Source organism: Xenopus tropicalis, chromosome 1 (genome assembly GCF_000004195.4).
Source record: "Xenopus tropicalis strain Nigerian chromosome 1, UCB_Xtro_10.0, whole genome shotgun sequence".
NCBI classification, from domain to species: Eukaryota; Metazoa; Chordata; class Amphibia; order Anura; family Pipidae; genus Xenopus; species Xenopus tropicalis.
Window position 1 is genome coordinate 177,014,086 of NC_030677.2, and position 72,089 is coordinate 177,086,174.

A 72,089-nucleotide genomic window follows, 5' to 3' on the forward strand; every position below is an offset into this window, starting at 1 on the left:
TTACCCAATAAGAGCAGAAGTCACCAACATAGAGTTAAGAAGGCATTGCTCTAAATAGAACCTTATGTATGTATAACCTCATTTTTAAAGCACTACAAGAATATGCCGCATTTTGCCAGAATGACAAAATACCATTTTCACAAGCTTACTAGGCAGGGGTAAAGTACTAGTAGTGCATCATAGAGACCTTTACAAATCAAATTTGACAGGAAATGTCCTGCTACAAAGAGGGTAAACTTACTGAAGAAACAGTGAGCCTCCCCCCACCATCTTGTGATTTACATTCCAAAAGAACAGACAAGGCTCCTCTCACAGCTTCAGTAATAAGAGAAGTGTAATACCAGCATAGCCACATCTTATGCTTCTCCTAGCAAGAGGATTCTCCCTATATGGAATCATCTGGCTACAATTCTACTTCAGGGTGTATGCACAGTTGTCAAAGACTTGGATCATCATTTGCATTAGAATCATAACATGACTGTAGGCCAGTGAATGTTTGGTTACTTTCCATTGGAATTAAAATACCCCCTCTGGCAAATCTAGGCATATACAGAGGGCTACAATCTAAGGTTCCATACAACCCATTTATCAATCTTTTCAAAAAGCTAGATTGAAAATAGATTAAAAAAAAAAAAAATATATATATATATATATATATATACAGTATATATATATATATATATATTTATACTATCAAATCCTCTTCAAATTGTATTTGGGTTCCTATATATTCTGAGTACTTGGGCTTCACATAAGACATGGAGGAATGTTTGCTTACAAGCAGGTGGGTAACTACAGAAACAGTAGACCAAGCAGCTGCTGGGGAGCCACAGGAACATAGAGAACCCAATGAGGGTTCCAACTGGTCCAAATTTCAGTATAACAATACAAACGTTTCAAAGTTTTGGGAACAGTGGATGCCATAAATGATTTTGCATGGTTGCCGGTAGTTAAAGGTTAAGTTAACTCTACTGCAAAAACTAATTCAATGAATTTAACTTAAAATGACCTTATTCTTTTTAAGCTATAGCACAAATTAGGTAATTTCCAAAGCTCACATAGCATAAAACTGTATATATTCTGTAAATGTGCCCTATTATATTGGTATATGTTTGTATAAGTCAGTTAAATGCCTCCAAAATTTCCAAATGGAGGTTTTTAGCAAACACCAAATTGAATTTTACAACTATATAAAACTAGGCAAACTGTGTAGCAATTGATGATATAAGACAGATATTAAACTAGTTAAGTTAATAAACCTTGTTAATATACTTAGCATGATACTGGAGATACAGTAAATACAAAAAGCAAAAATTATCGAACTATGAGGATGTTCCCCTAGTGAAGTGCAAAGCAACTGCTACAGGGTCTCACCTGAAGGATAGTAATGGTAGGATTTATAGGAAAAAAATTTTTTTTTGCTAGCATCCCATCCTAAAGGCTAGTTATGGGGACATTTGTTGTGAATATTGATTTCCTATTAATGAGCGTGGAGTACTCCAGAAATAAAATACTTATCACACTAAAGTGATGACTTTAATGGGGGGGCTCCACTGCTTTTGGCTTCCCAGAAACCTTTTTAGCTGTAAGCATGCCTCAGCACTTGTGTTTGTGGTGCTGCTTAGTCTTACAGGAACCTTCCTTGATTCTAATCATTTGCACATTTGTACTGATTCTACTTCAGATTATTAATGATAAACGTTTGCAGCTCAATTCTAACAAAGAAATCTGCATATTGCTATATTGTACAGCACTGCCGAATATGATAGAACTCTAGAAGTTAAAATATTCTACTGTTTTTTTATATACACCTTACCTTTGCAACACTGTCGTAAACAATTGGATTTCACGTCTTCCGCTTAAAGGAAAGGAAGAGACAAAAGATTCTTGTTAGAAAAATGTTACCATATATTTAGTTGTTTCTCCCCCACCCAAAAGATTAACTGAGCACAAGCCTTAAATTGGTCATACACTATAAGATATTTCCACCAATACCTAAGGTGGGAGATATCGAAGTAATCCGATAATCAAATTACGTCAGGAATAGGACCCGTTGGAGCGAGGGTCGCATCAGTGAGCCAATGTGGTCCCCGATCTGACGGCTAACTCAAACTTGCCCAATCAACAAAAATCGGATAGGCCAGTTGGGGGTCCCAATACGTGTGCAGATAAACTGCTGAATCATTCTGAATGACCCAAATTGTCACCTTAAATCTGCCTGTGTATGGCCACCTAGGGACTGTATGCAAACTTTTTCCAAATTGATTTCTGTCATTTGAGAATTCAGATCACAAACTATTTGTCTTTATAAAAGCATGTATCTAGATTGTACTATCAATGTTAAACCCTTGGGCCCAATGATTGGATTGCATTGTTTAAGAATGGGAAGTGTGGGTCTTGTCACTTCCTGTAGACCAATAACTCACACATTTGCAGACACGGGAGGCGACGCAAACAGGATTTTCAATATGGAGCACCTAACTAAAATCCATTCAAGCTGCACAATGGTCACTTCACCTGTAAAGGTCCCAGATACAGGCAAGCATAATAGCTCATCTAAATTATGTACACTTACTTCAATTAATCTATTTTCATCTATTCAACAGCATGAAAATCCGATCCTATCCGTGTCGCAGCTGCAACATTTATTATAAATTTTTGGGGGGTTTGATTTAAAGTCTTTTCTAATTAATATAAATCAAAATTATATTTTCATGTGATTTCTGTGTGACTCTATATAGATAAATGCCAATGCAAATGTTTATCTTCTCTAATTGTACTGAACATACACTATGGCGCGATTCAACTTGCAGCACTCAGTCACATGATATATGTGACTGAAAAGTATGGGAAACATTAGGGGGCACATTTACTAATCCACTAATCCGAATCCCAAATGGGAAAAAATCGGATAGTAAACGGAAATTTTGCGACTTTTTCGTCGCTGTTGCGTTTTTTTGTATTTTGTGCGATTTTTTCGTCGCCGTCACGACTTTATCGTATTTTGCGCAACTTTTTCATTGCTGTCGCGATTTTTTTGTATTGAGCAATTGTAAACGGCGGAAAAACCAATCCGATTTTTTCGCGACGGCGACGAAAAAGTCGTGACAATTTGCAAAAAAGTCGTGATGGCGATGAAAAAGTTGCGACAATTCGAAAAAAGTTGTGATGGCGATGAAAAAAAAATCGCAAAAATACCGATCATTGCAGAAAAAACGCATTCGGACGCTTTTCGGACGTTCGTGGATTAGTAAATCTCCCCCTAGGTTCCAACAAGTGTAAGTTTATGCAGAAATACAAATTGTTAGTGAAACAGAAAACAGCACAGTTTTAGCAGGCATTCTCCCTGTTTTATAAATAGCTCTGGCAGCCAAGGCATGAAGTGACAGCCTTAGGTTTTTGTGGCACTATGCACATTATTGGAGTAGAAGATATCAGTGAGCATAGTTAAGCTGGAAAATTGGTCAGGCAGATTGGTTGATTTAGAACTATTTGTCAAACACAAGGCCTGCGGCCCGAATCCAGCCCACCTGGCTGTTTTATGTAGCCCTTGGTGAGTGTGTCTGACCATCCAGCCTGATCAATTTCCATTTTCCTCACATAGTAACTAAGACTAAGGGGTATATTTATTATGCTGTGTAAAAAGTGTAGTGAAGCATTACCAGTAATGTTGCCCAAGGCAACCAATCAGTAATCGGATTTCAACAGTAGCAAAGCATCTGATTGGCTAATATGAGCAACATCACTGGTAATGTCTTACTCCACTTTTTACACATTGTGATAAATATACCCCTTAGTATCTTACTAAGTATATTAATAAAAAAATTGTCCCGTGATTTAGCCTGTGTTTTAGATTTCGGCCCCCTTATGTGAGTGAGTTTGACACCCCTGATTTAGAACATACTAACGAGCTAAGCATTTATATCAGTCAGTTTAAACAGATTGTCATCCAATGATGCTTTCATATCCTGGTTTATTTATCCAAACTGAAAATGTACTTGCCTTATAAGTGGTTACATGTGCATTGCAACAGATGAGGTGACAAAAGAAAAAAACTGCTCCTAACTTCATATAGATTAGATCCCACAGAACAACAAAATTTGCCCAAATGTACAGATACACTGATCTCCTTGAAACTGAATTCAGAATCCCCAACCACACTCCAATAAATTACATGATCCATGCCCCATGCTCCACCCCTGCAAGGTGCAGACATCTTGGGTTATGGTCCAAGCTCACTTAATGCTGCCTGAGATATGTTTAGGTGGGTTTTATGTTTTTTTTTAAGGGGATGGGAGACTAGATTTTTACAGCAGGTGGCCAGGTGCGTGAGGCCAAACCAGACTGACTCCACCCCAAAAAATCATGCTTGTTGACATGTCCACAGGTGTAGAAGTAGACAACTCCCCAAAAAATCTTATGGGTGTAATTGCACAGTTTCTGTCATTCTAGCCTCCAGGCTAATCAGTCAGGTAAGTTAAAGAGGCAAGCCAATGTATGGCCACCTCTACAGCCCACCAGGACAGAGCCTTAAGCTGGCCATACACGTGGCGATCTGACGATGTTTCACGCGACCACCTCCTTCTGCCGATTCAGCGCTGAAGGGAGATTTTGGTCAGGCGCCTTCTATGGCGCCCGATCAAAATTCTCAAACTGGTCCGATCGGCGAGTCAGCAGCTTCCTGAGATATCGGTCGACTCGCCGACATACCATACACGCACCGAATATCGTACGAAACGAGGTTTCGTACGATATTATCAGTGCGTGTATGGCCACCTTTAGGCAGGAAAGTTGCTCTGTTTACAAGTTTTCTGCAGACAATCGGGAGTGTAGACAATTCATGCAATATGCAAAAGTGAGCTGCATGAGCTTTGTTTAATCAGTATGTGAAAAGAAAGTTGTAGAGGAGGGCTTAATGGTGTATATCCCTAGTCTATACAACAAATGGATAACATTATTAAGTACATCAACTATACATATTACAATGTGCCTTTGCCCTAAAAACATTGGCTAGTAAACACACAACCACAGAGTATCTCGAAATAATCTTAGTGGTTACACAAATAAACATTAGCTGCTGACTGCTGAAAAAAAGGGCAAAAAGTCAGCTTCACTCCACTCAAGACTCCAATTCCCATAATGCACTGCACACATTTTCCACAGGTTTGTCATTCACAGAAGGCGCAAGCCATTGTAAGAAGTGACGGTGAGCTGGCTTCTGCTGCATCGTGTCAAGGCATGAGAGGCACTTCACAGAACAGTATAGGTTAAGCAGACAAGGCATTTAACATCACCTAGTATTACAAATAACTTTAAGATAATTACAAACAAATAATATCTAATTCGAGCGCCATTCCCCCTTTAATTAACAGTGGCGTTTGGCTGTTAGGTTTTAGTACAATACGCATAGGAATACTAAAACAAAACACATAAGTTCAACACCAGCTGCTGCTTATTACTATTTGCCTTAAACTGAGTTTACGCCCCCAAAAATGCTGAACGGAAGACTCGTCACCAGCGATGTCAAAATGCACGAATGTACGTCAGGGCTTGCCCCGCCCACTCCGACCTGGGTGACGTCTCGCACGAAACGAAACAAAAAAAAAACCCAGCAAGCAACCATCAAGCCTAGAGCCCATTTTGCACCGCAGAGCCTTGCGTGTGGGCGGGGTATAGCGCAACAACAAATCAGCGTCGCTAATTCGCTACCGTAATGTAAGAAGCAAGTTAGGTTGCGCACTATATAATCTTCTGCTCAGCTTCTTCTCTGGAGGGGAAAGAGGGAGTAAGGAAGATGGCGGCGGTTCTTAGTGAGGATGGCAGGTATGGACTGTCCTGTGGAAGGGGGACCCAGGACCAGGTTACCGTACTGCACGTCAAACTCACTGAGACCGCCTTCCGCGCACTAGAGAGCTACCAGAACACTAAGGTGAGGAGCTTTGGGTGAGGTATTTGGGGGTCGCTTGTATCACATAGGGAGGGGGCGAAGTAGTAAAACATTTAGCTCAGTAAATATAATTGTTCTTCCCTTGTCTGGATGGGAGACTGTTACTAGTACAGTATGGGTGTCATACGTTAATGTAGAACACTTTGTCGGTGACTCTTAGAACTTATTAAACTACGACTCCCGTCATTCCCACAGATAGCGTTGAACAACCAGGAAATTCTGGGGAGTTGAACAATCTCGACAGAACTGCTGTTTGAAAAGCCCCATACATCTCTAGGCAGGCATATGTAAGAGTTAAGCTCTTCGTGTAGCCTTAGAGTCTTTAGTACTACAAGTCCCACAATCCCCTTCGCAGTCTTGCTGGCGGTGGGGGGCAGGGTTGATGCTGAGAAGCGTAGTTAAACGTCAGCCCTGTAGCAGCAGGTAGACGATTCCAGTCGTAGATTTCCCCCAGCCGTGTTTGTGTGATCCAGCTGGTCCCTGGTCTCCCAAGTGCTGATCAATGGGTTATATTGTTACTGCTGTGGCTACCCTAAATTTGCCTAATCTGAGCCCAAAATCCATGGGGGGAGGGGCTGCCTTTGCTAGTGTGTACCTGCTGCTACTAACCCTATGGTCAAACAGCTGACTGGAAACTCTCACCCATGTACTTTCCAGCAGCTGCTTTTTCTTCTAATACAGGACATGGGCCATATTGCTGGGCCATATTGTTGGGCCATAGTTCAGCCCAGTGAATCCCTTTCTTTCTCAACCACCTCCCTAGCTCAGGAAATGGTTTCATAGTCTGTAAGGAAGCATTGTGTGTGTGGGGGGGGGGGGTATATTCACTTATTTGCTTTTTTGTATTTTTGGTGGTATTAGACATTTTTTTGTGAATGCTGGGCTGTGTAAAATAGCAAGTCCTCAGCCCAACACCAGTCCCCAACACCAGTGTCCCTCAATGACAATTTTCAGAATACACAGAAGAGCTTTGGCTGCTAGAGGTTGGGGCACCCCCTGCTTAGTCTTAGAACCCCATATTTTTTTTATTTGATGAGCAAGGCACTTCATGTCAAATGCCTTTAAGCTACTTAGCTGGTCTTCATGGTTCTACATGGCTACTTTGTCGTTCTCCCTTTGTTAGTAATCTCCCCAGATAATATTTGCTGCCTTAATAATTATGATCCAAGTCTTGCAATGTGATATTGTAATTGTGTTGTGTGCCAAGTGTAATATATTCAGCCCGTGTTATTGTTAGGGATATCTAATCTAATTCAGATCTATGAAACCTGTAAAGATTTAGTATGTGTGTCCATCCCCCACATCTGAAGACTTGGGGCCAGCTGGTTAAGCTCTTTTTAATGGAGACACTCCATGGATATGTGCTTTTCTAACTACCTATGTGCCTTCACTCACATGTTTGTGTACTGCAGGTTAATAGATTACTCCTGTAAGGTATTCAAACATGTTTGCTGCATAGTTGATAGGGGTTATTGTCATTAATATGAATGTTATGCCATATATTATACTTTAATATTTGTGAAGTCTTTGTTTAGTGTGCATCAGTTTTGAGGGTGGGCCTGAGTGTTCCAGCATTTCTTTGTGTCTTTCTATGAAAATATATTGAATCCGTGGTTCTCTTTATATATCCTGGGCTTTAGATTTATTTAGGAGCAGGAGTGTTGGAATTAATCATAATGGTCTTATTTTTTTTGTCTTGTGTATGTGGCGATTGCCCTGGTTATTTCTTCGTTAATATGTTCTAAAAATGTGTATTGCTGTATTAGGAATTCACTTTCAGTGTGCTGTCCTTTTAAATACATCTCTCCGTTCACTTTTTTTTTTTTTTTTTTTTTAACTTCCTATCTGGTGCCAGCTGGTCTCTGGCTCATTCAGTAAGCTGAGCCAAAGTCCCAGCTGAAAATGGTGGAGAGTTTTGCTGAGCTGTCACTTTTATTTCTCTGGCCTTGAGTCTGTGCAACCTTTTTTCTTTTTTTTTTCTTTATACTTTTAGATGAACAGCAAGTCAGTTGTATGTAGTTTTATTGCGGGGTCATATTTTTGAGCATAACTATTTTAGTCAACATTTTATTTGGCATATTATAGTTGAAAATTCAGCCTTTAGTTACCAGACAGCAGAGAAAACAAAAGACATTTCAAAATCATTAAAAAATCATAATTATTTTTATGATGCAAAAACGTTTATGTTTAATTTAATTTCTTAGGGGGGAAAAAAACACATATAATATGTATATATGTATGTATGTATATATATATTATATGTATGTGTATATGCAGGTGACAACAAAGGCAGTGCTGGTTAATAAATATATATATATATATATATATATATATATATATATATATATATATATATATATATATATATATATATTATATATACGGGAGACTTTAGAGGTATTAAATCATAACATCTACACACATTTTCAATCTAAATGTGATTAATGCTAACTCTGTATTTTTACACAGTATACTAAATGTATGAATTTTGTTTATTTTGCTGATAATACAGGTTCTTGGAGAAAATAGCCTTGTTGCAAGTCGGTGTACATGTTGGGTAGATTCGAGGGCCCCTGTACAGTGTGTCTTTTCCCTTTTATTTTTATTAATTATATTTAATTTAAATTTTTTATGATGGATATTTTACTCTTTGGAACAATGATGTGGTCCTCTCCCTTTAGGTCTGCATAAATTAAAATCTGATTGAACAGGAAGGCAGAGGATTGGCACAATTTTTCTATCACGTGGAAAATCAAAGATAAACATGTTTGGAGACCTTACCTAATCAGTGGTTCTTTACATGTTGATTACATGTTCTGCTGGAGAACCAGCACTGCCTTTGTTGTCACCTACATTTCCATGACTGGAAAACATACATACGTACGTACTGCCACACATATACCATTTTTAAGTGATTGGATGCCATAAAAAGTGCTCCGCTGCCAGTTCAAATCTTCTGGCAGAGAGTATGGCACATATTCCATAACCCTTCATCTCTTTTTATTCTTAGACTGGCTTGCCGCAAAGTAAGTGGCAAAAATTGTCTGATCTCCTGTAGTGGCAGGGGGTGTGATCCCACAAAAGGTGGCAGGCAATCTGTTTGTTTTCCACCAGTGATCCACATTTTCAGCAGGTTTGTCACCCACAGTAGAAAAGATTTATAAAAAATAAAATTCCCTGTATTTTAAAGCCCTAAGTGATTGTATTTAATGGTGTTGCCAAACAAATTAATATCTCCATTATATTGGACTCTGTGGTATCTGACCAATTGGACTGAAATGACCAAATGAACAGATGCTATTCAAGTGGCCATGCACGTTGTCATCCTATTTTGTTAATTTAGGCTAATAGCATGAATAATCAGGGCTGCTTATGTATTGTGCACTCAGTCAAGGTGCATCAGCAGATTTAGTTTTCAAATAAATTATTATTATTAACATTTATTTATAAAGTGCAAACATATTCTGCAGCGCTGTACAATAAGTGGGTTTCATACAATGGACCTACAGCATAACATATAAAGCAATTAATAACCGATACAAGAGGTGAAGAGAGCCCTGCGCAAAAGAGCTTACACATAAAGCATGATCAATCAAATGGGCCCCCTTGCCTTGCTTACCTTATCTAAATGGTTGTGTAGTATAGTTGAGACTGGCTAAACTGGGCATGTATGACCAGCTTTAATGTTGCATAACTAATGTATTTAACAAAAAATGAAAATATTGAATGGTTTCCTATTTGTCAGGCACCCTGAATGGTTACGATTTCTGACCTTGTTCTCTGGGCCAGTGATTTATGCACCAGCATGGGGTATACTTCTGTGGTGCCATCTTTAGCTCCTTCCCAGTGGCCCTTTTGGGTTTCTGGGACAGTGCACATGTCTGGTTTTGTACGTATGCACAGTATAGTAAGGAACTGAATTGTATACTGCCCATGCATGCAGTTTTGGACTGCCAAAGAAGTAATTGGGAAATGGCAGACGATGGCAGCACAGTTCTGTAAGTTTACCCTAGGCTAGTGCATTTTTTCAGTAAACCAGGTCAGTGATTGTAATCATTGGGGTGCCTGACAATGCACCCAGCAGCAGTGTCTCCTTTTAAATAACTTCACTGACACTTGCCCCAACTTATCTGTGCCCCATAGCATGTCCAGGACTACAGTGATGCTTGATAACATTGGCTATCTTTATACACCCTTAGCTGTGTCCCTTCTGTTTCCAGCAGCCATCTTGTGAGTGTGAGTAAGCCGTACATGCACACTGGCAACTAAACTGGGATCATGGGGTACTCTGAATTCAAGGTTGGACTGGCCCAACACTGCACTGGGAAAAAACCTGGTGGGACTTAATCCTGTTGGACCCCTTCTCACCAGGCATGTTGGTGGGTAAGCTAGGTTGCTATTGACAGGTAATCAGTGATGGGAGATATGTGGGGCAGGGGGTGGGTCTTTGATTCACTTCTTTCCACAAGCCCATAAATATGCCAGTCTGACACTGCATGTTCCTATTTAAAATTAATGCTAGCATTTATAGACCCTAAATGAAAGAAAGCATTGTGGTTTGGTAGTTTGGAACATAAAGCCATATTTACAGATTTTTGGATTCCTCCTATGTACTTTCTAACAATATATGGTTTCTTTGGGTGAACCTACTGTTTTCAGCTTTTTTGGCCTTGAAATTTGAAGTACAGGATGCTGATTTTTGTGGTGCTGCTTTGAAAATGTTGTAGTGTACTGTGTTTTTAAACATACAAGTCAAAAATCTTCATAACACCATACATATTTGGTATTGGCACATTCATGAAACTTGCAGATTTCTAGATCAGTTCTATTTCAACATATGAAATAAAATATTTTTTGTGATATATCCCTTAATTATGCCAAATAGCAATTTCTTTGTTGGTATTTAGACCCTTAAATCTTGTTACAGAAGTGGAATTACACACAAATTTATAAAAATTAGAAAGCCCAGCTTGTCCTGACACTGACTGTTTTCCTAGGCAAATTGATATTCCCCTTCAGGAAATGCCCCTAAAGTAAAACGACTTCAAATGAATTGCAAAATCCTGCTGGTAAAATCATTATTACAAGGCTCGTGTAGATGTGGGACTGGGTTTGAAGGTAGGCCGACAGTTTTAAAAAGACAAATTCTTAAAAAAAAATAAAAAAAAAAAAATTAGATAAAATGTCATCTAAAAGACAAAATGTCAAAAGTGGAGAAGTTAAGTTTCACTTTTTTTTTTTTTTTTTTTTTTGAAACTTGGTATACTGACCAAAAGTGGTTAGTAGAATGTGATGTGCTGTGTTCAAGTTTTATAAATACATTTTTATAAAAAAAAAAGCACACTTTCAAGTGATTTGCAAAGATCTATACAGATCAATTACCCTTATTATCTGTCTTAACTAATTTAGAGAACTTCTGGTGGGGAGGTGATTGCGATTTGCATGAAAAAAAGTTTGATTTGTAAGTTGATTTTGTAATTTGAATGCTGTTTTCAGTAGACTTTTTTTTTTTTTTTATTTATTTGCAACTTTGTTTTTATAATAATTGCAGGGTTTTAAGGGGCTGATTTATCAGGTTTCATTCAGAGTTATCAGACATTCAATCTGCAATTTTCCAATTGGAACCTATCCAACTGGCAATTTAAATCAAAGTTGATATTTATCATTGTCTGAGTCAGGATTTGTTATTTTAAACCATCGTAAATAGCTACAACTCTAAAATGTAGAAACCAAACAAAAGCTATGACCAGTAATGATTGTAAATTCTTTTAATTTGATTAATATTTATTATAATTAATGTTGCAAATTGATTAACATTAGATGAAACTACTGCAAATGTATTTAATTCAGATGATAAATCCTAAAATTGTTGTGGTGGGCTTCATGGCGAGGGAGTTGTCCGTAAATGGCTTTTGGTAGTGTGCGGTTTCTCTGTGATAATTTACTGAACCTAATAACCAGAAATGGTTATAAAAGCAAAAATGGCAATAGTTTTATGCGGTCTGGCATTGCTTTGCTAATATAGACCAAGTAGCCCAATGTAACATGTTTAGGTTAGTTTTTTTTTTTACACATCTGAAAGTTTGGAAAATCTTTGGGGAGCTAGATAAGAGCAACACAAAGGAACAAGCATTTTGCAAAGTTAACTTCTGATATAGGCAAAAGTTTTGTGGTTTTTTTTTTTTTTAATATATTTTTTGTTAGTAAAACGAAGGCCGTAGCTAATTTGGCCAATAACCAATTCTATGCCTAACATCTAATTTAGCAAAAAATAACCCTCCCTCTGAAATTTAAATAAAATTCAATTACAAAGAGAACCTTTGTAATGAGCCATATCCTATCAAATCCAGTAATATGGGTTGGGTCTGTTATGCTGTCTGCATGTGTTTTTATTGTTAAAACAGCGTAATTGTCTGTGCCTGTATGGGCCATAAAATTCATTGATTTGGTGAATCTAAGACTCAAAAATAGTCTGGCCAGAGACTCTAACATATGTACAGGGTAACTGGCTGACTGAAAATGCATTTGTTTTACGGTACTTTATTCAGTTCGCTAGAAACTGTCAAACATTTTCTGTTTGCATGAAGATAGATATAAACTAGAGGGCAGGCATTTTGAGCTGTTTTAAGGCGGCATAAATGGCAGTGGACAAAGTGTCCAAAAATTGCTGTGTACCAATGATTTCATGCAAACTGCTTTTGCCAGTTTTTTGTCAGTTTTTTCCCCATTTCTAAACATAATGAAATTTCCCTTTGAACTCTTGTTACAGGCTTCTACATATAGCTTGTAATCATTTCTACTTGTGTTTAAATGCATTATCTTTTACTTCAGACTTCCAGCTGCATCAAAGCATTTTGAGTTGTTCATCTCCTTGCAGAAAATGTACTGTTGCTTATCATATCTTTAGATTTCACATGCCAGCATAGTTCAGCAGCTTTATTGTAATCTGCAGTGTTGCATGTGAAAATCTAACGTTTATATCTGTTAATATAGCACATAAACACTCAGTATTTTATGAGAGGTTTTAGTTTTACAGTTCTGTAAAGAACATGGTTGGCATTTGACCCCAGTTTTTATCTGCTTGTGTAAGAACTAAAGGCAATGTGCTCTTGACACTTTCATTTTGTCTGCCATAAATACGGGCCACTTACCCCCAGCGTGCCCACTCAGTGGAGTGGAGGTCAGCCCAGAAACATTTGCTTTTGTGTTTTCGGACCAACCTCCTCTCTACTGTGTCTGCATGCAAGAGGAAGTTCTACTTTTAAAGGGGTGGTTGGTTTACCAATTAATTTTATGTTATAGAATGTCCTATTCTTAGCAACTTTGTTATTTGCCTTTCTCTACTACAACTTTCCAGCTTTCAAATGGGAGGTCACTGACCCTGGTAGCTCTGTAAGGCTATAATTTCATTGTTGTTACTTTTTATTCCTTATCTTTCTATTCAATCTCTCTCCTATTCCTATTCCAGTCTGTCATTTAAACTACTGCCTGGTTGCTAAGGTAAACAAGACCATAGCAACCAGAAAACTGCTGAAATTCCAAACTGGATAGCTGCCGAACAAAAAGTTAAATAACTAAAAAAAACATAAACAATTGCAGAATGTCTCAGGAAATCAATGTCTCTCATACTTAGAGGTTGTTCACCTTTAAATTAACTTTAAAGGAGAAGGAAAGGCTAAGTTACTTGGGGGTGCTAAAATGTTAAGCACCCCCAAGTGACTTTAATCACTTACCTCGTACCCCGGGCTGGTGCCCCTAGGAGAAAACAGCACTAGCCCGGGGTACCTGCGCTTCCTCCTTCCGCCTGCATTTCGTTAAGACTTACACAATAGGCGCATGCGCAGTAGAGTGAAAAGCCGACTTTTCTGGTAAAGTTCGGCTTTTCACTCTACTGCGCATGTGCGCGTAAATTTTACAGGTACCCCGGGCTGGTGCTGTTCTCTCCAAACAGGGGCACCAGCCCCGGGGTACAAGGTAAGCGATTCAAGTCACTTTGGGGTGCCTAACATTTTGGGGGGGGTGATTGCAAACAGCAATAGAATATCATGGTTTCCTTTCAAGCTGTGGAGTTGGGTATCTAAAAAAAAAAAAAAAAAAAAAAAAAAAAACCACGAAGTTTTGTGTTGCACTTTTCTACATATCGAGCTTATTTCAAAAAGGATGTTATAATTTCCCATTAAATGCATCTAAAACCTTTTTGTTTGATGTTACTTGCCCTTTATTGACAGTTGGCTGTTACTTGACATAATTCAGGGTTTTTTGGGTTTTTTTTGCCCAATAATGGGATGACATAAGTATTGCATGAAAGCGAAGTCTGTGTCCAGACCTTTGCTAAGTGAGATTATTCATAGCTGGCTAGTTTGGTTTCATGACCTTTATTGAACCTAAAAGGGATCTAGGATGCCTAATTCTCCAAATTCCCGCACAAGAATCGGTTATTGATCAAGTCTCTAATTAGGGAGTAAACTTTTCCTTTTGTGACTAGTTTCCTTGTAATGTCTGGGAATCGGACATTTCTGTAAATATATATTTTATTATATACAAATCCAATGGATTCAGCTCACCTCTGTACTTGGATATATGACCCAGGTGCTACCAATTGCTGCTGCGTATAAAAACTCAAAACAAGATTCAGTTATCTTAAACTTTACTCAATACATGCCTCTTGGTCCTTTCCTAAGACCTTTATCAAGTTTTTTGGCCTGTGTATAGGGCCCTCAGAATGGCCTGCCAAATGATATCTGCCTGAAAATCTGGCAGACGTTGATTGGGCAAGGAGCTCATTGGCAAGTTGGTGTAGTCCTTGTCCCAATGCCCTGCGTCTCGTCAGTGGGATCAGATTGTTTGGCCATAGGGCCAAATGATTGAATCTTTCAGAAATTGCCCGTCTGAAGGTGAGCATATCGAAAAGATCCACTTATCCTTGCCAAAGGAGCAGATCTTCACATGTATGGCCTGCTTAAAGCTGGGATGTAGGCCATCTGGACAAGGGTCGCATCCATGCACCACTGCAATCTTCACCCATACAGGGTTTTTAGAACCTGCCGCTTCTTAGCCAAATGTTAATCGGGAAGGCCCGTTTGAGGTTTTATCAGTCAGCAGATTTTATCGGCCCAGCATGGCCACCAATACATTGGTATGGATCATCCACTATATACTTTACTTGCAGTGTGCTGGTCCACTAGAGGTTATGGTCCAAGCAGTTTGATATTTAAAGGAAAGGGATAATTAGTGCTGTTTGCCAATTTGATGGTATTGAGTCTGAATTGGACAAGAGTTGTCTGCTTGTTTAGTGGTTTGGCCAAACAAGTTGATACTTACATTATGGTCAAAGTAAGGCATCGCTAAGAGGCTTCTGCAGGACCACAAATTTTGGTTCTTAGTCACACTGTGTAACTACCTTGGTTTAAAAGAGGTTGTATTTCAATAATTGTTTTAGTCAGTGACAGTCTTGGCAATTGTTTTGTAGTCTTTTAAAGTTTTTTTTCTAAATTTTGCAGCAGTGTAATTCTCATGATAAACTGATTTTATTAATTGCTTACAATCTTTTTTTCTATCATTAATTAATTTGCCTTTTTCTTTTTTTATAGAATTCTTTAACGTCCCGGCCATCCATTCAGTTTCAGGGACTGCAAGGAGTAAGTATAAATGTTTTTCTCTGAAGATCTCCAGTTTCAAAAGTTCTAATTTCAAGTGTAAGGCTCATGTTACGCCTAGTGTCATCTCCACTAAAATTAAATGGGTAAGGAGAAAATGGCTTAAAGATGCACGAGGAGAAAAAGGGGATAGGGGAAATAAGGAGGAAAATACATTTGTAAGTGTCAACAAAACTGTTAAAGAGAAGAAGGCAGAAGCATAAATTGAGTGTTGAGAACAGGAGAGAAATCTGAAATATTTTTAAATTAATACGTAGGAAAACCGCTATGCCAACATAAAGGTGGGGTAGTGCTCCTGCTTATGATTGTACAGGTAGATCATGTAAAGGCTAAATATACCCTTCTTTTAACATAAACTCATTAAGTTAGAAATTTGGAAAAAAAAGGTGCTCAAAGACTGTGAACTTATGTGTGAAATATGTTTTTAATCAGACATACTTGGTTTCACTGATTTAAGCCTGTGCTGCAAAGACAATATCCCCACCATAACCCCCGCCTTGTTGCATTGTGATGGATTGTGACTTTTAAGCCCCTTACTTTCCAAATAATCTTTCCATAGAGGGGTGTGTATAGAAGAGTAAGTTAGGGTTCCAGTGTCCATCACTTGACAATGGATCAAGGTGAAGTAGGGGTTGCATTACACTGTGAGCCTAGAGTGTGGTTGGGAAATGGTTCTTACAAGTTACAGGGTTTCTTTTCAATCTGTGGTTTCTTGTATGTCTGTGATATCTGGCCTAAAATTGGCCAGATATCGATCGGCCAGGTTAGTAAATTCAGTCTGATTGGGGACTGCATTAGCTTGTTGATGCGCCCCCCGAACCGACTGCCCCATTGCCGCCAATATAATTTGATCATTTGGGGCCAAACGATCGAATTTATTTATTTTTTTACCTACACACACCCTGATATCGCCCACCCGTAGGTGGGGATATCGGATGAAGATCCGCTCGCTTGGCGATGTTGCCAAGCGAGCGAATCTCAATGTGTATGGGGGCCTTAACAGAGGATAGTTAATAAGACCTAATGAATGGTTCAACAGGTTTCATAAAATGCAAAAAAAATATCTTAACTGTACCTGCCATACTATGGAATTAGCTGTACTCTGAACTCTACTATGATGAGGAATGAATGCAACTCTCCTCTTTCCCCTTCCCACTGTAGACTTCTTGTTTACCAGTGTTTGATAAGTGTTGACAAGTTCTTTAATTCACCATAAAACTGGTACGTTTCATAATTGATTTTGTGGAGCAAATAGTGGTTAAGGGTAATAGTGTACACTCGTGGTTAGACTCCTAGCTTTCCTCAGGCAGCTTTTTAGCCTTTTTTGGCAACCTGTAACATATGTGCAAGAAAGCCAGCAGATTTGACAGAAGTGCGTGTACTTTTCCATTCTTGTGATTGCAACATATCAATAGGAAAAATAAACAAGCTAACTGTACATGTTATATCAGAATAAAGTTGTTAGTACTTGAGTTTTTTTTAAATATATTGGCGAGTCACACTTGTCTTACATATATAATTGTATCTGATAAAATGTAGGGGTTTATCATTTTGGATAGTCCCATTTTATTTTTTTAATTTGCATTTTGTTACTAGTAAAAGGTGAATAATAGTATTTTCAGTTCTTTCCCTCTTTTCAGATTCTATGAAGGAGTTACTGATTGATCTTGTAGATGATTCTAACATTGCTTAACATTTTAGCACCCTCAAACGTTCCTTTATTACCTGTATTTTGTGCTTGTGCTCCCACTGGTTTCCCTTTTTGTATTTTTTGCCCATATGTTCTGATTTCCCATTCTGTAGTTTTTTTTCTCTTATCTGCCCTTGTTAAGGGCAGTGGCACTGATGGCAATGAATGTTTCTGAGCAGTGTAGTTGCCTGACAATTGTACTGGTAGCGTTCAGCCGTTTGTCCCAACAAATATTTGGCAGTGTTTAAACCTTTTTCTGTTTGCCTCCTATGTTAAGCTGCCTTTTTTCCTCTGGTTTCCATCTGCTGCTGTTGGTTTCTTCTCCTCACTGAAGGTTCTAATACACTGAAAGATCTGCTCATTTGGTAAGGCTGCCAAACAAACAGATCTTTTTCAATGTGGTCACCATGAGATGGAGGCCATTGGGATGAGGAACACATCAGCATGCTGATGCACTCCTTGCCCCGATGGGATTTTCAAATATGCCCAATGGGCATCTGGACGATTTTTGGCTACCTAACTGGCATTGGCACATGGTACAGTTCAAGCTCTCAGTAGCTTAATGGGTGAGGCACAAAAAACTTGCATTTGCTACTTTGACTCTCTTTTTTTTTTTTTGTTTCCTTTTGTGGCTGACCATTTATTTACATAAATGTGCATTTACTGTTTTGATAATTTGCCTTCTGCTTTAATCCAAGGCTGCATGGGTGACATAGTTAAGCATGATCTATCTAATCTCGTCTGCTCTGGTGAGGGGCTAGCTACAGCTGTAGACTGTAGCACAGCCATCAGCATGCATTGGGGGTGGAGGGCAGCAATCTAGTCCGGTGACCTCACCTTATTTGGCTGCACTGTGCAAGTATTCAGCCACTCATCTTCAAATGTGCAGAGCTGGCAACATCTAAGGCAGTGAAGCATTAATAGGAAAACACAGCCTGCAGTTTTGTGGTGACCTATGATAATATGGCTGCAGGCATCTTATAATGTAGTTCCTCTAGGTCTGGCGTTTACCTTTGAGGGCAATGGCACACAGGAAGATTAGTTACCCGCAGTTAAATCTCTGCTACTGCCAGTGTGACTCTCGCTGAAATGCCTTCCCACCAGCAATAAAGTTAATCTCTGGTGGGAAGGCTTACGTATCACTTTATTTTCCTGAAGTTTCCTGCAGTAGGAAATGCACATGTTCATCAGCTTCTATTTAAAGTTATCCAGTACAAAGAGTTTATAGGCAGCCATTTGTGTTTAATGTAAATGTGCGCTATGCAGCCAGTGTGTTTGTTACTGATTTACCGGAAGAGATTTTTGTCCACATTAGTCAGCACTTTCATAGATTATTTTTCTTTCCTGTCAAATTTTGTGTGTGTGTGTGTTATAAACTATGCACCAGAAATGCAAATGGATTTACAGAGGATTAGAAAACTTTGTATAAGAGGGGATTTTAGAAACTATTTAACTGTTTTTATCACTTGCATGTTCCTGGTGCACATATTAATTTATTTGCTTGCTTTCTTTTAACTAAACCTCAGTGGAACACGAGGTTAAAGGAACAGTAACACCAAAAATTGGAAGTGAATCAAAATAATAAATTGTGTACTGCTGCCCTGCACTGGTATAAGTTGTGTGTTAGCTTCATAAACCCTACTATAGTTTATATAAACAAAGCTGCTGTGTAGGCATGGGGGCAGCCATTCAAGCTGAAAAAAGGAGACAAGGCACAGGTTACATAGCAAATAACAGATAAGCTGTGTGGATTTCCATTGTATTCTATAGAGCTTATCTATTATCTGCTATGTAACCTGTGCCTTTTTTCCGGCTTGAATATCTGCCCCCATGGCTACACAGCAGCTTTGTTACTTAAAGGGCTCTGGCACACGGGGAGATTAGTCGCGGGCGACTAATCTCCCTGTGTGCCAGAGCCCTAAAGCATTTTAAGTTTTTGGTGTTCCTTTAAAGGAGCAGTAACACTAAAATTATGTTCAAAATCTATTCTACACCTCTCTAACAATACATCTTCCCTGCTCAATGTTTCGTATTTTAAGTGTCTTGTGAAAAATCGCCATTAAATGTTCTCTTCATGTTCTCAAAAACGAAAAAAGCAATAGGGCAACTTCAACTGTGACTGACTCTACATGTGCTCCACAGCAGCTCCTGACATCACCTCAAACTGGAAGCCAGTTGTAGCAGCTTTTAGAAGGGTCTTATTGCTGTAAGTGCTGGGAACAGGTGAATGGATGCACAGGACTTTGTGGATTTATTGATGACCTGGGTGCTGCCTTTGCTGCTTACTGCACTTACAGCAATAAATCGTGCTAAGTTAAAACACAAGGGGCTAGAAAATCCTTCATAAAGCTGCAACTGGGTTTCGATTGTAGGAGGTGATGTTGGGAGCTGCAGTGGAGCATGCACATGTAGGGTCTGGCAGAGTCTCCCTATCGCTTGTTTTTTGAGAACAGGAACATAATTTTTATTTATGGTAATTTTACTTAAAACACTTGAAATAAAAACCATTGTGCAGGGTAGATGTATTGTTAGAGGGGTATAGAATGGATTTAGAACTTAATTTTTAGTGTTACTGTTCCTTCCTTCAAATTGCATATTTTGAGCTTGTCCAGATTAAGAAAAGAAAATATAGTTGGTTGTCAAAGGTTAATAAGTTGGTGCAAGTTGCTTATTATGTGGTGGTAGAATCTATTTACTTTTTCTTATCTTGTTGGACTCCAGTATTATAGATAAAGGATCACTGCTGTGGCCAAACATTAAAGCAGCAGTACACACCTACACACCTAACAGCTCAATAGGTAGCTCTTATTTTGAAGATGTTTTCGGACTATTCTTATGTTTCAAACTTTTTGTTAAAGGACATGTCAACCCCAAAACTTTGTTTTGCCCAATAGCCGAAAACTTGATTGTAAGCAACTTTGCAGTATACATTCATTACATTTTTTTTTAAATGTTTTTTTTTTTAGTTTTTATATATAACTGCTATTAAAAACCTCTGTCTGCCTGTCCTTTCTATTCCCTGCCCTGGTTGTTCTGGCATTTGAAACATTGTAACACAAGCCAGCAGATTTTACAGACCTGACTCGCTGGAGGAGCCTGGCACTTGCAACATTGTTTAAAAAGTAACAACCAGGAGTTCCTCAAAAGCAGCTTTCTATAGCAATTACATTTACAAATAACTTTTTAAGCGCTAATAATTTAATAAATTCATATTGGGAAGTTGCTTAGAATTATGTTTTCTTATATTAGGCAAAACATTATTTTTGGGATTGACATGCCCTTTAAGCACCTGGAGCAGATTTTAGTGCCAAAACTATTATATTAAATAAAGAGGTTTTTGGCTGTTAACTCTGGTATGGTAAAGCATTCTACAGAATAAAGTGTTCTAGATTGCTGCAGTAGCTTTTCTCCATAGAAATGTGGACCCTGTGCTGGGTGGGGGTAAGTGTACATTACAGTTGAATTTTTTACTTCCTTATGTGATGTCACACTCGGTACAGGCAGCAGATTTAACTCCTATTGGCCGTGTCTCCTGTCAGTCAGACACTACTTCCTGTGCATGTGACAAAGTGCTGCAAATCTAACATTGTTAGATTTGTTATGTGCGGAGTCTGTTTGCCTATGCTAGGAGTCCCCAACCTTTTCTACCTGTGAGCAACTTTGTAATGTAAAAGTTGGGGAGCAACTCAAGCATGAAAAAAGGTCCTAAGGGTTGACCAGTATGGGCTGTGTTTGGTTATTTAGTAGCTGTGTGGACTGGCAGCCTACAGGAGGCTCAGTAATGCGTTAGCGCACAGAAATATTACTAACTCATGATTCACAAACACTTAGACGCGCTAAATATCGCATTACTCTATGCCAAAATTAACACCTACTTGGAGAAGGCGGTAATTATAGAAAAGTACAGTTCATGAGCTTTTGGCAACACAATGTGAACTTTGCAGTTTTATTTATTCAAGTATGTGTTGGCCCTAGAGTGATGCAGCCTCCAGTTTGCAGGGAAATGGTCAAAAAAAAAAAAGTAGTTTTACGAATGTAATGGTGTGTATGGCTAATATGGTGTGTGCGCAATAAGTAGCGCACGTGCGTTAATTAGCGCGCACAACAAGTATTGTTAACGCGCGTTGTGTCGAATACCGCACGATTTCGCGACTTTAGCGCAAACAGCATTACGTCTAAATTAACGCAAATATACTTTTAGTAAGACGCGAAAAATTAGACGCGATAAAATTTTTAACTAATGCTATAAATAGCGCTCGAAATATCGACCTTTAGTGAATCAACCCTATGGTCTTTATGCCTCCAAAACTTTCCTCTAAGTCAAATTCAAAAATAAGCCCCTACTTTTGAGGCCACTGGTTGGGGTTCACTGGCTGTTGCAGGGAGAAACTAACCAGTGATCTTTCAATGTATGCAACTTGTTAGAGTGCACAAGCAACCAATGAATTGGTCCAATAGGAAATAAGTAAGGGCAAAGCCTGGATGTGATGATGTAAGCATATAGGAAGTTCTCAGCGTCGGGTTCAAAATAGGCCACTGCCATCCCTTTAAAAAGTAGTTTTACAATGGCCTTTTTTTTATGGAAAATGGATTTTCTAACGCTGAGAGCATTGTCTGTGGTTTAATAAGATTTGGATTTTAAAGGTAAACAACCCATTTATACTTTTAGCTTGTTTAATTGGCACAAGCCCTATTCATGATGCTCATACTGCAAAAAAGGATATACAGTGTATTAGGGGTTAGTAATAATGTAACCAATATTCAGAAATTACTCATTTTGATTTATTTTTTTTTCTAACTTTTTAAGTGTATCAAGATTCCAAAGCCAGATTGCCTTGGTGATGTGCACAACTTTAACTTCTATCTGTCAAATGTGGGCAAAGATAACCCTCAGGGTAGTTTTGATTGCATCCAGCAAACAGTCTCCAGGTAAGCAACTTATAAACATAACTTGCCCTGTTTGGCATTTATATTCAAAGGTTATTTATTATATTTGGATGCAAGATTTTTGTTCTCCCTGTAGTGCTTATATATCCTGCCCACTGAAATACAAAGTATGTGCCTGTCTGTTTGGTGACATGGTTCTATGCCTATGAATGCTCAGCAAACCATGGTTTATCAAGGCATTCTCATTTCTGTTTTGTCTGCCTTGCCAGCATGAGTTGTCAACCTGTTTTGGGCCAAAATATGAATTTGGCCATGCGCTTGGCTTCACCTTTTATATAGGATAGCAAACCTAATAGCAATTTTGAATAGAATAAATTGGATTTGGCTTGCACTATATACTGCTCAAATAATTTAATTATTTTTTTTTAAATTTTATTTTATAAATATAGTTCGGGGTTGTCCAAATTGAACTGCCTAGGATGCATACAAGATAAAATAACAGTATGTGCCACAAATGACTCCTACCAGCTGACAAGAGACCGCATGACCCAGGCAGAAGAAGAAACACGGAGCCGTAGTACTAAAGTCATAAAACCAGGGGGACCATTTGTAGGTATGGATAGACTCTTAACAGTCTCTTTGCAGTAGTAGACAGCCGCACTTTATTAGCAAAAGCATCACTAAAAATGTATTTTTAAAATGCCATGCTATTCTACAGCACTGTAAAATAGATGGGTGGTGTGTATTACTTCATTTTAGGGGTCTTTACATGGTAAACCTATGCATATAATGGTCAGCAAACTGTTCAGAATTACCCCTGCCATTCATATTTAGGATGTTTTCTTTTTGTACTGAATGAGTAATAAAGCTTGCAGCTTACTGTATCTTGAGGCAATTTTAAGAAACAACCCAGAAAAAACTAGCAAAGCCTTGCTGTTTTGGAGTAGAAAGACCTATTCATGTACCTTGGATTTGTCAGAATGTGTACTGGGAAAATCATTTTTGAGTTAAACTTCCGGTTAGTGGCATTTTTGGCCTTACAATCTGAAGTATGTAGTTTTCCGTAGAGCAGTTTTGTACTGCCTGGAGATTTTAATTTGGTCTTGGCATGCTCAGGCATATGGGATTTCCAAAGCAGTGTTATTCCTCTGCAGAAAATAACACTAATGTCTGATGTTGATTGGGTGTTTCAGTATATCTTTGGTTCATAGTGAAATTGTATTGGCTTAGAAAAAAATCTGTAGTCTTCTAAGTATGCTAAAATTGTCCTCCTTGGAAATGCCCCTATAGTCATAGCACGCAATGTTCAGAATTAGTTGTCGGTAAACACAAATTATATTTAATATTGTTGGCAGTGTAAAGGTTAATCAACCTTTCTCCGGTATAGGTTAAGGGCATTGACATGGCCACTTTAACTGGAGTAAATAAAGCTGGCCATACACTGGGCAGATCTTTCTCTAATATGCCCCCCTAGAGGTGGATGATATCAAGCTGACGGAAATGCATGTGATCGGAGGGTGGGCCACATCAACAATTTGCTTTAGTCTTCGTTTTTAAACCTGCCTGATCGAAATCTGCGTGATTGTAGTCCAGATATTGGTTGGACGGGCCCGTTAGAGGGCCCCATACATGGCATATTATGTACCGTCTGTCTGAAGGGGCAGAATTGTCAGCTTAAATCTTCCTGGACATGGCCACCTTAAATGAACAGTAACACCAAAATGAGTGTATAAAATTAATTACAGTATAATGCACTGGTACAACTTGTGTGTTTGCCTCGGAAAGACTACTATAGTTTATATAAACAAAGCTGCTGTGTAGCCATTGGGGCAGCCAGGCACAGGATAACTGATAAAGCCCCATTATATTCTACATAGCTTGTCTGTTATGTGCTATATAACCTGTGTCTTTTCTCCTTTTTTTGCCAGCTTGATTTGCTGCCCCCATGGATACACAACAACATATTTTTTTTTTTTTTTTATAAACTATAACATTTTTGTAGCAGTTTAAGTGCAGGGTAACAGTACATTTATGTTATAAATACTTTACACTTTCATTTTTACTGTTCCTTAAAGCAGCGGTTCTCAACCTGTGGGTTGGGACCCCTTTGGCAGTTGAACGACCCTTTCACAGGGGTTGCCTAAGACTATCGGGGAAAACACATATTTTCGATGGTCTTAGGAATAATTTTATGGTTTAGGGTCACCACAGCACAAGGAGCTGTGTTAAAGGGTCACGGCATTAGGAAGGTTGAGAACCACTGCCTTAAAGGCTCTCCTGTGGGCATTAAAGCACACAAATACTTTCATCAGAAAAAAAAAATGGAAACATGTTATCCGCATAACAGCAGGCATTTCCCTCAATTGCACCACTGTAGTATAGGACACTTTATGTATGACACTATTCATTCTTGCAGATATTAGTTATTTTCTGGTTCTTTGTCTGTGGGATAGCCAATTTTGTGCTAGTGACAATGCCCCATCTCTCATTGCCCTAAGGGGAGTGCTTTAGTTTTCATTGCCACGGTTGTGTACTTTAATATTTTTTTTTTTTTCCACTCCATAATTAAAATTAATGTATTTCCTAGAAACGTTTTAAAAACTGTAGAAATGTGAAGAAAGTAGGTACAGGTATGGGATCACTTATCCAGAAACCCGTTATCCAGAAAGCTCCAATTTACGGAAAAGCCACCTCCCATAGACTCCATTATAAGCAAATAATTCTAATTTTTAAAAATGATTCCCTTTTTCTCTGTAATTAGTTACGGAAATCCAAATCATGAAAGATCCCTTATCCAGAAAACCCCAGGTCCTGAGCATTCTGGATGATAAAGGTCCCATACCTGTACAATTAACTGTAAAATCTGCCTGTTCTTAAAGACATGTAACTGTCTTCTAGAAATGTGCATTTTCTTTCTGTTTATGCAGACAGTGCTTATTTGTTAAGTTGCTGTTACACACCCCATGCATGGGCAGCTCTGATACTGAACCTGACGTAGTTGCTGCTACGATATATTTGTACGCAGAGAAAGGGAATACTCCCAATGAATTTGTTGTCTATTAGTTGGCAGTTTTGTGTTTTTTCCAACCACAAATTATATGAAAAAGAGATCATGGGTTGAAGGGATCATAGGTTGGGCCCCTCTAACTGCATAATGTATCTTGACCCCAATAACCTAATCTACTCTGATTGCAGGTAAAACTGCTTCTCTTACGTGGCTTAGAAACACAGGCAATATATTTGTTACAGCTTGTTCTTTAATACAGGAACAACTTGTTTTTCCACATTGCCTTTGTTGTGTATGTAATTGCATGTGTTTTATTGAGCAGGAAGCCATACTTATGGTTGCACTAACATTGCAGCTTCCAAAATTATCTGTAGCAATGTATTTGTTGCATCATTAGGTCTGAGTTCTGTTTACCTACCAGGCACCGGGTGGTCTCTTGACTCTATGGTAATATGGCTGTTTTTCCACTCTGTGTTGTATGTTCTCCTATAAACTTAACCCACACAAAATCATGTGACAGTATGGGCATTTTGACAAACTTTTCCACAGCATTATGGATTTAAAAAGGTTTAAAAAGAAGCAATACCTTCTTAGTTGGAACCTATTTTGCCCCTATTATGTGCAAACAGTCTACCTTATATTGAAAAAATTGGCATAAGCATATTGTAAGCAGGGACCTCCATCCTCTTGTGTCTTTGACTCTTAACTTATTGCAACTGTGTTTATCTTGTACTTATTGTTATACTTTGTATTTATTTATTATCTTAATAATCCCCTGTTTGTATTAATGTATTCTACTGTAGTGCGCTGTGGACATAAGTAGCAATTTATAAATAAAGATGTACATACGTACGCACGTATGTACGTACGCACGTACGTACGTACGCATGGCTCAAAAGCTCTACCTATCTCTTTGAACTTTTGGCACACCCTCATCAACTGTGTCTGTTGGGGCAATAAAATATAAGATCTAAACAAATTACTTTTGCATCATTGTTCACATCTTAACTTAAAGGAAAAGTAACACTAAAAATTTTTAACTAAAAAATCTATTCTACCCTCCCCCAATAATTGCTATATCCTGAAAACCATTTGTTTTTTTGAATGCTTTAGAAGAAAATACCTGTTAAACTTGGCTTCCTGTCATTTGAACAAAGGCGATACGGTATGCTGGGGAAAGTATTGAAAGATGCATCAACTATACGGCGATCGATTGATCGAGTCTAGTCTGACTTCTGTATAGGAAGGAGTCAGGCTAGGCTTGATCAATCGCCGCATAGTTGATGCATCTCCTGATACTTTCCCCGGCTTCGCCATATCGCCTTTGTTCAAATGACAAGAAGCTAAGTTTTTTACAGGTATTTTCTACTAAAGCATTCAAAATAACAAATGGTTTTCAGGATAGGGCAGTTATTGGGGGAGGGTAGAACAGGTTTTTTAGTTAAAAATTTTGTTACTTTGCCTTTAATATGGTTTGGTAATGCTAGGTTATTTCCACTGCACATCTAGGGGGAAAAAAGTGGTAAAAACCCACATGATTATTGCAGATCTGCACCACATCTCTTGGTGACTATTAGTTTAAGTGCATGTAGGTAGTTTCCTGTGGAAGTCTGGTTCGGAGACTATTGCTGCATGTTACTGGGCTATCGGCTTTTATATCAATGTGACATACAGACACGAAAGCGGGCCTTCACCTGGGCTGTATATAGACTGGCAATCGTCCAACTGTAATTTTAACTGTTTACTTTTATATGTTATAGGGAAAAGAGTCCAGATTCGCAAACCAGCAACTAATATTCTAGATACAGCACCAGAAAGAAAGCGGTCGACACCCATTAACCCTGCGAGCACGATAAGAAAATCCAATCAAAGCAGTGTAATTGCACAGCGGCCATATAGAGAGAGGGTGATTCATCTGCTGGCACTGAAACCTTATAAAAAACCAGAGATACTGGCTCGATTACATAAAGATGGAGTTAACCAAAAAGACAAGAACTCTCTCGGAGTCATTCTGCAACAGGTGAGCTCACCTCATACAAATGGCTATGTATTTTCATGTCAGAATTAAGTTTAGGTATTTTTCTTCAAAGTAGAGGTTCTTAAAAAAAAAAAAAAAAAAAAAAAAAAGTCCTAAACCCTGCAACACAATTCCCTTTCTTAAATTAACAAACCTCACTAACACTGGCATAGAAATTTTTTTTTTTACAGGGCAGGAGGGGGTGGTGGCTGAAGGCTTTTTTCCATCTGGTGTGCAGAAGACATTTCCCCTTTATTCTCTGGTCCAGTGTTGCACAATTGGGCTATGACTTGTGTGGCCAAAGCAGTAAAAGTTCTGCTAGTTTGGCAAGCTCAATAGATGAGCAAGGATTTGTGCTTCATAATCATACCAATTGTATCTGTTTGCTGATTAAAGGTGGCCATACACATGGAGAATTTTTTAAAGACACTTCATTATAGTGTGACCAAGCTTATCTTGAAACAATTGTTTAAACGTTTGATTCCAAACTGAAGAGGATGTAACATATGCTTTTCTATACATTGTTTACAGGCTGTACTTTCTCCTGGAAACAATATTGTAATGTCCAATGGAAATTATGTGTGTAGTCAGTACATGTGCAGTTGCCGAATTGCTAAGCAATCAAAATTTGTCCATCCCATCAATAGACTAATTAATTTCATCATTTGAAGATGAACATTTTTAAACCTGCCCGATCAATTTATAATAAAGATCAGATTAAAGGTCAGATGTACGATCATTCGGTGCACACCAACCTTGCGATAATTTGATGGTTTTGTTGGATCGCACTGAAATTGATTAAGGAAAAGTCGTTATGTGTATAGTCAGCTTAAAATAGCTTCATCTGGAGGCTAGATATCCCTTCTATTTAGGACCATGTCCAGTCTAAGTCAAACTACTGGCATTATCACTATCATAACTGCATAATAAATATAAATTTTATACATAGTTTATTTAAAAAAAAAAGTGATATATTTTGTTTAATAAAATGTCCTTTGCGATATGTTAACTTCCTGGGCGTACTCTTTTATTTCCATGGTTTTTTTTCTAATTGATCTTCCTTGAAATATTAAATCCCTATTTAATCATGATCTGCAGTGGTATTTATGAGGTTTTATTGTTCGGAAGCCTTGTTTTACAGTTATCAAAAGCCTGCCAGTAATGCTCAAGGCATTCCTGCTGTGTTACATTGCTTTCTAGATGTCAGCAAAGATTCTTCTTCAGTATACTGCTAGCTCATCATACGCAGCTAGCATACTGAGATCTATTCTTAGCTACAAGCAAGCTGATCATTTTCTCTTAGAAAATACATGCAGAGCCTTATTGGGCAGTACTACACCTCGAATGGCAAACAAGCCTTGAGCCAACTGTGAGTGGCTTGGAAAGATACATGCACTGCAAATCTATTTATTTTCCTGCTGGAGTTGAGCCTTCCAACACTATGCCCTCTATAATGCTTCAGCGTGACACCCCTCTCGGATATGCAAAACTGTAAAATAAGGCTATAGTGCTAATAACGGTTACACATTTTATATATAATTCAGATTATAATGTATGAATATAGCATATAAATATTTGAAAACAAAACTTAAAATACATTACACATTTTTTAAAATGTATATGCTATATTTATATTTGCTTATGGGTCAATGTAGCCTTGTTCTTTTTCCTATAGCTGTGTAAAATATTCTCTCCATAAAAGAGGGAAGTGCTGATTCTTCAGTAATAAGCAAATGCAGTATGATTACTTAAGTTCTAAATATGCAAAGGCAATAGTTGCGGTGAAACACAATCTGGGGGAATTTTTTATCTCTACTGGTCACTCTAAAAGAAAACCTAGTGAAATTGTATACAACCCAATAAATATAGATCAAAAGGGGAATTTTTTTCTTGAGGAATACTTTGCCTGGAATTTTTATAAATTGGATGTTTCAACTAGTAGTAAAGAAATGAGCTATGCTACTGCTTTCCACTATATTATTGTGGTTTTTTTTTTTTGTTTTTTTTTTTGGCATAGCTAAAATCTGAGTGGGGGCACATGGCCCCTCTTTCATCAAAATGCATTTCAAAAATGCTGCTTTTTTGCTTTATTTTCATGTCTTCTCTTTTTTTCTCCCACCTTTTAGGTTGCCAATTTGAATCCCAAGGACAATTCCTATACTCTAAAGGATTTTGTGTACAAAGAAATACAGCGAGATTGGCCTGGGTATCTGGAAGGTGATAAACATTTATTAGATCAAGTGCTTTCTAGGTATGTATGTCTATTAAACTTGACAGTGCACCATTGTAATATATCCTTGTACGTCCAGCCACAGAATATTATAATATTTATAAAGTGCTAACATATTCTGCAGCCCTGTACAATTAACAGGTTCAGTGTGTACACCCATTAAGGTACACGTGGCAATTCTGATTTTTGTGCGACCATCCATCACAGAAAAGATTTATTTTTCCCCACTGACGTTCAGTGCTGAATCGTCAGAGGTGGAGGCAGAAACAATAAGAATTCTACCTCCATCTGCCGATTCAGCCCTGAATGCAGATTTTGTTCAGGCGCCTTCAACGGCACCTGATCAAATTGTTTAAACCCGGGCGATCGAGACAACTGCTATCCACAGCTTTTGCGATATCGGTCGTCTTGTCGATCTGCCATACACACCGAATCATCGGTGCGTGTATGGCCAGCTTTACTTAACATTCATACCAGCCAATAATTGATACAAGAAGTAAAGAGGGCCCTGTCAAAAGTCCATTCTGTGGCCATACATGCATCCTATGTATTTAAATACCAAAACATATTAAATACTTGAATCGTAGCTCACCTTAGTTAGCTCTTGGTATGTTCTAGAATGTCACATTCTTATAGAATGTGTAAACTATTTTTGTTTGCATTGCTCTTATGCCACTTTTCAGCAAAAAAAATTGTTCTGTTAGGCTACAGTTTTATAGTTGTTGTTGTTGTTGTTGTTGTTTGCCCTGTTGGTTAATTGGACCCTAACAACCAGATAACTGTTACGTTCCAAATTGGAGAGCTGCTGAACAAACCGTTAAATGAAAACTAAATTGCAATTCTAAATTGCAAATTCTCACTGAATCTTCATAATTGTAATTTCATTTAAAGGTGAACTACCTCTTTAAGTGGACTGAAATATCCATTTGAGAGTCATATATCTTTATAGTACAGATATTCCATGGCTGTTGACCCTGAATTTTCCAGGGGTGTTTCTCAAAGGCTATTATGCAGATTTCAGTTACATATCCCAGCTGAATGTCATTCCAAGCATCTTGTTACTTTCCCAGTTATACCATTCACAAGTAGCTTGTAGTCGGCAAACGACGTGTAAGTTTGTTGCTTAAGGTGGCCATACACAGGCAGATTTCAGCTGCCAGTTTGGCAGCTTATCTCCCAGGGTGTGGGTACCCCCGATGGGCCTACCCAACTGAAGTCTGGCCTAGATTTGGTGAGATCTCGATCGGGCAGGTTTGATTTTGTTTGATCAGGGGATCGCACTGGCTCGTTAATGTGGTCCTCCGTTCAACGGGTCATATACCCCTAGGGCCAAATTATCAAATTACCCCAATATCGCTCACCATAGGTGGGCATATCGGGAGATCATCAGCTTGTTTGGCGACTTTGTGAAACGAGTGGATCGAACCATGTATGACCACATTAAGTCGAGAAACACTTAATTATGAAGGAAAAACAATTAAGGTCCTTGCTGTAGGCAAGCAAATCTTAAATTAAATGTCCACACAGGCCTGTATGTGCCAGGGTATTAGGGCAAATTGTGCCAATCCACTAATTTGTTGGATCTCTTGGTAAAAGGGTCCTGGAATTAACTTTTGTATTTCTAGGTTAACCACTACGCTTAAATTGAGTTACTATCAGTCTGTATGTGTATTTTGTCCCATGACGAAATGATCATGCAGTTGGGGTATGGCAGAATGTAATTATGATACTTAGGATATCATAGCCAGCTCTCACTGTTCTCTTTCCAGTGTGCTTTCATCTTGATTACTTGTTCATAGAGATGAGCAAATGACTGGAGAAGTTTGAATGGTTGTTTTTAAAAGGATGAACATAACTAAAGCTGTAATGATTCAGAAATTAGCAGTTAACCACAAACACACCAGTATTGTGAAAGACTTGAATTTCCATTTTGTTGGGGAGATTTTTTGTTGTCCCCCTTTCTTGGACATTTTGTTATTTTGTATTTTTGATTTGGCATTTGCTTGCTTTTGTGCAGAAAACTTAACCAGTCTCAAAGTAATACCACCAGCACCAGTCAACCAGATTCACCTCCAATGGCAACATCATCATCTCCCTCCCAGGTATTTAATGACTGGAATATAGTAAAGTATATTTAAGCAGTATTACTGCACACATTTAAAGGCAAATATATAATATTTAACCTCCACTGCAAGGTTTCCTATTGTACACTTAAAGGGACAGTATCCCCTCCTTGTTCAACATGAATGTTGAATGAACAGGGCTTGTGCTGAACATACATTTTGTTGGTTTTAAACACAATCTTATTTCTTAAACTAAACAGGGCAAATAAGGACATTTGAAGCTACTCCATGTTTGGTCATTGCGAAGTAGATAAATAGATTGCAAATTCACAGATAATCCTCCTGCATAATAGGCTTCTGCTAACAAAACCGTTCCGACATGGGGAAGAAATGGTGTTGTATACCAGCAATCTAATTGGCAAGAACCAGATGTGGAGTACTATCACTGGTCCGTATTTGCCCTGTTTTTAGTTCAAGAACAAAAACCATAGATTTCACTTGAATAAAAAAAAAAGTACAAGCCCTAATTTATGTTGAACAAGGGGTAAGAGGTAGGCTGCCCTTTTTTTTTTTTTTTTTTTTTTTTTTTTTTTTTTTTTTTAGCACTAGGTCATGACTCCTGGTATGTTACATTGGATCTCCCAAGCAACAAGTCTTTGCACCATGGCATATACGTTTTCTAAACATTTGTGTTAACAGACATCTTATCTCCTACATTATTCTGACAAGCATGAATCCCATAAAGCAGACTACATATAATGTTACTGATAGGAAACACTTGTCCTTTTTCCTTTTAGAAACGACCTCTGGATACAGAATTTATTGACCCTTTGATGAATAAAAAGCCACGCATCTCTCATCTTACAAACAGAGTCCAGCCAACAATGAATGGTCACCTGAGTTCGGCCAATGAAAAATCAGCACATGCTCCTCCACCTTCAGCTGCCACCCCATCCCTTCTACCACTTCCTACCGCACGCCTTCCAGTTTCTAACCCACAGAATATAAACTCTAACTCCAATTCTCCTAGTACCCCAGAGGGTCGGGGTACTCAGGATTTGCCAGTGGACAGCTTTAGTCAGAACAGTGGCACCTATGAGGACCAGCAAGAAAAATATACCTCTAGGACTACTCTAGAAAATTCAGTACCAACTCAGATAAAACTGAGTGTGTCGGAATCAACGGACGATAAAAGTAGCACATTGCACAAAAAGACAAAGAAGGCCAAAAAGCATAAGGACAAAGAACGTAAAAGACGGGACTCTGAGACTGCAGAGGAAACCAAAGCGGTGCACCTGAAAAAAGATCAAATTGTGAAAATGGAACAGAGTTCCTGTTCTGAGAGAAAAAAAGGTATTTCATGCTTTTAGCCACTTTTTAGATATCCATGCTCAGCCATTGTTCTGTGTTGTGACTATGTTGAAGTCCTTCAGTTAAGCTTTTCATTTTAGGAGTTTTTACAAAAGAATGGATTGTTTTAAGATGGGGGACTGAATTAATGTGTTGTATGTACGAAAAGGAACTTTTTATAGGCTACTACAATAGGTTTTGACAAATTTGTGGATGACTCCTTTACATGACAAGCAACTCCTAGAGAAATTGCTGGTAAATTGCCTCTCTACAGGGAAGAAGGTGGTGAACACTGGCCTAATATTAAAGATGCAGTATAGAGTTGCGTTCAACATCAGGCCATAAATTGGGCTTGCTTTGGAAAGCCACTCAACCATTTTTGACAGTTTTAGTTGCTGCCCTGAACAGTTCAGAGCTTTGGAATTATAGCCACTTGCATTTTGGACATTGTCCAGTCTTGTTGATTCTTCAGCAAAGCGGTGGGAGGAGAAGGTATTCAGATTCTGTGTAAGCTTATAAGCCTGAGACCCTGGCAGAAATTAGAGAAAATAGTTGCCTACTTGTGGCAATGGCTCATGGAGCTACTTCTAGTAGCTAGAAAACGAGGCACCAAACTATGTAAAAACACAGCTTGAAAGGAAACTTGATAGTCTATTTTTGGGATGTTTTATCCACTGTGGGAGTCAGAGGGACTTTCTAGAACCTATTATGTCACAAAAAAACTGTCTCTCTGGAAATATGTGCTATATGAATAAGGAAATTACCTCCAAGCTCCCACCCCGCAGCATCTATTCTTTTCAGAAGTCACCCTGTGTCCTGACTTAAATTAGCAGAGTTTCAGAGTTCAAAGGGGCTATCCTCTCCTGTTTTCTAACCCTCTTCTGTTAGAGCAGGGATCCCCAACCTCTGAGCCACATTTAAATGGAAAAAGTGTTGGAGCAACACAGGCATGAAATAGGTTCCTGGGGGTAGGAATAAGAGCTGTAATTGGCTGCTTAATGGCAGCCTACAAAAGGCTCTGTTAGGCATTACACTGGCTTTTTATGCAATCAAAACTTGCCTCCTAACCAGAAATTCAAAAATGAGCACCTGCTTTGAGGCCACTGGGAGCAACATCCAAAGGGTTACTGAGCAACATGTTGCTCCTGAGCCACTGGTTGGGGAACACTGTTAGAGTGTTGTCACAGATCTTTGAGCATGTGCAGTTGAATCTACATCCTGAATTAGCTTCAGCTGCGAATGTTCCTACAAGATCCCTACTGGGGGAAGAGGATCAGAAGACAGATGTATAATGGCACCATTAAACTGGCCATGTAGCTCTGAAGTTTTATAGTAGGTTAACACACAAGATTTCTGAACAGAGTAAGGTTTAGTTCTCCTTTAATGGGAGGTTCAGATAATGTTTATGCAGCTTTTTTACATAAACACAACAGTGAGCTTATGTCAAAGGGATTTTTTTTTTCTTTTATGGACAAAGACAGATGGGGCCATTAGTTGCCATGATTTTTTTAAAACGAAAACCCACTTGTGGTGATATACCTCCGTTCATAAATATACAAGTTGCTGTTATGTTTAGCGGTGGTGATTTAGTCACAACTGGATTTTAAAACTTGAAGCGACTAATTGCACAGTCTGTCTTCCCCATTAACCTGCTAAAGTAGCTCCTATAGATTGTTGACCACATGGGCAGTGAAACACTCTGGCGATAAGGGTAACAGAAATATTTTTATTGCACCAATGCCAACTTTGTGTATATTGTCATATAACAGTAATTAGCACATTGCCTTTTAAGGGTGATGGCACACAGGGCCCTTGTAAGAAATCACATTTCCCATTGGTGACAAAGAGCTGAAAACACCTTTTTTGTCCCCCGCACAATGCTTTGTCAACTGTGCACCCCATGTGCCATCACCTAAAGCTGCACTGTATAGCTGGTTTTCCCCAGGCAAATACAGACATTTAATGGTCATGTGCAATCCCAAGAATTTTAGTCTGTATGTGGCATTGTCAGTTATTATTGTGCTAATAGAGCCCACATTCCAGTTGGCTAGTTGGGGGAAACAGGAGGGAACTCCTGCTGCTGGCAGCCATCTTGGGATTGATGCACATGCATGCACATACTGAGCGAGCCAGGAGACTATCTCATTATGCACATGCATGTGACTGAACCTGAGCTCCCTCCAGGAGTAGGTGACTTCGTGCTCGCAAGGGCAATAAGAAAGCTATTTCCCCCAGCTGGAGTGCAGATTGTATTAACAATTTTTTTTGACAATAGGCGCCCTTTAAATATCTCTCAAACATTGCAACGTAGGTTTCAATATATTAGATGCTGATTAAGTTGGTTAAAACAGACACTGCATTTTTTTTTTTTTTTTTTTTTTTTTTTTTTTTTTTTTTTACACCAGGATCAAAATGTAATTGTAGGATTCTCATTTAACTAGTTGATGCATGGTTGCAAATTTGCCAGATTAGTCTGTCACCTTGGGGTTTTTTAGCAAGAATAATAGACTGGAGAGACCTTGGATTGCAAGCCACAATCTAGTGTGGAATTTTCTAAGCAGCCACTCTTGCTTCATATACCATACAAAGCAGTATGTTTAATACTTAATTGGCATATATAATGTACTGTAAACCCTGTGTGTCCACTGAGTTCTTTCATATTATGAGAGTATTTTGCCCACGCTCCTGCAGTTATTTATGGGAAGACAAAGTGAGTTCTGGTTTGTGCTCTGGTAAGTGGGAGAGCTCGTGGAACTTGTTGTTGGCTTTTGTCAAGAAGGCTGGTTTAGAGGAGTGACCAGACTGCTGTATTTAAAGCTAAATATGATATAGCAGATTGGTGTGGTAAAGTTAATTATACTTTGAACCAGTATTGCAGACATGACTGGTGGTAAATGACACTTTTAGGTGGGAACGCCTATCTTTATTAAATCTGGAGGCATGTGACAAGTATTCTCTCTGCTTTTCAGTCACTTTTGTAAATGAGAAAATGGGACTTGGTACAAACAGTATAAAACTTCTACAGAAAGTTCTTTGTACAGGTCTGTGCAAAATAAAAAAACATTTTTGAATATAGTTAATTAGGCAAAAATGTAATCTATAAAGGCTTGAGTGGGCAGATGTCTAACATAATAGCCAGAACACTGCTTCCAGCTTTCAGCTCTCTCAGCTGTTAGGAGACAGTACCCAATCAGTGACTTGAGGGGGGCAGAAATTATGGGACTTAACTGTTGGTTCTCATTTGAATCTGACCTGAGTGTTCAGAAACTAACTGTCTCATGTGCAACCCCCAAAACTCGCTGACTAAAAGGCTTAGAGCTTAAAGCAAGTGGTGTTCTGGCTATTATGCTAGACGTCCACTCACCCCAGTCTGCCTAACTATATTAGAAATATTTTGTATTTTGAGCAGTCTATTTTACCCAGCTTCATTTTTACACTGAACTGTTCTTTTAAGGTGGAATGTATTGACCCTGGTTAAAAAACAAAAACACTCAGTATTTAGTGCGTGGTACATATGAAAGCTGCTGAATGAATTGGTGTGACTAGAAGTTTTTGGGCCTATGCCCCGGCAGAGTCTTTTCACACCCTAAAACTGCAATAGCAATATGACCTTTGTGAATCTGTATTGAAATTGCAATTCAGCGATCTGGCAGCTGGGCCCTTCTGAATCCCTGTTTCACCTGTTGTTGTTGTCCCCCTGGAAATCTGTTTTCAACACACTTGACACATTTTGTTTCAGTGAAAGTGTGAGGCATCCGATAAACCATAGTCAACTGTGTCATTAGACTTGCTTGTATTATATTTAGTGTTTATATTAAAGTATTACTACCTGGAAACATAAGCTCATTAATATGATTTGGAATAACGCCTGTGTTTTGTATATCTTTTTGCAGGGTTGAAAGACACTTGCACTGCATCAGATCCATCATCAACTACAGAATTACCAGATTATATGGTGTAAGTTGATGTCAGACAGAGCTTTTTAAAGTGTAATGTGAATGTTTTCTTTCTAATTCCTCTTCTACATTCTAAATGAAAAGGAAAGGTGGAATCACTGGGGCAGTGCCAAAATGTTAGGCAAGAGTTTGTTGGGGTAATTCTCTCATCTTGGGGCCCCCCCAGTGAATCCACCTTTTCCTTCTCGTTTAAACTTGAGTCACACTGCACTTGTCTGCAATCTGTATGGTCTATTTGAACCCTGTAGGCTTCCATTTTGACTCCAGCCTGAGCTTTTATTTGGGACAAAATTTGCTGTACAGTTGAGCTATTGGAGTGTCTTTCCTTCCCCTTTTATCCTGAACGAGTGGCAAACTACACTGTCCACCCCAGAAACAGCAGAAATATGTCAAACACCTGGCACCAGTGGTGACAGACAACTTTTTGCAAAACAAAATACTAATGTACATTTTCAGAAGGAAAATCCCAAATCATTGGCAGACAGTGAGCGGGGATGGGAGTTTCTCTACCAGCAAAGCAAACACTACCATTGTATGTTCCATTAGCCTAAGTGAAAGTTAAAATAATGCTATACACACACATCTCCCCAGGAGCCCTTGCTTTGTAAAGCTCTTTTAGCTGCTGCCCGTTTTGTCCCGCTTATTTCAAAAAGTTTCTAAATGTTTGGCCTTGGTTGTGAGATCACAGTAAGTTTATTTTCAAGTGATTTAATTCAGATATCTCTTCTTCAGCAAATACACTGTCATAGTGTCTAGTGAGCAGAGGCAAAGTTACAAAGATGATTTCAATTCAGAATATGACGAGTACAGAAGCTTGCATGCCCGCGTCGAAAATGTCACCAGAAAATTTATGCAACTCGACACACAAAGGAAGAGTCTTTCTCCTGGTTCTAAAGAATATAAGGTATGTCCTTCTCTTATTTATACTAAGGGCAGCTGAAGCCCCATATCCTTTTGTGGCTATAAGGACTGATTTGTCTTTTTGTAGTTATTTCTAGAATAGAAGTTGAGACGGTATGCTCCAGCACTGCATCTCCTAACTGCATAGAGCAGCAGTGCAAGCCCTTTATAATTCCCCCTGTTTGCCTTGTTTAGCTCAAATTATCAAAGCATGATTAAAACATTAGGCAAAACATATGCTTAGCACAAGTTTTGTTCGATGAACTCGCGCTGAACAAGGGCGTATACTACCCTTTCATCAGTCGCAAGCCTTGTCTTTATAAAATGCAATGATGCTTATTTCATAAAACTTTAGGATGAGTAGAGCATTTGGGCAGAAATTACCTATCTGATAATAATTCTTAACTTTGGTACAGGAAAAAAGGTAAAATTACTGAGGGGTGCCAACATGATTTTAAAACCTACCTGATTTGTGGCCACATGAGCCATTAGGTTGCCTTCTTGTTCCAGCACCAGCTTTTATTGGCCTGTGTATGGCCACCTTTAGGCTCATTGAATGCCTTTATGGTTATATCTAGCATTTTCATACATGGTTTCACCAAGTTGGAAACTTTTATTAACCCAAGTACCATTTATTAGCCCACCTCTTCATAGTCTCTAGTTGATGTTTATTCTGTGTTTACTTTACAGACAGTACATGAAGAGGTTCTTCAGGAATATCGAAAGATGAAAGAGGTCAGTATTGCAAGCTGAACTGTTCCTTTTCTTGAGTGCCGATTTCACCTTTTAAACATGAAGGATGTTAATACTTTTTCTCTTCCTTTGCAGACGAGCCCTAACTATTATGAAGAGAAGTACAGATGTGAATATCTGCACAACAAGCTCGCTCACATTAAAAGACTCATAGGAGAGTTTGACCAACAACAGGCCCAGTCCTGGCACTAAAGCTCGGCTTAATCAAGATGTGAATAAATAACATTATTTATTGAAAGAAATTCCAGATGTGTTACGCTAGAATTAAGAAACTTCAGGAGTTTCAGTATTAACAGACTTTTTTTTTTTCCTTTCCAGTTCCCTGTTCCCCTGCTTATTTAAAAGCTGCTTTTTCGTCCTTGTTCTTTGGACTTGCATTTATCTGTGAAGATCAATGTAGCTACTGACTTTTGCAGTGCCTACCATTGATGATAAAATGCTCATTTGAAATAATGCAGCAAATAATGTGCTTTTGGATAAATGTCTGTCTCTTAATGCAAATCTTCTGCCTGAAATGGCAGAAGGTTTAACAAAAAAAATTTGCACAAAATGTATTTAAAAAAACAAACAAAAAAAGGGTTTGGAAAGTTAAGGTACAGAAAGTGTACAGATCACCGAAATACCGTCTGTCTTTAACTTGAACTTTGCAGACTGTACCCCCCACTGCAATGGATGCCTTAAGGTGTTTGCTTGTCTTTACTTGGGTAGCAAAATGGCTACTCTGCTTCCCCTTTTTCTTTACCATAGGGAAGCACACTATGGCCTATCGGCGTCTGAGAGTGTGCTTGGATGCGTGCCTGGGCTGAGTGGGTGTGAGCATGCAAGACAAAATCACAATGCTGCTATTTAATAGGCCTAATGCTCAGGTTCAACAGCTGACAAGTGTTATTGTAGTTTTTTTTTTTTTTTCCTTATGAATTTACTACTTCTTTTTGGGGAAAAACTGAAGCATTTCCATTTCAACAGTGTCAGCAATGTTAACATGGGAGACTGAGGGAACTGACACTTTGATAAACCTCCTCATTTCCGAGGAGGATGCTACTCGTGAAGGTGTTTAACCAATATAATTTTTGGACAAAAAAGGTAAGAATTGTAACCATATAGGTGACCTATTTATATACTGATATAAAGTATTTTTTGAAAAAAAAGATATGCAAAGAAGCTATTTACCTACATGTATATTTAATTTTCTTTTCCTCCTGGGAGCCAGGGGCTAGACTAAATTACAGATCTATTTAACGTTACAAATACTGTGATCATTCGAGAGCACAAACTTGCATATCATGCAATGTACCGTTTACGTTGAAACTTTATTTTTATTTTTTTTTTCCTTTCCATGTGGGAACAGATGTATATGATGATTCATTATCTTGACATTCTTGAAATCAGATATTTTTGTCATTCTCCTTCAGTAAGCGATGCCAATGAAAAAGGGAAGCATTATGTTTACAGATGTGATTATTGGAATGTTTGCCAAAATATTTGGTATCTCTAATAAACTTTGCCTCCAGCATTGAAAGTTGAACTTTTATTTATTTTATTTTATTTTTTTTTATTAAAGTAAACCAGAATGTTTGTGCAATTGTCACAGGGGTCAGCTCTGGCCCTCAAAAGAACCAGCCCGGCTTTCCTGTTACCCAATTTCAAAACTGTTACTACCCTTTGCAGAGAGATTTAAAGGGGAACTGTCAGAAGAAGACTTATATGCTATAGACTTGGTGAGCTAGTACCACTCTAAATTGACCTTTGTTATAGCGTGACCAGATCACTTGAAAATTCAGGGACAGATCTAGAAAATCCAGCTAGTGGGTCTGCACTGATTGCATTGAAATGTAACTGCAATTGCCCTGCAACATGCATTTATTAGAAATGTCCCTGAATTTTTAAGTGATGTAGGCACCCTGCTTTATTAGCACATGCACAGGTTTTCTGTAACCAGTTGTCGGCATTCCTTCTCTCCCGCCAGTTTGGACAGCCTGCACTTTATATGAGATCACTGGAAGCTTGGCAATATATAGGAATGACAACATGAAGTGCAGATGTTTCTGCTTCTTTGTGCGCTGCTGTCCCTTTTGTGTCTCTAGCTTTATTTAGGGGGTACTATTGAATACATGACATGTCAAGTGTGTGGCAAGTGTATAGAAACTTCCCATTAGGTAGTTTCATCTCTAATCTTTTGACTGTTCTCCTTTAAATCTGTATCTTTTGTGTTTTTAGCCACATGTTCCATATCACAGAACAGGCAACCAACCAACAGTGCTCTAGATTTTGTGAAACCCCCGAGTTTCTGGAAGTTATAGTTAAATAGTAAACCGGGGTGCTGGTTGCCCCTGCTTAAATACAAGTCTGTTAATCAAAGAGACTGTTTATTACAGTTCAGTAATGGTGTAGCGATCAGACTTGGCAACTGGTGTTTATATTGTGCTGTACCCAGAGTGAGGCATTGGCACTAACAGTATGTAGCAAGCACAGCTTCTGGTTTACAGTATACAATGTATTAGCACTGGAGATGATTTTTGTTTTTCTGGGGAAGTCGTGGCTTTAAAGAGCTGTGTTCCGTGTACCAGCCACTGGGGAATCTAGTTGCCCCTTTCAATGTGGGCAGTTAAGTATTTGTTTTACCAACAAATGTAATAGTTCCTTTTCAGTATTGCAATTGCCAGTTACAGAGCAATGCATTGTGTATCTCAACCTGTGGCTCTCCAGCATCAGAACTACAATTCTTTGCTTCCTTAGCTAATACTAAAGCAAGGAACGATAAATTGCAAGAATAAAAAAAAAAAAACTTTGCTAACAATCAGGTATCGATATGGAGAAGTCTCTGACATGGTCGGCTTTTCTTTAACATGGCATTCATTCTGCTAAATGGCAAGTCTTAAATAGACCTGTAACCAAATACATATGTTTTATGCAATGTTTTGTTCTAAAGGTATGTTCTCCTACTTGAGTTCATATGTGCATGTGGCACACACCTATGTATTTCATATGTGCTAAATAAATGTTTGACACGTTCCATTTCTGACCGTAACCAATACTGAAATCCAGAGTTCAGTTCATTTCTTCCACACTAACCATGTTTTCCTCTGCTATTGAAATGTTAACTGTTCACTGTCTGAGGGAAACAAGCTGAGATTGAATTGGCTCCTCCGAGCTTTTTCTGTTTCTAGGTTTATGTAACGTTGTTATAATATGTCAGAACAAATTAAAACTTCTATCTTAAAAGGCAAGCTGTTTGTCCTTGTATTACTCAACTGCAGTTTTCAATTTGGAGATACGGGTACTGTCTATTTCTACAGTGAATGGGTGTTGGGTTCCTGAATTCTTGGTGTAATTCCCTGCCCCATAAAGTAAGTGTATGTGACTTCTTATCTAGGAAGAGCCATTGTTGCCTCATTGGGAAAAGCCTGAATATCTGCTTTACCAGCATGCTTGGCATTTGTCACACTGAATTTCCTTGGGTGGCAAAATTCTTAATCACTGGGGTGGAACGTTACATCATTGTTTCACATTAGTTTTTATCATTCAGGTTTGTACCGCATAATATATGGAACAAGAAAAGTAGGGTTTTGTTCATCATCTTACAAACATATCTTATTTAATATTTAGTGTTTGCTTTTCTAGCAACAGTCAAAAATGTGTAATTGCTTAGCCTTTACACACAGACTTTTATGGTGTAGATTTTATTGCTAAATTACACTGTGTACATTGCAAATTTATTCTACAGTTTAAAAATGTTTTTGAACCAACAAATGTGTTTATCTGTAATAGTGATCTGAGATGGCTGCCTTCATGCCAATATTTGTTATCCTGAGCTTTCAGAAAGAGCCAGCACTTCCCAAAGGAACCTTTAAGCTATTGTTTTTCATACTTGGCCTAAAGGTGGCCATACATGCACTGGTATTATCGTACGTAATGAGGTTTTGTACAATATTCGGTGCAAGCCTTAGATATTGGTCGATCGGGTGGGATAAAAGATTTTGACACGCCGCCGTTGAAGGCACCTGAGCAAAGGCTGTGTTTAGGGCTGTATCGTCAGATAGGGGTACAATTCATATTGTTTCTTCTTCCATATCTGACCATTCAGCTCTGAGTGTTAGAGGAGGGTACAAACAATCTTTTCTGTGCCCAATGGTCTCAGGAAAGATCATAATTGTAACGTGTATGGCCACCTTAAGATCCCAGACTTTTCCCCATCTCTCCACAGCCAGTGTCTGGCTGTGTCTGCATTAATATGCAAAAAATTCTTCAATGCGCATCCAAGCTGATCTGTTTAAATCTGACTCTCTTATGTTCAGATGTCGCCAAACGAGCGGATCTTCCTACATTGTTTTCAAATCAAATTAAAACGGGGTTAAATGGCCTGTTGGACCATGGACCACATCAATGAGCCAATGTGGTCTCTGGTCCAGTGGAAAATCAAACTTTCCCAATTGACATCTGCCCAATTTTAGGCCAGATCTCTGTTGGGGGTGCCCAAACAGGGGCAGATAAGTGGCTGAAGTCCTATGCAACTGAGTGCTATTCTCATCTACCACTAGGTGAGGGCATTTCTGCATTTTCAGTAAGGGCTGTGACACGGGAGATTAGTCACCTGGCGACTATTCTCCCTGTGTCACAACCCCAATCTATCGGTCAGGGAGCCACTGTTCTGCTAATGAGAGGGAAGGGGGAGTTATATCACGTCAACTTGCAGCGCAGCATTAAAGAGAGACTGACGTTTATCAGAGCCACATGACTAAGGGCACCTGGGAAAATAGGAACATACTTAGCTTCACATTATTTAAAAGAAAAAGAAAAAAAACTTTTTTTTTTTAAAGGATTTAAGTGCAGGGTTCTGCTGGAGAAGCACTGGTAACTGATGAATGCTATTAACTGAAATGTGACAGAATGCCTTTAAGCAGAGAAAAGCACTGCTGCCACCCTGTATAAGTGATTGGCATCAATGGAGTTCACTTGTTGCTAAGTAGGTAGAATACCGTTCATGGATGCTGCTACACTCATGGACTGGCAGTGGGTGGAAGGTGTTCTATCTGTTCCAGTGTGGGAAAAAAAATGACACATTGCATTGTGGGAATCTGTTGCTGCTGGAGAGCTTGACTAGCAATGGTATGAGTGTGGAAAGGAGAGGAGGCAGTTAGTCAATGTGTGGGCCGGCCTTCATTCAGTTCTTGTATGCTGTCTTGCTTCTGCCTCTGGCAGTCTATTTATAGGCACACATCTGTCCCACCCCCCTTCGTGATGTCAGATTGTTGGGTTGGGCACGTCTATAAATAAATGTGCCTTGTTGGGTGTGAGCGAGTTAGGTTCGGGTCAACAGAATGTCAACCCACACAGAGGTAATGGTGGTATTTGTATGGCCACCTTAAAGGAACAGTAACACCAAAAAATGTATATATTTCAAAGAAATTAAACTATAATGTACTGCTGCCCTGCACTGGTAAAAGTTTTGTGTTTGCTTCAGAAACATTAGAGTTTATATAAACCCTGGTGTGTAGCCATGGGGGCAGCCATTCAAAAGAAGAAAAGGCACAGGTTATATAGCTGCTAACAGATAAGACACCATTGTATTCTACAGGGTTTATCGGTTATCTGCTATGTAACCTGTGCCTTTCCTTTTTTCCAGCTTGAATGGCTGCCCCCATGGCTACTCAGCATTGTATTTATATAAACTATAGTAGTGTTCCTGAGGCAAACACCCCAGTTTTAACAGTGCAGGGCCACAGTACATTATATTTCAATTACTTTAAAACACTTTAATTTTTTGGTATTACTGTTCCTTTAAAGGACAAGGAAAGTCTAAGTCACTTGGGGGTGCCAAAATGTTAGGCACCCCCATGTGACTTAAATCGCTTACCTTGTACCCCGGGCTGGTGCCCCTGTTAGGAGAAAACAGCACCAGCCCAGGGTAGCAGCAAGTGCTTCCTCCTTCCCTATTCGCGCTGCTGCTTATTGTCCGGGACATGCGCAGTAGAGTGAAACGCCGACTTCTCTGTTCAAAGTTCGGCTTTTCACTCTACTGCGCATGCGCGTGCAGCGAACAAGGAAGAAGGAAGCGATCGCTGCTACCCAGGGCTGGTGCTGTTTTCTCCATACAGGGGCACCAGCCCGGGGTAAAAGGTAAGTGATTTTAGTCACGTGGCTAACCTTTTGGCACCCCCAAGTGACTTAGACTTTCCTTCTCCTTTAAAGGAAACCTATACCCCCGAATAATATAGGTTTATATAAAAATATATTGCATAAGCCAGCTTATGTAAAGCTGTGTTTCATCTAAATAAACTTATTTCATAAAAATATACTTTTTAGTAGTACATGCTATTGGGTAACCGTAAATAGAAAATTGCCTTTTTAAGATTAAATGCCTGCCTTCTGGGATTATAAGAGTCACATTGTGCACATACAAACCAAGGGTCACATCAGCCAATTGTTCTGCCTTTTGCTCCCACACTACTTCCTGCTACAGTTAGAGCTGCATTATTTCCTGTCAGGTGATCTCTGAGGGAGCACCCAGCCCAGCACAAAATGGTGTCTCAATGGAAGAGATGTAAGATGGCAATATCAATAATATATATATATATATATAATATACCAGTTTGGGAAGATTCTTTAATAGTCCATGTATTCCTTCTGGGGGTTTAATTGTCTTTTTAGACAGAAACTGCTTTAAGTTGCAGTTATACTCTCAAAAGACTGGATGGACATCACTCTTTAAAAGGGATATTACAAGCCAGATGCATATGCTCTGTTACAGGAATATATAAGATAGATATATATAGATAGAGGCAAAGACTGAATCAGAACCTTCACTTGTGTCCTGCTGATTTGCAGCATTTGTCTCCCTGGTGAATCAGATTATTATGATAGGGATTTCATGTTCGTGAAACTTTTTTATGTAGTTATAAATGCATTATAACGACGGTTTGCACTTTTTTGTGTAGATGCTTGTGGGTGCTGATGGCCGCGATGCTGCGCTAGGGTATTGTTTGGTGCTGACTTACACAAACCTCACACATTGTCTCCCCCTTTCATTTCAGGCAGTCACTCGTGGCTTTTGTCTCCCTGTGGTTTCCACTGAAAGGGAATTGCTGCCTGTGTAGAAAATCTTTATCCTGGCCCTTCTTTAAAAAGGCAGGAGAGTTCAGACAAAATGCAGTTACTCGTCCCAACGATCGCATTTTCATGGTATTTAAACTTGATTAAAGACTCCCAGAACAGTGTGTATGACATAGGCATAGGTAAGCATACAGTAGTTGTGAGAGCAGAATGGCATTGCAGAGTATTGTGATGCACAGTAGATCTGTCGGTGGGATGAGCGTTGCAATTCGTTACATAGAAGGTAGTATCTTAGTGGGAATGCCTTAAGGGCTTGGCTACATGACTGCCAATTCCCTTGCCTATAGTCTACATCTGGGCAGTGGGGTACGCAATGGTATGAAAAAAAAAAACGAAAACAGACACCATTCCTAAGTGTGTGGCTATAAAGGTATTTGCACTGGGGCAGTCCCCATCAGTATGTGCAGAGTGCGCCAGCACACTAGTATGGGTTGCAAAGGAGACATTTTGGGGTTTTTTTCTAGTGCCAGTATCTGTTTAAATATACATCCAATTAGCAGAGTCCAAGACAGGGCAGTTGCCCAAAGTATTTGTATTTTGCAGCACATAAAGGGACACATCATGGTTTGTGTATATGTGCTGCATAGCATTGGTGAGTGGCTAAATAGATTGTCTAATGGGCATTTACATGCTTTCACTGACCTGACTTTATGCAGGCATTAGTTTCAGTGTAAAGGCGGCCATACAAATAGCGATTTGCGATCGTTCCCACACTCCAGACATTCAGGGCTGAATCGTCCGATATGGAGGTAGAAACAATAGGAATTCTGCCGATTCAGCCCTGAACGAAGATTTTCCTCAGGTGCAAAATATTTTAACCTGGCCAATCGAGTCGACCGATATCTGCAGCCTTTTGCGATATCTGTCGCCTCGCCGAGCCGCCATACACGCACCAAATATCGTACTAAATCGTTGGTGCGTGTATGGACAGCTTAAGAAGTATAGATACAGTTTGCACAGCTTTGTGCCAGTGATCTACAACTGACCAGGCAGAACCGTGGGCCTATGCAATCCCATGCAGTCTGTAGGTGTCATGTTCTCTCTTCTGGGTTAAGTAACGAGAAAAGACGTACACTTGATCAAGGCACACCATATAGAAAGTTAAAATAAACCTTTATTTATATGAATTCTAAAAAAATTGATTTAAAAATATGTACAGGGAACGGGAAAGGTTAAAAGAGAAAACAGCCCTATGTTTGTTGAAATTGGAACAGTTTCACTTTCTATGTTGCAACATTGTAACAGTATCGCAAAAGGAAGAATCTTGCTCTGCTGGGATTGCTACTAAGAGACAGTACGTGTTGGGAGTCTGCTAATCTAGCATGGATAAGTCACACTGTATCAATTGTGAGCTACTAGCATGTATTAGTAAGGTGAATATAGGTTTCACCACGGTAATACCTTAGAAATCCCAAATCCACACTATGTTATTCGCACCCAAGTGAGAATGTAAGGGAGTTATAGTTAGTGTTCCATGCCCGAGTCAGGGTCAGACTATATTGTCACGGCCCTACAGGGCAAATTAGTTGTTTTAATAGAATTCTATTATAGAAATGCGCCAGAAGGAGCTGAATTGACGGTTACATTGTTCACTGTATAATATACCAGATTACCGTTAACCTTTATTACGTCACTGTACTTCAATGCTTGAAATTAAATAATCTGTCAAAACCCCTTTATTCTCTGCTCCAGATGGTGCAGTTTAGCTCTTTATAATATCTAGAGGTTATTCGAGAGTAGCTATATAGGCTTACTGTGTAGTCTACCCGACCGTTTGGCGCGGGGAACTTCTTGTCCGCACTTGAGCTTGACAAGTGCGTCCCGACAAGTGAGTCATCCGGCACCGAATATATTACCAGCCCGACTGACCGTACTATCGGCTAGCTATAGGTTAGACGCGGGACCGACTTCCACTAGGGGGGTAGTTGGGTAAGTATTTCATCGGCCCAGTTTATATCTGATCCACAGGTCGGCTTAACGCTAGAAATTAGTTGCCGATACTAAAACCAACGAATACGACCATAGTACTATCTGTGTCACTAATGCGCCTACTCGGCCGAAGGTACTTTCACCGGTAAGGGTCCCCCAAGTGACCATGGAATCCCGTCTAAGTATTCAGTGCCACATGTATCGGTCGGTAAGTTGCCTATTGTATGTAATCTCCTCACCCGCCTCAGTATTTAGGTGCAGGCGCAATCGGATACGATTGTATTACAAAGATGTCAAGCAGAATTTCTCAATGGATCTGAAATTTTATACAATATCATCACATCTAGTAACCTTCACAATTAGTTAAGTATACTGCCTTCTTCAGCAGCACACGATTATAGGCAACACACCACAATTATGTAAAATTTGGAATTTGTATTTTATATATATAAAAAAAAAAAAAAAAATTTTTTTAGAATTCCCTATATAACACGGACAAGTAAGTAAGATTATTTTCTCCCAGGTGATAAGTAATCATTAATTTTTCCATCAGTAAAGGGTACTTTATTCTCCTTAGGATAAGACCATGATAATCACTAATAAAAGTATCTAACTAACAAACATGAGTATCATAAGACTGAGGAACCAATTATTGCATCCTCAAAACTACCTAAACCTGAAACAATTTTATTACAATAAATCAAATCAACATCATTAGGACATTTAAAATGTAAGGGGCTATACTGCTGTTAAGCTCTTCTCCGTTCTTGTAGTAATAGCAACCTCTCAGAGCAATTGTAGTTCACGCGAGAATGTTGAACGTATGTGATAGGCCGGGGAGCATATTTAAACAACTCCCACGGAGGCTCTGATGTTCGCCTTGATAAAGCATCATATGCGAAACGCGCGTCGGCGTTGCAGCCCGTTGTTTGTTGTTTGCTATGCTTTGCTAACTTTAATGATAATGGCTAATTCTAAACCAAATAGGGACAGCTAATGTTGATGGCACCAGCTTTTGGTTGCCAAGGGACATGAATTGTGGTTTCCCTTCGTGTTTTGTGAAATTAAGGGGAGTTATAATTCGGCCAGAACATCACTAAGGGGAGAAATTCTGCTTGACATCTTTGTAATACAATCGTATCCGATTGCGCCTGCACCTAAATACTGAGGCGGGTGAGGAGATTACATACAATAGGCAACTTACCGACCGATACATGTGGCACTGAATACTTAGACGGGATTCCATGGTCACTTGGGGGACCCTTACCGGTGAAAGTACCTTCGGCCGAGTAGGCGCATTAGTGACACAGATAGTACTATGGTCGTATTCGTTGGTTTTAGTATCGGCAACTAATTTCTAGCGTTAAGCCGACCTGTGGATCAGATATAAACTGGGCCGATGAAATACTTACCCAACTACCCCCCTAGTGGAAGTCGGTCCCGCGTCTAACCTATAGCTAGCCGATAGTACGGTCAGTCGGGCTGGTAATATATTCGGTGCCGGATGACTCACTTGTCGGGACGCACTTGTCAAGCTCAAGTGCGGACAAGAAGTTCCCCGCGCCAAACGGTCGGGTAGACTACACAGTAAGCCTATATATACAATTCTGGTAAAGATATTGGTTAAGATAAAGATCTCTTTCTGTACCCAGCTACTCTCGAATAACCTCTAGATATTATAAAGAGCTAAACTGCACCATCTGGAGCAGAGAATAAAAGGGTTTTGACAGATTATTTAATTTCAAGCATTGAAGTACAGTGACGTAATAAAGGTTAACGGTAATCTGGTATATTATACAGTGAACAATGTAACCGTCAATTCAGCTCCTTCTGGCGCATTTCTATAATAGAATTCTATTAAAACAACTAATTTGCCCTGTAGGGCCGTGACAATATAGTCTGACCCTGACTCGGGCATGGAACACTAACTATAACTCCCTTACATTCTCACTTGGGTGCGAATAACATAGTGTGGATTTGGGATTTCTAAGGTATTACCGTGGTGAAACCTATATTCACCTTACTAATACATGCTAGTAGCTCACAATTGATACAGTGTGACTTATCCATGCTAGATTAGCAGACTCCCAACACGTACTGTCTCTTAGTAGCAATCCCAGCAGAGCAAGATTCTTCCTTTTGCGATACTGTTACAATGTTGCAACATAGAAAGTGAAACTGTTCCAATTTCAACAAACATAGGGCTGTTTTCTCTTTTAACCTTTCCCGTTCCCTGTACATATTTTTAAATCAATTTTTTTAGAATTCATATAAATAAAGGTTTATTTTAACTTTCTATATGGTGTGCCTTGATCAAGTGTACGTCTTTTCTCGTTACTTAACCCAGTTCTTTACTACATTCAAGTGCACCCATAAAATAGCTATAGTGCGTGGTTTAATCTCAAATCTAGGAATGTTCTCTCTTCTGCACTAAAAATGTACAGCCATTTACCAAGCCACAATGATGTGCTCCTTATCCCTTAAGCTGGCCACACAGGTGGCGATTTTCGATCTTTCGTGCGACCATCGGTTGCACAAAAGATCATTCCAACCCTCCACTGACGTTCACGGCTGAATCGCCGGATATGGAGGTAGAAACAATAGGATTTCTACCTCCTTCTGCCGATTCGGACCTGAACATAGATTTTGCTCGGGCGCCTTCAATGGAACCCGATCAAAATCTTTTAAAGGAGAAGGAAAGGCTAAGTCACTTGGGGGTGCCAAAATGTTAGGCACCCCCAAGTGACTTACATGACCTACCTTGTACCCCGGGCTGGTGCCCCTGTACGGAGAAAACAGCACCAGCCCGGGGTAGCTGCCGGCGCTACCTGCTTCCTCCTCGCTTGCGCGCGCATGCGCAGTAGAGTGAAAAGCCGAACTTAAACATTAAAGTCGGCTTTTCAATCTACTGCGCATGCGCCGGCCCACGGATTTCGGCAGCAGCGCGCAAAGGAAGGAGGAAGCGGTGTCTACAGGTGCCCCGGGCTGGTGCTGTTCTCTCCGTACAGGGGCACCAGCCCGGGGTACAAGGTAGGCGTTCTAAGTCACTTGGGGGTGCCTAACATTTTGGCACCCCCAAGTGACTTAACCTTTCCTTCTCCTTTAACCCGCCCGATATCTGCAGCCTTCTGCGATATCGGTCGCCTCGCCAAGTTGCCTTACACACACCGAACATCGTACGAAACCCCATATTATTGGTGCGTGTATGGCCAGCTTTATCCAGAAAGGTCACAACTACGGGAAGTCCATCTCCCATAGAGTCCATCTTAAGCAAATTCTAATTTCAAAATGATTTTCTCTGTAATAATAAAACAGTACCTTGTACTTGATGGTAACTAAGATGCTTGAATGCCTATTGGTGGCAAAACAATACTGTTGTGATTTTAGCAGGTGTTAAGTTATAGAGATCTAATTTACAGAAAGACCCCTTATCCAGAAAAATGCCAAGTCTCAAATGTGCTGGATAATACATCCCATTCTTGTACTCTGTACATACATTGATAGGACAGGCACCAGTCAATACATGGGGCAGGCAGGAAAAATGTGAAATACTAAACCCACATTTTTTAAGATGACGGATATTAATGTAGGAGAATATTTCATACTGAATGTAACGTTCTGTGTTTGCCTACTATGTTGCAGAGCACTGCGCTGTGCACTCTGGAAAGCAGCAGAACCTGTTTATTTCCATAGACACACATTTGGGCATATAATGTAGGTCCGTTGGTTTAGCCGTCATGGAGCGGTCATGCTGTGCAAGTGCAGATTCCGCTGCATATGATAGAAAACCAGTGTAGCTGGTGGGCTTACTAATCCTCAAAGGGGAGAACAAGTCTGCCCTGTTTGCCGGTTTTGTTGGGAGGGTTAGTCTTTGGAAGTGACCCTTCCACTAAATGCAGCCATCAACATACAAACCCTTTGGCCAGAGTTTATGCATTAAAGGAATTGCACTTCTAAGCACTTTTGCAACTGACATTTATTTTTTCCTGTTTTACATGATTTTAGTTTTTTCTTTACCAATGCTAATACAGTGAATATCATAGAAAGAACATGTGATGTTGGTCTGCTTAGAACTACTGAAGCATCCCATGACTCTTCCCCGCTTGCTTGGGGATAGGGTGCCCCCTTCTCTCAAACAGTTACTCTTCAGGTCGCTGAAGCCAGTTGGCCAAAGGGAGGAGCAGGTGGAGTTGTGGTGGGAGCTGCATTCTGATCATTATCAGGCATCACCCACTGGTCCCATACTGGAGACAATCTCTATGCATGGCACAGTGTAAGGGCTGGCACCACACATACTGGGTGACCTGTGCCTGACGCGCACATACACTCATCTATAAATATAATGACTTCCTTTTTCATCTGTATAATTACAACACACCCAAATGCCCGCGTCAGTCTATCAGCACCATAAAATGTATTTCTTGCAATAGAGGACTGGAGCTTGCACAAGAGAGGAACATTCCTCGGTGTTTTATTGCATGTGTTTGAGTCACATTAGTGCCTTGGTGGTGGGTGTAACCAGGAATTCCCATTCCCTTTAGGTAATATCTCCCCAAAGCTGCATTTGTGGGTTTACTTCCAAAGTGCCATGGTGTTAATTTGTTCCTGTGTTATAGCCATCCGACTGTGTTTAGAAAACAGAGGGCTAAGCGGCACCAGTGATTCCCTTAGCTAAACACAGTAGTGCTCCATACAGACAAACCTTATACTCTGCACAGTTGTGGCCACAGCCAGATTACAGACTATGAAGGCTTATAGTGCAGGAGTGTTAAAGGAGAAGGAAAGGCTAATAAAGAGTTAATCCCAAGCTGCAGGCATACCTTCAGTTGTCTCAATAGTGCCCTTAAGTCTCCCCATATTTCACCTGTTCAGATGATCAGAAGCCAAACAAGAAGAAAAAACGCTGAGCTAGGTAAAGAGGATTCCCATAATGCCTCACTCCTGCATTGACTATGTGACCGGGACATGTAGGTGGCGCATGCACAATGCTCATTTTCAGTGTGACAAGCAGGCACACTCTCCCCTCCCCTGGCTTATGTGACATGCAGACACAATGAGAAGCACAGGCAAGCACTCGAGCAAGCAGTGGGGAGCGAGCGGGGGGGTTGCAATCGGGGTGCTGTTTGATCCCAATTTTTGGGAGAAGTGTCCATTATTTTAAAAAATAAATTTGCCGATTTGCTATGGGCAAGGGGGCTCTACACTATGTTAAGGGCTACAGTAGTAGCCTTTCCTTGCTCTTTAAGGGAAACCAGGTGCTATGTTCAGAGCCAATACACAGAGATGGAATGTATATTGGGGGGTGCTGTAGTACCTCAGGGAAGCCTGATGCCCATAAGAATGTCATGAAGAATCGCATTTTGACAGTGGGGCTCCAGTTGGACAGCACTGCTGCAAAAACTGTATCAGACAGCTGCCAAGGCCCCACCACTGCAGGCCAACTGCCCAAACTATTTTGCCTTCTCTCTTCCCTCATTGGTTATTTTCTTCATCACATGCTCTCATTTCTCCTTCCCACCATGTCTCTTTGTTCTTATTTGGGAAATGGCCATTGTATAGGCATATGAAGTAAAAACATTGCAAAAGAAATTCCCCCAGCCTGCTGCCGTATACTTTGGCCTAAATCTGACCACCAACCTGAGGGGACTACCTACTCTCTCACTGATCAGTGCATAGGGTAGCCATCAACTGCAGGAAGATTTTACAGCGCTGTGTACCCTTGTGGTGCTTTATAAATAAAGTTATACATACATACAAGTGGGCAGCCTGAGGTTGGATGCTTTGGGCATCACTTATTATATTGTAACCTCAATTACTGCACATTTTTAGTCATTTTTGCCAACCCCTCAATAGCAGCTACTGACAGGGTTTAGGGTAATTTACAACAAGTGTAGTTGCATTCATGCACTTGCATATAATACCCCATTATTAAAGGTATGTGCATCAAAATGCATTCCCAGTGCCCCCGTATAGTTGAACTTGCAGTTGCTGCGTGCCTCCTGTGTTGAAGTGGGTGCTGTTGCACCCATTGAGGCAGGGAACCCTGGAGATACAGTCCCCCCATAGCACCCTTGCTTATAAAGAATTGGGTGTCACTTTCACGCCAAGCACTGCAAATGATGCCAAATGGCAAAGCACAATTGTGTTCATTTTTATGCGTCGGTCACAACTGCATTATAAGCATTATAATTAGAGCTGGACCCAGTAGTATTACTTGATCTAATTGTTGGCCCAGGGGGTGGGTTAGGTTAAACAATCCATTCATACAGAAGGAGTACAGGGACTTTAAAGACTGTGGATTTTTAAAACTGTCAGATATCTGGCTGATTTCTTGGGCCAATATCAGGCAGTCCCAAGCGCCCCATATTGTGGGCTGTATCTCACACAGTCAGGGCAGTTACCCAGTGATTCCAGGGGGAGTAGCAGAAGGTGCTCCATCACTTGGCTCTAATGAGCAGCGCCACTATAGTACGTCTGAATGATTGATCATAATGACTGCTAATGGCAGGACGGTCCATTAGTGACACTGAAGGGGGAGGGTACAATCCTGGGAAAAGTACACTGGAAAAATCAGGTTTAGAACAATTTTGAGGAAATTAAAGCTGAAAGCCTATTTTACAAGGTTACCATGACAATGATGGTTTGCACCTCTCAGATCAGCCTCATTGTGTGACATTGAGTCAGTCAGTTCCCTATTTTGTAAGTAAAATCCATGATTTGATTTGCCAGTTCAGTTCCACTGTCCCATCTGTTTCCCAGTGCTGCACAGTAGGGCTCTTTTATGTGGCTGTGCAGTCATTTTGTGAATTCAATTAAAAAAAATGATAACATGCGTGTGTCTGTGCGTGTGTCTGTGCGTGTTTGCATGCATCCATATATGTGTGTGTGTCTGTGCGTGTGCGCATGCATCCACATATGTGTGTGTGCCTGTGCGTAAGCAGATTTCACTATTGTTTATTTAGTGAAATCTCTATTTTTGATAACAAACTACATGGGGCGTATTTATCAGTAACTGAAACAAAGGGGGCCACAGTCCTTAATTAATTAATAAAGGGAAATTCTGTCCCTCTCCATTCACCTGTTGGATTTTTACGGGCGAATTGTCACTTTCTCCTCATGATAAACATGACCCTAAATATCCTGTGAATGGAGAGCGACAGACTTTCCCTCTGGAGGAATAAGTTCTAGTATCACTCTAAGATATATGCCGCAGTGGCCCATAGTTATTCAGGGTGAAAGCAAGCGGACTGTTTCACTTAATGGCGTGTTTTCTACATCTCTGTCTCTTCTTCTCCATGTGTCTCCTACCAGCCCTCCATCTTTCCATATGGCATTTACTAAGATTACTGAATTCCACCTCCTACCTTAATGGCAACAACAAGTATTTATTTAAGAAATGCTGCAATTTTTCCATTGTGAGAGTACTATGCCCAAATATTTCTGCAGTAAATACAGCATATCATCATCATTATTATTGTTTATTTACTGATATGGTGCCAGCAAGCGCAACACATTAAGTACATCAGAGTATTGTTCAAAAGACTAAAAGTTGTTCCAGTGATAGCAGAACAGCGCTGTAGTATAAATAATAATTGCTGGGGAAGTATATAGTGCTCGCCCACAATTTCTCTTGCTTACCCTAAACAATTTTACATTCATATTTTTTGAGGTATACTTATCCTTTAAGGCTCTTAAGTGATATAACAAAGCAGCAGAGGCATGTGCCTAGGGCAGAAATGACTGGGGGGGGCTCTAATTCCAGCCGGGTACTGCAGCTCTGAGAACTCAGCATGGAGATGGAGGAGGGGTGGGTGGACTTGCTTGGGTTGGTGGCTATCAAACAGGTAGGCCAGTTGGAGGCGGGTGGGAAGAGAGTGTAAGAACCAGTACCTTTACTTCCCATTGTTACAGGAATGCCATCTCCCATAGACTCCATTTTAATCAAATTATTAAGAATAAAAATGATTTCCCTTTTCTCTGTATTAATACAACAGTACCTTGTATTTGATCCCAAATATGATGTAATTCATCCTTTTTGGAGGAAAAACAATGCTATTAGGTTTATTTAATGCTTTAATTACTTTTTTAGTAGACAAGGTACGGAGATCCAAATTATGGAAAGACACTTTTTCTGAAAATCCTCATATCCCGAGAAGTCGGAAAACGGGTCCCATGCCTGTAATAGCCTTAGGCTATCTCACATGCTAAAGGGGCATCTCCCACAGCAATCAGTTCGAGTAGTTCTACAATGAATCAGAATGCTTTGTGCTCACAGACCATGAATGGCATGAACTGCGCATAAGAAGGAATGAGAGCGACTAGACTGGGGGCACTGTGACTGCCCTGTGCCTTTCCTTCGGCTCTGCTTATATGTGACCTGACACAGAACGTTCTGTTTTCAGCAGGGACACTTTGTGACTTTGTCATATAATCCCTCCCCTCCCCCCCCCCCCCAAGAGTTCATCTCTGGGTAAACCTACAATTAGTCCATGTTTCTGGTTTCTCATCTTTTACAATACTGCCATCTACTGGACTTATTAAGGCAATGAACATGTTTACAGTTTACATGGATTGGACCTGAGGTTTTCCAGATAAGGGGTCTTTCCATAATTTGGATCTCCATACCTTAAGTCTGCTAAAATCATCTAAACATTAAATAAACCCAATAGGATTGTTTTGCCTCCAAGAAAGATGAATTCTTAGTTGGGATCAAGTTCAAAGTACTGGTTTATTATTACAGAGAAAAAGGAAATATGTTTAAAATTTTTAATTAATTGCTTTAAATTGTGTCTATGGGAGATGGGCTTCCTACAGAAAATGACACAAGTCCCTTAAGTTCAACATTTTGATCAAAATAAAACTTGGCTTCCTGCTAGTTGTCTCTCCAATTTGACCCCTAGAGGGCAACTGGGCCAGTCCCTGGGCCAACCTTTTGCTAAGAGCTAATATAAGTAACCCTGTATTTTACCCTTTGCTGTAAGTCAACACTGAACCTAAAACCTAAAACACATGTTATTGAACGTATCTTATGTATCACAGTACAACCACTTTGGGCAGAGAATTCCATAACATCACCTCTTTGAATATTAAGATGAAAACTCCCTTGTTCTAATGTGAATGGATGCCCTCATGTCTGCTTAAAGGAGCTGCTGGCAAATAAAGCATCAGAGAGATTATTATATGATCCCCTATATATATTTTTGCTCCCATACGGAGCAATGGGGACCTCTCCCACTGCTCCGTATGAGTTTCAATGTATGTGCTCGCTTGGTGGGGGGGTGAATGGGGGCAGCCTCATTGTTTTTACCAGGCCAATCAATTCTCTTAAGAAGCTAAGTCTTTGTTGCCCCAATTTATATTTCCTTTTTGCACCAAACATTAAAGGGGAACAGTCACAAAAAATGTTTTTATAATATTGAAAATATAAAGTCTAATTTTTGAAGCCGCCTCCCATCCCTCCACCTTCCAGTCTCTGGCTCTCTGATCTGCACAGAAATGTGTGAGTGACAGAGCAGAGTGAAAGCTGATTTGCTGTGGTATGTCATGAGGCCACACCCCTCAACAGCAAACATGTACAAAGGGGAAGTAAATGAATGGGCTGGACACACCAATTGTTGCAATATTACAGGCCTCTGTACAGGCAACTGTGTGTACAGGTACATACCTGTATGTTGGATTCACAGGCACCTCCCTATGTCTCTCAGTCAGAGCTCTCATATAGACTGACTATCCAGGCTTTCAGGCTTCTTGATTGGACAGCTGATTTTATTCAGGCCCCCTGGTCAGTCTGTAGCATTTACTCTGCTATAGCCAGTCCTTGTATTATTAAGATTAAGTATATAGATTAGCTTGCATACACATAGAGAGTGACTACAATGTTATTGCACAAACAGTAGCACAAGTTACTTTTTCTACAACATTTCTTTATAAGTTATACAAAAGGTAAATTGTAGTTTTATGGGAATGTGCAAGTGGATGCCCTAAAGTTAGTAGCAGCTCCCTTGGCATGTATGTTTCACATTGCTGGGCCTCCATGCCAAATAACTCAACTGTTGTTGCCCACCAAGGAAAAAGCAAGTGATTGTTAGTGACTTGGGTAAGTGAGATGGAAAGTGTTGGCAGGGGCGCTTCTGCCATTAGGCGAGTTGAGAAACTCGCCTCAGGCGGCAGAAGCGCCCCAGTTACCAGGGGCGGCAAAAAGCCGCTCCTGGTAACTTTAAGAGCCGAATTTCCGGTTTTTAAACCGGAAATTCGGCTCTTCTAGTGCAGAGAGCGCAATTGCGCTCTCTGCACTAGCGATCTCACCGCCCCCGGACCCGCTCCTGCGCTCAGAAGGTAAGCGCTGGGGAGCGGGGGGGGGGGGGCGGCATCCAGGAGCCGCCTCAGGCGGCGATATGTCCAGAATCGCCCCTGAGTGTCGAACAATGTAAGGGGGAATTGGGTTGAATTTTTAGACCTTCTTCAAAGATAGGAAAGATAGCAGGTGGGGGTTAAATTTAGATGTCAGTCAATGGTCAATAGTTGGGCCCCTCCCACTCCTCTCTGCTCAGAACGCAAGCTGCCTGTCAGTACTGAGCCAAGTTAAATAGATTCCCATTCATGATAGTTTCCCTTTATGAGATAACATTATGGTTACTGTTACCTGGGGGTTCAATTATTTGCACATTTGCTATATGTTCTGGGTTGTTAGAGATCACTAGATCCAGTACAACATGACTTCTGTTTGGCTCCACAACCTGTGACATAAAATTGTCATACAACAAGTTTATAAATTTGTTCCTAACAACTGTCCTGGTAGTTCTGTTGCTCCAGTCGGGGTAATTAATATTCCCCATTATTATTAGTAGCCTTTTCAATTTGCAACAGGAGTTGAGCCTCTTCTTTCTCATTCCCATTAGGGGGTCTCAGCATACCCCTACAATTCATTTGCTGGACTCTTTATAACCCACCCATAAGGATTCAGCCCCTTCATTTACCACAATCATTTCTTTCTTTATATGGGTTTTTAGATCCTGCTTAACAAACAGACACATCCCTCCTCCTTTAATATTTCCCCTGTCGATCCCAAACAAAGTATAGCCTCCTATATTTACTGCCTAGTTGTGTAAGGGTGAAGACACATGGAGCTACTAGTAGCAGCTACTTGTCACAGCTAATAAAAACGAAAATGCTGATCATTTACTGATAATTGTCTCTACGTGTGTTTTAGCAGAGGCAATACTCAGTATTGTCTATGGCAGGGTATTTTCTGGAGTTTAGTAGCAGTGACAAGTAGCTGCTACTAGTAGCCCAGTGTGTATTCACTGTAAGTCATTCAGCTATGTTTCGGCAATACCAATTACATCATATTTCTCCCCCAGCCGACAGTACCTCCAGTTCTCCCATTCTCCCAGTCAGGCTTCTTGCATTCATAAACATACATTTAATACTTGTAGCAGCTTTTAACTTGTGTAAATACAACTTTTGGTCACAGTAGTACATTATAGCTCCATACCTGGTGAAGGTGAAAATGCCAATAACAGTAAACTGACCATAACTACAGTATATTTTTGGAAAATTCACATACAAGTGAATCCAAAATGGGTAAATATTGCTAAATTTAGCAGTTCTTATAAATTATCTGAAAAACCTTGTACTTTATCTCCTACATGCCCTTTAAAGCAAAGATAAAATATGGAATAATATGTATCCTTACTACACGTGTTCACAAACGATCCGCAACAGTTTTAGAAGGAAAACTCACCGCAGTCGATGTGTGGTCCGGGTGCTTCAAGCCCCGGACCCATAGTCCAAGGGAACTAATCCAATTCCAGTCGTATCCAGCTTAACGCACACCAGATAACCATGAGATGTTAAAAGCTTACAACCTTTATTCACATCTTAAAAACAAGGTGCCTGGCGTGTTTCGTACGCATGTGCACTTAATCATAGACCACTGTGCTATGTTATAAGGATAACTATATTCGTGGGCACATCTGGGTGTGTGGCCCTCTGAGACAGCTGGACACATGCCCCCAACTCACCACCCACTCTCCTATTGGGGCAAGAGGTGGATGAAATGTATGGAGGACACAACTGCAAGCCCCATGCTAGTAGAGTGTAGCCAATAATGCATTGCATTGGTTTCAGGATCTTTCCTGTTGTGTTAAATCTACATTTGACAAACAAAAGTAAATGATAATACATGACACTGTCATCTGACATAGAACTAAGAACTCAAGTGTCAGTTGGATAAACATTGATTTATATGGTATGTTTGTAAGTCCTGTTCACCAACGGATCTTGTTGAGCACTAGAAGCATTTATTTGCACTAGCAAAAGAAGATTCGGTAGTGAGAAAGGGGATGGTTAATCCCTTCAAAATCAAGGGCGAGGTGGTTCCAGTATAGGGTAATATACTTGGGGTAATACCAGGTGGCATACTCAGTAGCTGGGATTGGTTGGTTTCAATTACTTAAGAAGTGGAAGGGTTAAAGATGATTTGTGATAAGTGATTTAGCAGTGGGGTGATGTATGTGGGTCATTAGATAATAAATATGAGTGACAATCAATTACTAATATCTACTGCATATTGTTATATATATTTTATCAATTATCTATCTATCTATCTATCTATCTATCTATCTATCTGTCTATCTAGAGAGATTTAGTCAGGCCCTGGCTCTTAGCTAAGTTCATAGATATATCAGAACAGTGATGTTTCAGACATTCAACTAGATCAGTGGTTCTCAACCTTCCTAATGCCGTGACCCTTTAATACATTTCCTCATGTTGTGGTGACCCCCAACCATAAACAGGGAACATGCAATAAATTACAGTACAACATGGACTGTTACACTTCCGATGGTCTTAGGCGACCCCCGTGAAAGAGTTGTTCAACCCCCAAAGAGGTTGAGAACTGCTGAACTAGATTCAGTAGATGATATTCAGTATTTCTGTGTCCTAGAGTGCCTAAAAGTAATTACATAGAATTCTAGACTTTTATTTTGTACCAAGTGGACAAGTAAAGTTCTAGACACTGATAGGACTATTAACTGCCTTGTAGGTGCAGCAACTTCTGGCAGCCTTCATATTGTTAGGGATATGTGCCACAACTGCAAGTGCTGGAATGAACACAAATTGTGCATACTCACAAAGTTACTTGGATCCAAACACACCCCTTGCACTTTTGTATAGATGTTCTGAGCACCATTGCATTAGTCCTGCCTCTTCTCATGAATTAGATTGTAAGTTCTGATGGACAGCATTTTTTTACCTCTTTTATCAGTTATATTTTTTGTATGTAATCTGTTTATCAGATTAGTATCAATGTATACACCCATTTATTGTACAGCTGTGCAGAATATGTTGGTGCTTTATAAATATGTGTTAATAATGACAACAATATAATAATGATAAAAATCTTGCACAAGTGCACCTACTGATGCAGGGGAACCCTGGAGCTACTGTCACCCTGGACATAGCAGTAAATCCAGTCACGTGAGGATTCTACACCATATCCCTTAAAATTTTACTCATGCCATTTACCATCTGAGGGAGCTCAAAAAGTACATAAATATATAATGAGTTTAACACAAATGCCACACATTGCCCCCAGATGTGTATATTATGCTTCCAATGTATTACTACCCTTTGTAACTTTATTATTAATATACACTTGCAAGCTACACGCTTAAAAAACAGGGAACATGCAATAAATTACAGTACAACATGGACTGTTACACTACCTAGGGGCCAAGGTGAATGTGATAAAGACCATTCCTTGGATAAAGTTTTGTGAATGCCTGCACTGTAACTCAAAATCCCTAAACCGTTCACTGCTCATAAAATGTTGTTTGTTTTTCTAGACACCTTGTGTATTTATTGGGAATGATTAACAATATGCGTTTGCTTTTTATTGTTTTTTTTCCAGGAAAAAATGCCATTGTACCCACTTGAGTGGGCATGGCTACTCCGACACAGCAAAGAGAGGCTTTCTGTAACAATAAATAAGTAATTGAATCTACTTGTACATTTAGTTCCAAGCTTTATTTTATAGTTTGATTATAAGCACAGGCTCTGAAACTAACAACTGTATTGACAAACAAGTAATTGCACTATAATTAGGAACTGGCTTGTCTATGAGGAATCTAATTCACACCAGCCACTCAGCACAAATGTGCCACAAAATGTTTAAATGTTTCGGCTTATAGTATGATATATAAATTGATATGTTAATACAATTTGCAATTGATGTTAATTTTTTATTTTTTTGCGGTTTTTCAAATATTTAGCTTTCTCTTTTGCTGCTCTTTAGTGTGATATTTCAACATCAATCTGGTTGCTAGGGTCTTATTTTACCTAACGACCAGGTAGTGGTTTGAATGAGAGACTGGAAAATTAATAGGAGAGGCTTGGCTAGTAATAAGTAATAAAAAGTAACAATAAAACATTACATTTTACCCTCACAGAGCAATAATGAAGACCAATTGCAAAGTTGCACAGGCCATTCTTTAACATACTAGACGTTTACTCTAGGGTGAACCACCTCTTTAATCTAACTGTGTACTGAAACATGCCTGGGTATATGGAAGTTATATTCACAGTTACAAGGGGCTAGAGTTTTTTGTATGGCATTCAACAGGTACAGATTGGTGCATAAGGCCAGTGCCTCCTTTAATAAAACTATAATACAGGAAATCATATGCGCCTGTGAACTGACAGAATCACCATTCTAATGCTTTACAGTTAGAAATATTGTTCAAACATCCTTATCATTTACTGTAAATAAGTAGCTCTTATCAGTTTGGTCTCAGTTGGGGAGCAGCCCTTCCAGGTACCATAATGGAGCAGTTCACCTAAAAATAGACTGTCAGACATTGATATAGACATTGACAACTTGAGGCAATTTGCACAACAGCTGATCAGCCAAAACATAAAATCAGGCTATCTGCTGATCATCCATATGAATCCATGAATGGTATTATGAGCAGTGGTGTAGCTATATATACAGCAGACCCCACAGTCGCGGGGTGGGGGGGGGGGGTTAGGCGCAAACAAGTTACGTTACTGATTATGAGTGAACTTAAGAGTTTGAAAATGCAGCATTTTGATGCAGAATTTCTGTGGCCCGATCATATAATATATAAAGGCCATTTCAGTTATATATTTTTGAGGATGGCTGTGTGACCATGTATCAGGATTTAATGTAAACATTTATGTGAACTCTCTGGTCTTCCCTTAATGTAGATATATGTAGGGGATCAGAGAACCCTGCCCCCTGTTTCTCAGTCTGTGACATCATCCAGCCTAGCTACAGCCTGGGGGAGGACCCGATTGGCTGGATGCCCCAGTGCACGTCTGGGAGAGGTGTGCTTAAGGTTTGGAGCCAAAAATCTAGGGGCGGGCCCAGCAGCTTATAAAGGGAGCCCCTGCTGTTGTTTGCCAGAGTTGAAAGAGATACAGAGTGAGCAGCTGGATAAAGTATTGTGTGTTAGACTTGAAAGGATAAAAGTCTGCTGGGCTGCCAGGAAGAAATAAGTCCTCTGTGGTATCTCTTGTGTGTGTCCCTGGGGAAGGGACTGAACTAACCTAAGGGTTGTGGTTTATCCGGATCCAAGTGGGGATTGGGCATCTATAGAGACTGTCTGTGCCAGCTGTGGATAAACTACATCGGTTCCTCAGAACAGGAAAATCAGTTATACATAAAGTGTTAACTTACAAATCCAACAGTTATATAAAGTTTAATATTTCTGCAAAAGCTGTGTGTGATAATTTCCTGGTGGAAATCCCCTAGAGGTGTGTTCCTCAGTGTCCACTAGGTGGAGGCACTGCGCTGTTCCCAGTTCCCAGTATCAAAATTACTTTGAGAACACATATCTCCTGACATACAGCGCAATATTAAGTGAATGTGCCAAGAAAGGGTTACATATATTATTGGTGGGTTCTTCAGCCAACCCCTTTATAAAACTTTATTCTGTGCCAGCCTGTTAGTGCCTGTATTAGTGCTACTGGAGATACTATGGGGTTGTATTCCCATTTCTATGCAAAAAACTCACACTACATTGTGTTTATTATGTTCTGAGTAACCCGGAGTGTTCCCCTATATTTCTATTTTGTAGACACCCCCAGTCTTGTTCTGCCAGTAGTGCATTGGAATCTATTATGGCTTAATATCCCCCCATTTTCATCTGCAACATAACCAAATACAGGATACACAAAACATTTTATACTTACTGTCATTTGCTTTTCTCTCTCTCATAACTTATATAAGTGGATTAGTGTAGGGCTGTAAGAGCTATATAAACATACTGGTACCTCTGGTACTTAAATACAACTGTCAAGAAAATTTGTGAATGGCTTCTGCATAGCTTTTACATTTAGCTTTTCTTTCTGGTTGTTAATGCACAAACCTGCTCCTCAGCCACAGGAAAGAAGCCTATAGATCCTAGTATGTTCTTCTGGGCTTTTCTGTTTGTTACACATCTAGTAATAACCAATAGCTGAAGGCAGATATTTTCCAACACCACACCAGTAAATGCTATCTGGTGGCTCTGAGTTACTTAGCCTGGAGCTATTATAAGAATAGAAAAGGTTTCCTAGACCCCTGTTGCATTTTTTTCCTGGACACCTAAAGGTGGTCCTAATAATGTGCTATTCCTTTCCTTTTAAAAGAGAGCTTCCCCTGCAGTTCAGGAATGCCCACTAGGTGGTAGTGTTCCCCAGTATAAAAGGGGATGACGCACGTGATAGAGGTCTTCTTCCTGGGACTTCACCTCATTAAAAGGTAGCTACATAAGTTAGTATAGTTAGTGTAGATAGAACAGTTATAGTCACTCTAGGAGTGAATAGATAGAAAGTTTATTCAGTTGGGCAGCTCCAGGCTCCTACAAGGAGGATAGAGAGATTATTACCTCATGGCGTTACTGGTCGTAGCTTTAGGGAAACCTAGTGGTTAGCTCAGGGCATAAGTAATACCCGAAGAGGGGAGATCATTTGATGTGAGAGAATTTCCTGGTTGGGATATCCGTAAAGAGAAACCTGTGCCTTATTATAATACCATTGAATGCTGTTCCGGAGTAAATAAATAAACCTTCAGTGTTTACCTTATAGACTGTGTTCAAGAAAGAAAGGATATTCTCTTTGGAACCTATCAAAGGAATTTTGCTCCCAACAGGAATCCCGCAAGGTGGCCATACATGAGCTAATAGGTGCCACTGGTCTGAGTCGGCAGTTTATCAGCCCATGTATGGGGCCGACCCTACTGATATCTGACCAGATGTCAATTGAACAGGTTTAAAAATCCCATCAGGACGAGGAGCACATCAGCACATTGATGCGGTCCTCGCAGTGTGATCTGATTGTTTGGGCCAAGGGCCCAACAACCTTTAGTCTAGTGAATAAGCATGGATATGACTCAGCAAAGCAGCTGCTGACATGTGCCGTGCTTGTATTTCCAAACAAACACATGGATACCTCTAATACAAACAATATTTGATATGATAAGATTTGTTGCCTTCACAATCTTCAAATCTGACAGTTTGTGTACAGGTCCCTGATATGAGCCATCAGATGGATTAATCGCAGTGAGTACTTCTTGGCCCAGGCATGTTCAGGGCTTAATAGGGGAAAGGCCACCCACAAAGTTTAGAGATTTGTTACAATCCCCCTAAAAGGTACAAAGCATTGATTTTTTTATTTTACTTGTACCTTAGTACCCGCTGCCCCCAGCCACATCAGGAAGCCCAGAGTCAGTGTCCAGAGAAAAAAAATGGTTGGAAGTCAGACTGTCCTCTCTTGCAGCGAGAGCCAATCAGAAACAAATATGCAACATGTAAGTGGGACATCATGTTTAGATGGGATCAGTACTCATTCCTCAAAGTCATCAAAACTGAACTTCAGCCTTGTCTTTCTCTTGTCTGCCATTCTCCTAAAGCTGACAATACACATACCGACAATATGATTATTGGTGCATGTATGGTGGCCCATTGCTCTCAATATCTATGTTGGTTGGTAAAATTTGTATCTGTCAATGAACCATGTCAGCCATGGGCTGATCAGAGCATGAGGCTCATCTGAACTCCGTGGGATATGTTTATCCTTTAATAGATGCGCCAGCATCCTGTGCAGCCAGGTAACACACACACATATTTACACTCACACACTATTAGGGGGGCATTATGTGTTCTATTGGTACATAGACTTTCTGAAATCTTTCCATATACACTTTATAGGCTCTTTAAGGGAGATTAACAGACACACATCTAGTAACACATTGGTAAAGCCAGATGCTTTAAACACCAGAGCGGTAAATGCTTTCTGCTGATTGGTTGCTCAGGGTTACTAAACATGGAGCAGATTGTGTAACTTCCAATTCAATTTTCTGTTAGTTCTTTAAAATTAATTTTGGCTGTGGTATAATGTAGAAACCCAAGTAAACCGTAATATATATACAGTCTACTTGCCTTGTACACTCTACTAACTTTTTTGGGGAGGCTCAACATGAGATGGCATGTAACAAGAACAGTATTTTTTTGATCTTTCTTTTTATTTATTAGTATTATCCTACTGTGATAGAGTAAAGGTGGCCATACAGAGTACCCCTAGGAAACCCACAAGTTCCTTGCAGATAGTGTCCTGCCTGGGACTGAGCGTAGGACCCAGCGCTGCAAGGCAGAAGTGCTACTCACTGAGCCACAGTGCTGCATTTTGGGAATTAAATAAGGCAGAAAAACTTCTACTAATAAATGCAACCATACGAAGTGCCTGTATATATCTAGCTAATAACTTTTATCAGTGACTGACCTAAACTATCATTGCACAGACTGCAATGCAACACTGCTATGCAAGAAACATTCAGCTTGGGGCGCAGCTGTGGCAAGAAAAGATTTCACTTGACCCCTCTGTTCCAGGGTGCTGCAGCAGCATTGTATAATGGGGTGAGCGGATCACTTGAAAATTCAGGGACACATCCAGAAAATCCCGCCAGCAGGGCTGAACTGATTTCAGTTTATTTTTAATGCAATCAGTGCAGCCCTGCAACATGTATTTATTAGATGTGTCCCTGAATTTCCAAGTGATCTGGTCACCCTGTTCTATATTGTTATCAGTGTATGGGAGAGTTGTGGTCGTGGGGTTGATAGAAGATTGCGTGAGTACGTGGGCTTTGCTAGAGTAAATAAGGCCCTTCTGTGTGTGCTTGAGTAATGCTAAAATCTGCAGTGTCATACAAACATGATGCCTAAACCAACAGTTACTTCCCCTCCTGCTTGATATCCCTCTCTGTGAGAGCAACTCCCTGCCTGCCTAGTGCCTATGGCTCCCTGTGTATATGTGGCTCCTCCTCTGTTGGCTTCAGTTACACAAGCCCAGCAGCACCGGCCTCACTTACCCTGTACATTTGTGTGAGAGCAGCACAGGCCGGGGGCGATCATGGCTCAGAGCTTTGTGCAGAGCAAACTGAAACCCTCCAAGGTGACCATGTTTGAGAAGCCCACGTGTCCCTTCTGCGTTAGGGCCAAGGGGGTTTTAACTAAATACAACTTTAAGGATGGACACCTGGAAATCATTGACATCTGCAAGTTGGATTTCATGTCCAGCCTCCAACAGTATTTTAAGCAGTCGACAGGAGAGAGTACGGTGAGTGGCACGTTGGTGGCGCTACAGTGGGTACATGGGTGGGTGCATGGGTGGGTACATGGGTGGGATGCTGCTGCTGCTACTTCCATGCAGAGATGGGGAGGTCCTGGGTACTAGGAGGTACAACTTGAGCCATTTCAATGCTTATCAGCTTGTAAAGTAGTGAGGAATAGGAAGGGTTAAGTTCATGCATGAAAAATTCATAGATGTGTTGTACACACTGTATGTAAATGTAAAACAGTCAGGGGTGGGGATTGACACAGCAAAAAAACATATCCTTGGTGATCCAGCCCTAACATAAACCTGGATAGTTTTGTTTCTTATATGTAAATGTAACTGCTGCTGAAAAAGAGTATCTGTCTGGCTGTCTCAGCACTGCTGGTTCCGACTCCTGAATGGAGTTTGCAGAATCCTACTAATTAACCGAGCAGCTGGCAAAATGACTTCTCCTACATTGTTACAACAGTCAGAACCAGAAAACTGAAAGGGAGAAACAAATGCAGTTACATGTAGGGGATCTGTTTTCTGGAAACCTGTTATATAGGAAGCTCTGAATTATAGAATATCTTCCATAGATTCCACATTAATCCAATAATTCAGATACAGGTATGGGAGCCGTTATCCAAAATGCTTGGGACCTGGGGGGTTTTCCATATAAGGGGTCTTTCTATCATTTGGATCTCCTACCTTAAGTCTACTAAAAAAATTATTTCAACAGTAATTAAACCCAATAGGATTGTTTTGCCTCCAATAAGGATTAATTATATCTTAGTTGGGATCAAGTACAAGGTACAGATTTATTACAGGTATGGGACCTGTAATCCAGAATGCTCGGGACCTGGGGTTTTCTGGATAAGGGATCTTTCCATAATTTGGATCTCCATCTCCAAGTCTGCTAAAAATCATTTAAATATGGAATAAACCCAAAAACATTGTTTTGGCTCCAATAAGGATTCATTATATCTTAGTTGGGATCAAATACAAGGTACATTTTTATTATTACAGAAAACATTTTTAAAAATTAGAATGATTTGTTTATAATGAAGTCTATGGGAGATGGCCTTTCCGTAATTCGGAGCTTTCTGGATAAAGGGTTTCCAGATAAGGGATCAGATACCTGTACTACAGAGAAAATGGAAATCATTTTTAAAAATGTGAATTATTTGATTACAAATCTATGGGAGATGTATGTATGTATGTATGTATATCTTTATTTATAAAGCTCTACTTATGTACGCAGCGCTGTACAGTAGAATACATTAATACAAACGGGGTTAAAGATAATGGATAAATACAAAGTACAACAATAAATACAAGTAAATACAAGGTACAGTTGCAGTAAGAGTCAGAAACACAAGATGAAGGAGGTCCCTGCCCCGTAGAGCTTACAATCTATATGGGAGAGGTAACTAACAGACACAAATGGCCTTTCCGTAATTCAGAACTTTCTGGATAATGTGTTTCTGGATAAGGAGTCCGATACCTGTACTTAAAATGTATTTGCTTTTTCTCTGTAATAATAAAACAGTACCTTGTACTTGATCCCAACTAAGATAGAATTAATCCTTATTGGACCCCATATATTTAACAAGATCTCACTACCCAAGTGACATTCTGCACATTGCATTTCATGGAAAGCTCAGCTCGGAAGTCATGTAGTTCTGTTCATGTAGCACTGTCATTAGACAGTGTAGGACTCACATACAATGCGGGGCCTTGACCTGGCACGTGAGCTTACATATTTTGGCCAAAGTGTGGTACTAACACCTAATTTTTTGTAAAAATTATTTTTAAAGGCAAACTAAACGCTGGTAATCTTTCTTTCTCTTTGTGTATAATTAATGGCTTTTTTTATCGTTTCTAGCAGCTGGTCAACTCCAGAATATGGGTTAGACCGAGCGCTGGCACAGTAGTGTGTTTCTAACAGCTAGTCAGCGCTACAGCGTGGGTTAGACCGAGCGCTGGTGATTTCTTTCTGTGTTTTATGTAGTTCTGTTAGTAGCCGTGCATGAATGCTTGCAGGGATGGGACTCATTATGGAGCGCACATTTATTTCAGTGGAAAGTCACTGGCAGACAAAGGCAGGAACCAATCCAGGAAATAGCTGTATATACAAACAAAGGCAAAGGGACTGGGCTTGCTAAAGGGGGGGGGGGGGGGGGGGGAGTTTAAACTGGACCTTCCAGCTGTACTACATTCCATGAAAACTTTTATAATTATCACTATGCCTTCTTTCTAGAGCACCAACATATTCCCCAGTGCTACACAGATTATACGTTAGTCTCTGCTTTAGCATTGTATCCCCATACCCTGTAAAGCACCGGAGGGGCCAATGCAATACAAAGTAATAGCGAGGGCTGCTGGAGGTGCTGGAAGTTGCAGCGTAGGAGGAACTTGGAGGCTGTAGGTTGCACAAAACACATACAGAATTAGTAAATAAGAAGAGAAATTGGCCAACATTTGTGATTTGCAAATGGAACAAAGTATCTTTCCTAGTATAGGGCAAGTAAAGCCTCGCTATACATCAGATCTGATCATTTTCAGTAAACAAAAATCAGTCAAATTGGTTGTTCACCTTTAAATTAACTTTTAGTATGATGTACAGAGTAATATTCTATTCAATTTGCAATTGGTCTTTTTTTCATGATTTCATTGTTTAGCAACTCTCCAGTTTGGAGTTTCAGCAGCTATCTGGTTGCTAGGGTCCAAATTTCCTTAGTATCCAGGGAGTGGTTTGAATGAGAGACTGATATATGAATAGGAGAGGGCCTGAATAAGTAGAAGTAACAATAACATTGTAGCCTCACGGTGCAATCCTTTTTTAGCTGCCAATTAAAAAGTTGCTTAGTATTGGTCATTCTATAACATACTAAAAGATAACCAAAAGGTGAACCACTCTTTTAAATAAAAAACAACCAAAACAAAACATCATGCTAGTTTCATGGATGTTGGACTTTCATGCAGTTTCAGACCAGAACTACATTAACTCTGAATTAAATCTCACTATAACCCATAGCAACCAATAAGATGGTTACTTTTTTATACAGGTGACTAATGAATGCTCCCTGCTGATTGGTTGATGTAGGTAAACCTTGTACTTTTATTTCCATTACCCCTTTAGACATACATGTACAGTATGTATGTATGTGTATCTTTATTTAGAACAAAAATTAGTACAACAGGGGGTTTATATAATAATGAATACAAAGTATAATAATAAATACAAATAAATACAAGAGAAGGAGTTTGTAGGATATTCTTTGTTTAATGGGAAGCCACGATAAGGACTTTAGCAGGGGAAGGGCCTGAACTCTCCTGGATGAGAGGAGGAGAATTCTGGCAGCAGTGTTTAATATAGACTGTAGGGGGGAAAGATGGGAGTTAGGGAGGCCGGTTAGTAGCAGGTTACAGTAGTCAAGTCGGGATAGGATGAGAGAATGAATGAGCAGCTTAGCTGTTACAGTTGAAAGAAAGTGACGGATTTTGGCAATATTGTGTAAGAAAAAGTGACAGGTTTTGACAGTGGTGTTAATATGGTTAGAGAAGGAGAGACTGGAGTCAAAGATCACCCCAAAACAACATTTCAAGTCGACAGGGTTAATTACCGTGGCATCAATAGAGATAGTAAGGGGGGGCGGGGGTAGGACCAGGCTTAGGCGGAAAGATCATTAGTTCAGTTTTTGTTAGGTTCCGTTTGAGGTGGCGTTGGTTCATCCAATTGGAGATAGCTAGGAGGCAGTTAGAGATTTGAGGCTCAGATTCAACTTCCATCAATGGACGAATAAAACTAAATGGAAATAATGCCCTGGCATGAATCAATACTAATCTAATAACTTACACTCTTCCCCTTTAGGTACCCCGTATATATATTGGTGAAAAATGTATTGGTGGATGTTCTGACTTGGTCCCCCTGGAGAACAGCGGAGAGCTGGAAAAAGCGCTGCAGTCTATTGGTGCATTGAGTGATTAAGCCTGTAAGTCACATGACAGGGAAGGGTCACCTTCAGGCTAATGTTAGAATGTTATAAAATGGCTAATTCTTAGCAACTTTTCAATTGGTCTTTATTTTTTATTTGTTATTGTTTCTAATTATTTGACTTCGTCTTCTGACTCTTTCCAACTTTCAAATGGGGGTCACTGACCCTTGCAGTCAAAAAACTATTGCTCTGTGAGGCTACAATTTTATTGTTACAGTTACTTTTTATTCCTTAGCCTTCTATTTAGGCCCTTGTCTATTCCTATTTCTGTCTCTCTTTCAAACTGATGCCTGGTTGCTAGGTTAAATTAGACCCTAACAACCCAGCAAGCTGCTGAAATTCCAAGCTAGAGAGCTGCTGCACAAAAACCAAAATAAAGAACCACAAACAATAAAAAGACCAACTGCAAACTGTCTCAGAATAGCACTCTCTTTATCATAAATCAATTTAAAGGTGAAAAACCCCTTTAAAGGGCAGATAGCGTATAGCCTAGCTTTTCTTTCATTATCATTTTAATGGCGAAGTATAGGGATGCACCAAATTCAGGATTCGGTTTGGGATTCTGCCTTTTTCAGCAGGATTCGGATTTAACCGAATCCATGCTGCTGGCCAAACCGAAACCTTAATATCACATGAATTGTAAATTAGGATTCAGATTTGGTTCAGTATTTGGCCGAATCCTTAATGAAGGATTCAGCCGAATCCGAAAATAGTGGATTCAGTGCATCTAGTGAAAGGAGAAGGAAAGTCATTTTGGCATTTTACTGCCTATAGATTCATCACATTAGTGCCACCGAGAACAATATATTTATTCTGCAGAAAGCATTAACATATCTGAGTAAAGAGCCCTAGAAGCTTTCTCTGTTTGCCTAAGACAGCAGCTGCCATTCTAAATAGCTTGTTATAGCTGAGATCACACATTCTTAAGGGTGAGGGGAGGGAGTTTTATGAATTCTTATGGGAGAGAGGAGCAGGAGAGAGGAGAGAACTGGGCAGACTC

At 39.8% G+C, this 72,089-nt stretch overlaps 2 protein-coding genes across 2 annotated transcripts in view; both read left to right on the forward strand.

Annotated features, from left to right (window-relative positions):
• Nucleotides 1–5,651: 5,651 nt before the first annotated feature.
• ell2 (elongation factor, RNA polymerase II 2) lies at nucleotides 5,652–41,683 on the forward strand. The gene is made up of 12 exons (XM_002933431.5): nucleotides 5,652–5,929; nucleotides 15,538–15,585; nucleotides 22,101–22,222; nucleotides 22,630–22,793; nucleotides 26,948–27,207; nucleotides 29,331–29,455; nucleotides 31,452–31,536; nucleotides 32,295–32,850; nucleotides 36,741–36,804; nucleotides 37,536–37,707; nucleotides 38,394–38,438; nucleotides 38,532–41,683. Exons 1-12 carry the CDS (start codon nucleotides 5,795–5,797, stop codon nucleotides 38,646–38,648), a joined length of 1,893 nt encoding a protein of 630 aa, XP_002933477.1. The 5' UTR covers nucleotides 5,652–5,794; the 3' UTR covers nucleotides 38,649–41,683.
• A 25,201-nt stretch (nucleotides 41,684–66,884) lies between these two features.
• Nucleotides 66,885–72,089, forward strand: part of glrx (glutaredoxin) — a 7,900-nt gene continuing 2,695 nt past the window's right edge. The window contains 2 exon segments of the mRNA NM_001016597.2: nucleotides 66,885–67,112; nucleotides 70,966–71,086. Coding sequence (NP_001016597.1) covers nucleotides 66,906–67,112; nucleotides 70,966–71,082 — 324 coding nt within the window. The 5' untranslated portion in view covers nucleotides 66,885–66,905 and the 3' untranslated portion in view covers nucleotides 71,083–71,086.

What these genes read in the sequence shown, in the direction of transcription:
- ell2 (XM_002933431.5), top strand. Translation starts at nt 5,795, where the DNA reads ATGGCGGCGGTTCTTAGTGAGGATGGCAGGTATGGACTGTCCTGTGGA. An exon ending in GAATTACCAGATTATATGGT is followed by an intron (nt 36,805 to 37,535) that starts GTAAGTTGATGT and finishes TCTCTTCTTCAG; the next exon opens with CAAATACACTGTCATAGTGT. An exon ending in CTGGTTCTAAAGAATATAAG is followed by an intron (nt 37,708 to 38,393) that starts GTATGTCCTTCT and finishes TTTACTTTACAG; the next exon opens with ACAGTACATGAAGAGGTTCT.